Source organism: Ipomoea nil, unplaced genomic scaffold (genome assembly GCF_001879475.1).
Source record: "Ipomoea nil cultivar Tokyo-kokei standard unplaced genomic scaffold, Asagao_1.1 scaffold3043, whole genome shotgun sequence".
Classification (NCBI taxonomy): domain Eukaryota; kingdom Viridiplantae; phylum Streptophyta; class Magnoliopsida; order Solanales; family Convolvulaceae; genus Ipomoea; species Ipomoea nil.
Window position 1 is genome coordinate 782,343 of NW_017619471.1, and position 72,089 is coordinate 854,431.

Below are 72,089 nucleotides of genomic sequence, written 5' to 3' on the forward strand. Positions count from 1 at the left end.
ATATCCTATCATGACTTCTAAACATAATCAACACCCGAACATGCGAAATCCCACCCAAATATATCAAGCATAACACAATACGAAATTCCCAATTTTAACCTAGGGCTCTAATCATATTCAAATCAATAAAATCATAGTTCATCTTTTAATTGCCAAAACATCAAGATTCATCAAGAACATCACATATTCATCAAGAACCTCTTATCATCATCAAGATCACACATAAAATCATCTCACAATCATTAAGAACGTATCATCAATATCATAAACGATTCATCAAGACACAAGTATAGAGAGGAGGCCAAAGAAGATAATTATAGCAAGGAAAATAGGTTTTGTTGAGACATGGGTTACCTCTTAGCCTTAATTAATCATTCCTTGGCTATTAAGGTTCTTCCCTAAGATTTCCATCTGTTTTGATCTCCCTAGGCTTGGTTGTGGGGAGTCCCTTAGGAATTCTTGTCTGGTGATATCTATTGTGGTGTGACTTCTAGTTGCCTCCTATGTCCTTATATATATATTTAGGAGTTCTAATTAGGGTCTGAATGGTATGGGTTTACTAATTCTATTCCTTATAGGACTTAGGACTTGTTTTAGGGATAAGGGTCCATGGACCATTGTGGACCATATTAATTAATTAAAGGGATTTCTAATCAAATTAAATCCTTTTTAATTATTATTAATGAAATTAATTAAATAATTAATTCGGGATTAAAGGCCGTAACACGGGGTGTTACAGAAGCATTGTGTGAATGGGTTAGGAATCTCAAGTTTCCTGATAGCTATGCATCTAATATGAGTTGATGTGTAGATATGAAGTTGAAGTTGTTTGGTATGAAAAGTTACGACTGTCATGTGTTTTTGCAAAGGCTAATACCAATTGCATTTCGTGAGTTGCTCCCGCCAAATGTTTGGAAAGTTCTTATAGAATTGAGTTTATTCTTTAAGAGCCTAACTTCCACTACGAATAGAGTTGAGGGAATGGTGAAGCTTGAGAATGACACTACCTCTCATTCTATGTAAACTTGAACGTATATTTCCTCCAGTTTCTTCGACTCCATGGAGCATCTACCAATCCACTTAGCTTATGAAGCAAGGATATTGCTAGTCCAGTTCAATGTAGGTGGATCTATTCATTTGAGAGGTATGATTTTTATTATTTGTTTTATATGTTTCCAAACATATAATAAAATTGTCACTTATATATGTCAATTTTGTATAGATACCTTCAAAAATTGAAAAATAATGTCAAGAATAAAGCGAAGGTCGAGGGCTCTATATCCAATGCATATTTGGTGGAAGAAGCATCATCGTTCTATTCATACCATTTTGAGGACCATGTTAGCATGAAACACAGAAATGTGCCTCGAAATGCAGATGGTAGTGAATATGTAGTTGATGAACATGAAGAAACTCTTTCTATATTCAAATATTTGGTTCGAGCATTGGTAAAGAGAAAGCGAGATATATGACAGATGAAGAATATAAAGCGGCTCGAACCTATGTGTTATTAAATTGTTCGGGAGTGGAGCCATTTATTGAGTAAGAATATACTTTTGCTCAATTTTTCTTATGCAATGTGTTATATAATGTTAACCCATTTATTTTTTTAAAGGGTTTATATTGAGGAGTTAAAGAGGGGTCAACCAAACATTTCCAGTACTACCACTGATGGTAAATTGGAAAATGAATTTGCAAATTGGTTCAATGACTATGTAAGACTTGTATATTGTGTATATTGAGCTTCAAATTGTTTAAAACTCTTTAATACTTGTTAGGAATAAAATGTAATAGTTTTGATGAGCCAAATTTGTATTTTTTTAGAACTCCCCTATTTTATTTTTGAGTCTAGTTGTCTATTAGTCTAAGTCCCAAGTCAAGCCATAAAGTCTACGAAATTCTTAGCAAAATATACTTATCCAGAATGTTACTATTTGAGAATTATTTACCTTAGAAGACACCAAAGGATGAAGTGGTGAAGTGGATAAAGAAAAAGGTTGCTAAAGTTAGAGGTCACGAGTTTGAGACTTAATATTTACATTTTTGAGTAAGAGATAAAGAAGGGGACGACCAAGAAGCAGACTCGGATTAATTTGTGAATTAATCTAAAATGCTACTAAAGCAATTCTGGGAATAAAGATTAAATCCAGAAATATTAACCAATGAGTTAATATGGTGTAGTGGTGAAAGCATAGAAGACAAATCATGTTGGGCTTGTGTTTAAATCTCATTGGAATGTCATATTATTTTAAAGATGGCACTTGTTGAGTGCATGCTACAATGTGGACACATGGAATGCTAAGTTGACTACAAGTTTGGAAGCTTGTGGACATGATAAGGAAGATGCACGTGAATTCTTCTACACATCTTCTTTCTCATTTAAATCTCTTGCTATGCATCTCAAATCATTTCAGAAGAAGAAATGGTCGAAGATATATTTTTTTTCTCAAGAAAGAATCAGCAGCAAATATTTTGGAAGATTTCATCATTTTGAATCCGTCAAGATAAGGAAATTATTTTTCGGAGAAGTTTCAGCTGATGAGCCGACATATATGACTTTTGAAGATTTGTCAGGTGAGGATTTTCAAACTCACTGTAAGAAGCCCATCTCTTGCATTTAATCACCGCAATGCAAGTTGGCAATAATGTGTAGCTGATCAAGATCAAGTGATGCTACAACGGTAATATAGCTTCTTTAGCTATATATATACCAGATGACTTGAAGACATGAAGCAGAGAAGGCAAGGCAATAAAAAGAAGCAAAAATTCGAAATATCCAGTTTTGAGCTTACACGAGAGATTCTTCAAGTCCTTAGAAGACAAATTTGTTTTCTCTAAATCTTACCTCTACTGTGTGTAGAAAGAGGGTTGAGTGTAGCTTTGTGCAAGACACTACCCTGGAGTGTAGCTTTGTGCGAGACACTCGTGGTTGCTGAGTGTAGCTGTGTGCGAGATGCTCGGTGGTGCTAAGTGTAGCTGGGTGCAAGACACTTAGTTGGTGTAGGAGTATAGCTTTGTGCGAGATACTCGGGATTGAGTGTAGCTGTGTGCAAAACACTCGGGAAGTGCCTGTGTGCACTTGATTCACTATTTGTATCTGGGTGAACGAGATAGTGAATCTCCTCCTTGGAGTGAAAGGAGAAGAGTGGACTAGGAGGATTACACCACCTCTGAACCACTATAAAGTGTCTCTCTCATTTACTTACTACTTTTATTTATTATTGCATGCATACTAACCCATTTACTATTCGTCTTATTCATTTATCTTATTGATTGGGTTATGTGACTTTACAAGTGCAAGCAGACACAATTCTATTTGGATTCATCTCATTGATTCACACGTGATATTGTATACATATTGAGTGAACCATCTCTTTAAATATTTTGTTGTCTTGCATGTTGAATATTTGACTAACCCATCTTATACTGTGCGAATTTATTCATCTGGGTTTAGTAGTTTTCACGTATGCATGTTGGCATAAATTTGCATACTTATTATTTGAGCCATACCAAGCATATCCATCATATTGCATGTGATATATCTCTTTGATTTTACGTAACACTTGGTTGATTAATTATTCCGCTGCACATCTAAATTTCATATCTTATTATTTGGAGTTGAAATTACCAAAGTGTTATTAATTGTGAAAAAGTTTAAAAAGTCTATTCACCCCCCCCCCCCTCTAGACTTTTTACCACCCTATCGGGACCAACAATACTTATATTATGTATTATACAGGTACATGATCCTTCAAACAACATTTCAAACAAATTTATATTGGATCTTGCAAAAAGGCCATTAAGATATGTCAATACCTATTCAGGGTATTATGTGAATGGCTTTAAATTTCACACCATCGGTTATGGTTGAGCTAAAGAAACAATGAATAGTGGAGTTTGCATAAAAGGTATAAACTATAGTATAGATGAAAGTGATTACTATGGTTGATTAGTAGAAGTTGTACAAGTTGAATACCCTGTCTTACCAATCAAGAGGACAATATTATTCAAGTGTAAGTGGTTTGACCCGACAAGTATGGGCATGAAGGTTCATTCTGAGTATAAACTTGTTGAAGTTAATCATAAGCGTAGATTCAATCGCTGCGAACCATTTGTTCTAGCAATGCAAGCCGCTTAGATTTATTATTGTACATACCCCAAGTTTGCGTTGTGACAAGCTTGTCTGGTGGGCTGTTTGCAAAATTAAAGCAAGATCTAAAGTAGAAGTTCCTAAATCATCTAAATCTACTGAAGAATCATTAATACATACACCATTTCAAGAGGAAACTACTGGCAATCATGATCTCGTACAAATAGATGAAGACCAATTGCATTTAGATTACCCAAATAGTGGGGTGATAGAACTTGATGGCTAACATGGTGACATCGAAGATGAACTTGAGTTAGAGGAAGAAATATATGACTCAAGTAGAAGTTCAGTAATAGGAGATAGTGATAATGGTACTGATAGTTAATGCATAGTTCAGATAATATACAAACATGTTTATATGTTATTTAACTTTATTATATTTTATTTTAGATGACACGATGTGGAAGTAGAGCTGGATGCTTACGAGGACATGGACGGGGTGCATTGGTTACACCTTCGAGTTCTAGCCCATCCTCGTCTGCACCTCCTCCTCATGTGGCACCTATTGCGACACCTCCTCCTATTGTTGTACCTTTACCTATTGTGGCACCTCCTCCTACTGTAGTACCTCTACATATTGTGGCACCTCCTCCTATTGTGGCACCTCCATCTATTGGAATAGTATCAAGTTCACCAACTGACTCGTCAATTCCATCACCATCAGACTCTACTGCTCCACCCACATACTCATCAGTCGCAGGAACACCTATCGGTTGTGATTTGCCTATAATTCATGTAGAGGATGAGAGGTAAACATGTTTTATTATGTTTACATTTATTTAGGTGCATATTATTTTTTTTATCTTTATTCATCTCATATGTTGCTACCTTCTCACACATGTTCAAGTACAATGAAACAAATATTCATGCAAAGGATCTACCCTAATGGATATACTTGGAAGAATGTGCCAGATGAGTACAAGGAGTTATACTTTGAAGAATTTAAGATAAATTCATGATATGGTTTTGAAAATATTGTGGTTAATTCTTGAAGCTAAAATGTTATTACATTTCTGTCAATAACTTTGCCCAATGCATCTTATGGTGTTGCTTTAATGTATCTATTTTACTTTGCTTATATTTGATGAATTTGTAATGTTATAGAAATTTTACAAGTGGGATGAGTCTATTGACAGACAAGTTCATAAAGCTTTTTTAGCACAAGCATGCATATGTTATACATTGTTAGTGTTTTGTTTTCTCCATAAAACCCCAACATATGATTGGCAATATTATTATGGCAAACTAAGATAGGGTTTAGCTTGGTGTCTGTTTGTTCTACAGAAGACTGATCGATCAGAGACATCAACAGACGCACTGACACTGAAGATCTGATAAAGGAAGAAGTTTCCAAAAACACTGAACGCGGTTTGAAGACTTATGGAAAGAAAATCAGCGGATCTGTTTTGGAAGGTATGGACCGAATCTCGAAGATTGCATTCTTCACAAATCGTCCTACCATCTACAATCAAAGATATTTTTGGAGAGTGGTTTTTCTAAGGAAGTATAAGTACCCTCATTCGGTCATGAATTAGGGTTACGTTTTGAAAGACAAAAAAAAAAAAAAGGCACTCCTTGCTATAGAAGATTACATCTCTGATTATGTCTCTTCTCAAGAATATATGTTCTTGGTAATTATGATGAATAACTTGAGAAGAACTATCGTTGCTTAAACGAAAGGACGCGAAGATCACTTAGTTGTGGGAACAACGTGGGACTGCGTCATTGAAGCGGACTGCATCAGAGTTAGCTCTCCAACCGAAGGGATTTCGTTGGACTTCTGCATGCGTGGCTCTCCGTCTTCAACAATCCACTAAACCTTTGTAGACTAGGTACATACCTTGTGTGGGGCACTTGGGTGAGATTCTTGTTTCTCTACCTTTGTACATTGGATTATGAGTTAGTGGATTGGACGCCTCGGTGATCGTCCCTCAGATGTAGATACACAATGTATCGAACTGGGTAAACATCGTATGTGTGTTCTTATTATTTGCTTTAGTTTTTCCTCGACAAACTAAATGTCAATCTATCGATCTGACTGACTATTCACGTCTTCGCATTAGTCAGTTCAATATATCAGTTGCTTATATCTAATAATCATCTTAATCTGGGGAAATGCAAAATTACATGTGGTATCAGAGCTTTTAAGTCTATACAATGACTTGATCCTTACGGGAAGGTTTATTTTGCATTGTTCTCTCTTTAAGAAGCTGTTTTTCGTGTAGTCTGTTGGGCGTTTGTCTGCTTTCGGCTTGTGTGCTTTGTCTGGGTGTCTTTTGGTACAGGATGGATGCAAGTACGAAACCACTAGAATTGGATGGCCACAAATATTCCTTCTAGAAGGCTCGAATGGAGATTTACCTTCAGGCACAAGGTACCCGAGTATATCGTACTGTTCTCACTGGATGGAGTCCTCCAATAGTCTAGAATGCTGATGGAACTGCTGAGGCCAAGCCTATTGATACATGGACTGAAGAAGAAATTACATCCTCTGATCTAAACAATAAGGCGTTGAATTCTATTGTAGGATCTCTGCATGAATCTGTCTTTACTCTTGTCACCGGAATAAAAGAAGCAAAACGAGTATGGGACACCCTTGAAACCAGATATGAAGGTACCAATGATGTCAAGCAGTCAAAGCTTCAGTTGGTACTATCAGAGTTTGAATCTCTCAAGATGGGTGAAGATGAAACAATTTCAACCTTTCACAGTCGAGTTCAGAATTTGATGAACAGGGCTTCAGTTCTTGGTGAACCTTTTACTAATGAAAGAGTGGTCAAAAAGATCTTTCGATCTCTTCCCAAACTTTTCCGAATGAAGGTGACTGCAATTCAGGAACACTCAGGCTGGGAAAAGAAGAGTGTGGGAGAACTTATGGGAAGTTTACATACTTATGAACTCGAATTTCTAGCTGATGACGAACTTGTAGCAAGCAAAAAGGGCAAGTCAGTAGCTTTTGTTGCTGAAGCTGATCGAGAATCTAACACAGATGAAATAGATGACGAAGCTTTAGCCCTGCTAACAAAGAACTTTAAGAAAATATTGAAAGGCATCAACCGGAGGAGTCAAGGACAACCTAACAGGACATAGTACAAAGTGGAAACTCCTCATATCATAAAATAGAAACGCCCTCCTTCTCGCAGAACAATCAGTCTCAGAGTGGCCGAACAAGACAAATCAGGAATAATCCAACTGACACAGTTCGACCTCTAAACCGATCAGTGCAATGTCGAGAGTGTGAAGGATTCGGACATATACAATCTGAATGTGCAACCTATCTAAAAAGAAAGAAAGCTATGTCAGTGGCGACCCTGAGTGATGATGAAGATGAAGCAGAAAATGTCCAGTCTGATGAAAATGTGGGAAACTTCGTGGCTTTCTTCACGGCAATAGAAAACCAATCAGAAGAGAATGATACCGATGAAAAATCGTACATATCATCAGATAACTTTGAAGAGAGACATACACAACTGGAACTGGAATTTGCTAAACTAGTTGGAAGTTGGGAACAACTAGTGAAAGTCAACAAGAGTCTGAATGAAGATCTGAAGCAGCGAGATGATTTCCTGAAGAAACTAAACACTGAACTTGTCACAAAAGAAGATCTTATTACTCAGATAAGATCACGAGAGGGAAAAATTGATAAAAGAACTGGAGGATCTAAAGAAGAATATCAAGATGATGGATACCACTTCTACCTTAGACAAAATCCTGGATTCTGGCCGAAACCCCAATGATAAAAAGGGACTCGGTTTCGAACGAGGTGAGTCCTCAAAGACAGTGCCAGTGTTTATCAAAGAAGGTACATCAGTTGGTAAATCAGTTCACAGTTATGAACAAGGTCAGACATCACGGTCAGTACAAATAAAGCAGAAAGGAATTATGCACACCCAGATTGCTGAGACTGAGACTGGCAGAGTAAAATTTAAATCTCATTACTCAAAGTTAAAGACTAAATTTGTAAAAGTTAGACAATACGTACCCATCTGTCACTACTGTCAAACAAAAGGTCACACCCGACCTGAATATTATTTCTTTTACAGAGATCAGAGGAAGGAGAAATATCATAATAAGTCTATTACCCCCTTCACAAAACAGGTTTGGGTCAGGAAATCAGAAGTAATATGCTATCCCACAGTGGTTCTGACTGCATCTATGACTGAAGCAAGATGGTACTTTGACAGTGGGTGTTCGAGACATATGACTGGGAATGTCAAGTGTCTCATGGTTGTTCAACCTAGTAGTGGATCAGTAACATATGGAGACGGACAAAAAGGAAAGATAGTGGGAAAAGGTACTCTAAATGTACCAGGATTGCCTCATCTGGACGAATTTCTCCTAGTCAGTGGTCTGAAGGCAAATCTTATTAGCATCAGTCAGCTGTGTGATCAAAATTGGAATGTGTGCTTCAATCGTGACTGCTGCAGAGTCCGTGATAAAGCAGACTAAGTGGTGATGGAAGGAACACGATCCTCTGACAACTGTTATGTTCTGACTAATGAAACAGCATGTCTAAATTCTAAAACAGACGAATCAAAACTGTGGCATCGACGATTTGGTCACATTAACTTCAGAGATATGGAAAAAATGATCAAATTAGATGCTGTTCGTGGGATACCTAAGCTCAAAATAGAACAGGAAGGAATTTGTGGTGCATGTGCCATTGGAAAGCAAATAAGGGCTCCTCACAAAGCAGTAAAAGTGATCACTACTGAGAGATGTCTAGAACTGGTCCATATAGACCTCATGGGACCAACTCAGACTGAAAGCATTGGCGGAAAGAAATACATCTTTGTGTGTGTAGATGACTTCTCTCGGTTCAGCTGGGTATATTTTCTGAGAGAAAAATCTGAGGCATTCAATGCTTTCAAGACTCTATGCATAAGAGTACAAAAAGAAAAAGACGAGTCCATCATAAAAATTCAAAGACTGAGAAGTGATCACGGGAAAGAGTTCGAAAATTCCTTATACTCATATTTCTACTCTGAAAATGGAATAGCTCATGAGTTCTCGGCTCCCAGAAGAACACAACAGAATGGTGTGGTGGAAAGAAAGAATCGGACATTGCAGGAAATGGCCAGAGTGATGTTGCACGCATCGCATCTACCGCAGCGTTTCTGGGCTGAAGCAGTGCACACAGCATGTCATACAGTAAATAGAGTCTATCTCAGACCAGGTACGACTAAGACACCATATGAGATATGGAAAGGGAAAAAGTCGAATCTGAAGTACTTCCATCTGTTTGGCACAAGATGCTATGTTCTAATTGATAGGGAACAAAGGGGAAAGTTTGAACCCAAGAGTGATGAGGGCATCTTTCTTGGATACTCTCCAAACAGTCGAGCTTATAGAGTTTATAACAAACGAACTCAATCAGTCATGGAATCAATGAATGTTGTTATCGATGATAACCCAGGAGAATCAGATGAAACATCGGTGATTGATCCAGAGACAGACCTTCATATTAGTGAGTCGTTAGAAACAACTGAAAAAACCAAACTGCTTGACACACATGACTCATCAGAAGAAGATAAAGAAAGCCCAGAGCATGAGAACTTTCTCTTGGATGGTGATGGTAAGAATAAGCCCACTAGAACACAAAAAAAAAAAAAAAATCATCCACCAGACAACATAATTGGTAATCTATCAGATGGAATGAACACCAGAAGTCGAATGAGGAGCAATCTGATAGAAATATCCGGACTTGCCTGCTACACCTTAAAAATAGAACCAAAAAATGTGAAGGAAGCCTTACAGGATGATCTATGGATTAAGGCTATGCAGGAGGAGCTACATCAGTTTGACCGCAATCATGTATGGGATCTGGTACCAAGGCCTGACCGTGTTAACATAATCGGAACAAAGTGGATCTTCAAAAATAAAGCTAATGAAGCTGGAAATATTGCAAGAAACAAAGCTCGGTTGGTTGCTCAAGGATGTACACAAATTGAGGGTATTGACTATGATGAAACGTTTGCTCCTGTTGCAAGATTGGAGTCAATCAGAATTCTATTGGCAGTTGCATGTATTCTAGGTTTCACACTATTTCAGATGGATGTTAAGACAGCATTTCTGAATGGGTATCTGCATGAAGATATCTATGTAGCACAACCTAAAGGTTTTGAAAACCCAGTTCATTCGACGCATGTCTACAAGCTTAGAAAAGCTCTCTATGGGCTTAAACAAGCTCCAAGGGCATGGTACGAACGACTAACACAGTATCTGCTACATCATGGGTATAGCCGAGGGAGTGTTGACAAGACCTTGTTTGTTAAAACCACTGGAAGTCATGTGACTATAGTTCAGATTTATGTAGATGATATTGTCTTCGGATCTACTCTACAGAAATATACTGATGACTTAGTGAAGGTTATGAAGGAAGAATTTGAAATGTCCATGGTAGGTCAACTGACTTATTTCTTAGGACTTCAAGTCAAACAGAGTACAGAAGGCTACTTTATCTCACAAGAAAATTATGCCAAAAATTTGATCTGGAGTCATGTAAAACTCCCATAACCCCTATTCCACTTCAACAAAGGGGTCAAAAGATGATACTGGCGCATCAGTTGATAACACAGTCTATCGAAGCCTAATCGGAAGTCTGCTATATTTGACCGCAAGTCGGCCAGATATTATGTTCAGTGTTGGGATATGTGCAAGATATCAATCCGATCCCAAAGAGTCACATTTGATAGCTGCTAAACGGATCTTGAAATACATCAAGGGCACAATTCAGTATGGGTTATGGTACTCCGAGGACAGTGAACTCAGTCTAAGAGCGTATTGTGATGCTAATTGGGCAGGTAACATAGATGACAGAAAAAGTACATCAGGTGGATGCTTCTTTGTTGGAAAGAATTTAGTCTCATGGCTAAGCAAGAAGCAGAACTCAATCTCTCTAAGTACTGCAGAGGCAGAATATATAGAAGCTGGAGGATGTTGCACTCAGTTGGTCTGGATGAAGCAAATGCTTCTAGATTATGGTCTCACACAAAGGACTATGACACTCTACTGTGACAATGTCAGTGCAATAAATATTTCAAAGAACCTAATTCAACACTCTAGAACGAAGCATATTGATATAAGGCATCATTATATCAGAGACTTGGTAGAGTCAAGGGAGATAGAATTGGAATATATTCAAACAGATAAGCAATTGGCTAATATTCTGACTAAGCCTCTGGACGCAAATCGGTTTGAGATTCTCATATCTGCTCTGGGAATCTGCAGGATTGATCAATAAGGCAGGATGATGACACAGAAGGAGAGTGTATGGTGGTCACAATCACGGGTCAAAATTACATATTTGACTTCCTTTTTAATCTCTCTTCTGTTTATGTTAAGATATTATCTTAACCTTGGTTACCAAAATTAATTCGCCTCTTTCAAAATTCAAATCATCCGTTTAATCCCTTAAAAGGAGCTATACCGTTGCGTCAATCACATCCGCTGCATGCATTCTGACAACCGCATTAAATAGTCTTCATCACCCTTGTGATTATATATTTGATCGGGTCTCTTTTACTTTGGAGGAAGAGTTCTAAATACTTCTTATCTCTCTGTTATTTGCTTACTGATTCTACACCTAGGGTTTCTCTCTGTTTTCCCAAATCACACAACAATGGCGGATGCAGTGAGAAATATTATCATCAAGCTGGGAAGGAAAGTTCATTCACCAGAAACAGCCACGAAGCATGTCAAAACTCTTCTCCAACTCACTATGAAAAAGAAGTTGAAGCTTGACCCTGATCTCCGCGACGAAATCATGGTCACAGTGTTCTCAGATTACCCGAAGTTCTATGCGGATTGGTCCGACGAAGACACAAGTGACCTCTTGATGTTGGCCTCCGAAGCGAGTGATGATGTTAGCCTTGCGTCCATTCCTGAGCCTGAAGATGGTAATCGTGCTAGGGCTTTTCTCCAATATTTCGCCCAAAGGGCTCTGGAATCCGAAGAAGTCTCGCGTCGACGGATGGCAGCTCAACCTCTCTATCTTCAAGCTGCACAGAAAGAAGCCACACACCGTATCGAGATTCTTCATAATAGGTCTAATACTTCTGAAACCCCTATTAAGATATCTCCTGATAAGCCTGATGATTTAATTTCTGATGCTATTGAATCTGCTCTGCCTGTTGCTCAATCCGATAATGAGAATGTTTTTCTGTCTGAGAAATCCTCTGTGTCTGATGATCCTCTTCGTGTATCTTCTGAAAATTTGGAGTCTGCAAAAGTTGTCCCTAACAGTGCTTCTGATGATAATGTAGACAATTTGAGTCTAGTTGTGTACTCTGCTGATGTTGCACGATCTGCTATTCCTGTTTTACCCATATCTGATGTTGCTAAGTCACCAGTTGAAGTTTGCCCAGTAGATGTTTCTCCTAAGGTGTCAACTGAAATTGAGGCTGCCAGACTCTCAAGCCCGCGTTCCTCTTATCAAATTGATGGAGTTCCTGTGTATACTTCAACCTCTCTGGCTGAGAGCCTTGACCAAATCCGTCACTTTGCCGGTTTACCATCTACTTCTGTACCAGAACCTTATAGAGTCATTCACCCTGATGATCCTCCTGTATAGCTTGACAGTGATGATGAGAAGATACTGGCTGAAGTTTATGGTCCTCAAGCTAAGTCGTCTGGACCTCTTACAGTAGAAGCAACAGCACATCCAAACTCGAATACCTTCAAAATTCGAGAAGTCTCCAAACTTCTTGACTCTTCGTCTGCTCTTGTGTCAAAAACAAGCCACTCGGTTTCACCAAGCCCAACCGATCATTCTCCATCCAGAGAGACAAGGAAATCGAAGCGCAAAGGGATTCCTGAGAGTAGCAGTTGAAACCGGTGATGATAATCTTGATACGGTTCAACCTGAGAAAAGAAGGCGATCTGCTGAATCCGTCAAAGCTGAAAGTGATCCACCTGTTCAACAGGTTTTCAAAACTCTGCAATCGTCTGTCAAGAACAATGCACCTACTACGGTCTCCACCACCTCTACCAGAAAGATGAAACCAACTACAAGGTCGAGAGGAAGGAGTGTTACTCCTGATGTCCAAGCTGCTTCGAACAACCCTGACACATCGATTTACAAACCTCAGTTTGTTTCTGCTACAGCTCAAGGAAAATGGTCTGATGGTTCGATGGGAACTTATAGTTCAGCGATCGGTTAATGAGAATCAGTTGAATTCTGTCTGTGACATCCTGCCGTTGCTCAGTGAAGTTGGCCTCATGAAGACTGTCACTTCTATTTGTCCTTACTCCAAGCTACTGACCTACGAGTTCTTCTGTAATCTGAATGAAAATTGACAATCTTTCGGGGACCCGGTGCATGCAGATTTTCATCAGAGGGAAATGGTATGTTTTCAGTCCAGATGTGATTAATGAGTATTATGGTCTGAAGGTTGTTGATGAGGAAGAGATTACGGATTGGGATTTAGTTGCAAAGACTCTTACTGGTGGTCAGACTCCTGTATGGCCTACAGGTGATGTTGATACTCTGTCTAGCTCGAAGCTCACCTCCAAATATGTTATTCTGCACCGTATTGCCTTACACAATTGGCTACCTTCTGCACACTTCCATATGGTTGGCAAGCAACTGGCTGCTCTTCTATTTCGAATTGGCACCAAAATGACCATTGATCTAGGAAAGTGGATCTTCTATTATTTCCTCATTTTGATCCATTCGAGGGAACAGAAGGTACGACTGCCTTATCCTAATCTCATTTTTGGAGTTCTGACAACGCAGGGCCTGGTCCCAATGCCAAGCGAGATTATCTGTCCAACTCTGCTCTACACTGTTGATCCACGTCTATTGACTGGCAAGCACATCCGAGATGTTACACCTGTGGCTGCGCCTCCATCCTCTGATGCTGACACTCATGTTGATGACTCGCCACATGCGAGGGACGTTCAGCTTTCCCTTCGATTGAAGGCTCGGGTGTCTGAGTTGGAAACTGTTAATGGAATCATTGCGAAGCAGCTCACAGCAGCCCGTACTGAACTTGCAACTGTTCTACTTCGTCTGAGCCTGACTGAGTCTGCTGCTGCTGAGAATGTGAAGTCCGACAGTGATGAACCCTAGAATTCTTGAATGGTTCTTTGTCTATCTTTGGCAAAAAGGGGGAGTGATTAAACTCAGGTGGAGTTTTTGTTTTTATACCTTCTGGCCCTGTCTGGGCATGTGTTTGTGATGGCCTCACGATCTGCGAAGAATGCTACTTTTTTTTATCAGCACGACATGTGTGCTGCTATTATTTAAGGGTTGTATTTGTATTTCAGACTATGCTCTTTATGCGATTTTTATCTTCCTTTCATTCTCCAAAAATTTTGGTGTATCTTAGTCGAGTTGTTTTGCCAAATAATAGCCAAAGGGGGAGTTTGTTACTGTTTTGTTTTCTCCATAAAACCCCAACATATGATTGGCAATATTATTATGGCAAACTAAGATAGGGTTTAACTTGGTGTCTGTTTGTTCTACAGAAGACTGATCGATCAGAGACATCAACAGACGCACTGACACTGAAGATCTGATAAAGGAAGAAGTTTCCAAAAACACTGAACGCAGTTTGAAGACTTTTGGAAAGAAAATCAGCGGATCTGTTTTGGAAGGTATGGACCGAATCTCGAAGATTGCATTCTTCACAAATCGTCCTACCATCTACAATCAAAGATATTTTTGGAGAGTGGTTTTTCTAAGGAAGTATAATTACCCTCATTCGGTCATGAATTAGGGTTACGTTTTGAAAGACAAAAAAAAAAAGGCACTCCTTGCTACAGAAGATTACATCTTTGATTATGCCTCTTCTCAAGAATATATGTTCTTGGTGATTATGATGAAGAACTTGAGAAGAACTATCGTTGCTTAAATGAAAGGACACGAAATTCACTTAGTTGTGGGAACAACGTGGGACTGCGTCATTGAAGCAGACTGCATCTGAGTTAGCTCTCCAACCAAAGGGATTTCGTTGGACTTCTGCATGCGTGGCTCTCCGTCTTCAACAATCCACTAAACCTTTGCAGACTGGGTACGTACCTTGTGTGGGGCACTTGGGTGAGATTCTTGTTTCTCTACCTTTGTACATTGGATTATGAGTTAGTGGATTGGACGCCTCGGTGATCATCCCTCAGATGTAGATACACACTGTATCGAACTGGGTAAACATCGTATGTGTGTTCTTATTATCTGCTTTAGTTTTTCCTCGACAAACTAAGTGCCAATCTATCGATCTGACTGATTATTCACATATTCGCATCAGTTAATTCAATATATCAGTTGCTTATATCTAATAATCATCTTAATCTGGGGAAATGCAAAATTACATACATATATGGTGATATGATTCTCTAGCCCCTTGATGTTTGAATGGTAGAATAATCTCACAAAAGAAGCCCCAGACACTTCACGATTAGCAAAACCAAATTATGTGCGCAGCTTGCTGGTTTGTACTGATTTTGGTAAGTATTATTTTTGGGATTTTGGCTTTATGGGCAAAAGGGAAACAAAAGAAATGATAGTAGCCTTAGTAGCAAAGGCCTGAACAAAATAAATTGAGCTTGGACGCCACACAATCACTGATAAGGTCCACACTCAGGATAACTCATTATAACTCGTGAGTTGGAGAAAACACATGACTTTCAATTTTCATCAATCAACCAACTGAAATGTACAAGTCTCAACCTATTTATAGCTATTTCCTAAGATATTAATATGAAAATGGGTAATTAAAAGTAGGGAAATGTGGAGAACATGGAAGCACATTTCCTACAAAGTAGCTAGAAAAGTGGATAACCACTAACTATGTGGAGATAAAGTCTCCATTTAGATTTAACCCTCTCCTAATCTTACCTGGTGCACAAAAACAAATAAATGACTAATTCAATGTCTTAAAATAATGAAAACATCCAAAAAAAATATAAGACTTGGTCGGTCCAAATAGGTAATGCTACGAACAAGATCATTTGTCACCCTTTTCTTCCGTACTGAGTGTGTGGTGTATCTTAAGATCAATTTAATGGATTAATAGCATCCAATTACATTAACTAAGGCTTTTTCTTCCATATCATTTAATGTTAGTAATGGCCTTCAAATGCAATGTTAAGCAATTTATGAAGCACATGCCTTAATTCTTAACATTCCCTCACTCTTTTGAAATGATTCGTCCTCGAATCACACTTTCATCGGTCAAATGGAAATGAGTAAATTTCCCAACATATGAATTGAAACTCCTCATCAAATAAAGTGAGTGATCCTAATTTTCCTTGAACTTGGCACATCACCACCACAAATGCATTTGACTTTGGATCTCTATTTGTCTTGCCTTCCAACCTATTGTCAACACTTGCAACACATCCATATCCCCTGCAATGAATTTAAAATAAAGGTTATTGTGTTCTCAATGTCTTCTCCGTCTTTCTTTCTTTCACAAAGATCAAAACACAATTCTTCATTCTCATTTTCACTATTTTGGTCATTCTTTTCTTCTTTTTCACTCAAACTTTCCTGCTCTTTGTTTACACACTCATCTCCACAAATTTTTACATTATCACTCATTTTTTTTTGAGCTCTCATCACATGACAAAGGAAATAGATGTCGAATGTTTGACCTCCTTTTACTATAATCTTTTTTCAATTTGTTTGGGGGTATAACAAAGTAAACAAACACTTGCACTCATAAGGAAGCAATTGTGCAATTTCTTTTCTAACACCATACAAAAATCTATTGTTAGTAATTACAGTTGGTTCAATCACCCCATTTTGGATCATCAAGTCTCTTAACTTCTTGTAGAATTCTTTCACAATGAGTGATCCTTGTTGAAGTGTATTTAACTCAAAAGACTCCATGGATGATGAAAAACAGTAAACACTAAATCTGGACAGATTTTGTCACTGGCTTTCAGAATTTTCTGGGATTGGTATGTGTGTGATTTTGGCCCAAAACTTTCATGAAACTAAACAATGGTAAGTTTTATGCTTCCAGAAAAAATTTCAAAGCAATTGGATATGTGGAAGTATTTTTTTGCAATTTATCCCTCAAACAATGCAGGTTGGAAATCTTGGCAGAAACTGGACCAACAGTAAGCCGGAATTCAATGAATTTTCTTTGTTTATGTATGAATGATTTCGGCCAATTTTTTTTTACATGGAAGGCAATATTTGTGAGTTATCTACTACCAAGAAAAAGTCAGAAATAAAAATCCATAAAAATAGTTCCCTTTGTTGTTCAGATCTGAAATTTTTCTTGGTGGTAGATAACTCAAATTTTTCTTGGTAGTAGTATACTTATGTTATACTTACAGCGAATTTTTATTTGTTTTCTGAATTTAACAATATATGGTTGTTTTGGTCTGAAATTTATATGATTTTTATTTTTGATGAGAGGTCAAAGAAAATCGATGTAAGTATAACGTAACGTAACAATCATATATTGTTAAATATATAAAATTCGTATATGCCCTTGTATGTATACTTCTTTTATTTTGTGTATGTTTTTAATTGTAGGAAGAAATATAAGCATGACATGATGCTAACGCAAGAAGCTGAAGGGTCAACTGAGCCACCAATTATAAACATGTCACAGTTGTATGTAGATGTTATTGGTGGGGTAAAGAAACAACGTATTTATGGCTTAGGGACTAAGGCATCCTCATTTATCAATGCGAATAGCTGTAGTTCATTTGCTATTTCAAAACTTCATCAAGATGCAATGAAGGAGATGGTGACCCAACAGTTAGAGACCATGCGAGCTGAGATGCAAGTTCAAATTCAAGCTGAGATGCAAGCGCAACTACAAGCTCAGATGCAGGCACAACTACAAGCTAAAAGAACTCAACTGCAGGCTCAAATGCAAGTTGATGGATGAGTTGCATCACAACGACATGCTATCCACTTCTACGGCACAACCCCCAACTACTCAAGCTGAACATTTTGCTAATTCAAATGTTGGAAACCTTAGAGATTATTAGATTATGTTTATTAATATATTTGGTATTGTTTCTAACGATGTAACATTACACAATGCTATACTTTTGTTATTGTTATTGAGTGTATCGAGTTAATTCCAGCAATGGTCCTCTGACTATTGCAATTTTCCAAAATTGATCCTCGACTTTTAATTTGGACAAAAAAGACACTTGACTTTCTAATTTGTTCCACCAAAGATCCTTCGATTAGCAAACCATTTCTTAGCCGTCAGTTTAGGGGGCAAATGTGTCTTTTCATTATATTGCTTTCTTCTTCCTCTTAGCCTAGCAGCCCTCGCTTATTTGACGCACAGAAGTAGTGCGAAGAACTCCCGTACGAAGAAAGCAATTGTTCCTCGTTTTCCTCTTAGCCTAGCTTCGAATTGTTCCAGTACGAAGAAAGCATGGCAACTCCATAGCTATAGCGGCAGGGGCTTCTGTCGTCTCGTCAGTTAAAACGGAGTCGCGGTGTTTGGGCGTTGGGAGGCCTTCCGTTGATGCGTGTGGTAATAATGGAAGGTTGAATACGCCAGCCGCCCACCTTCTGTTATCGTACTTAGGGGTTGTTGCCCTGGCAACTCTTTGTCAAACGCCGCCGGGAATAGGGGCTGTGGTATAAATAGCAGCAATAATGACTTGTTGCCTAGACCGCGGGCATTTCCTCCGTGCCTGCCCCATTTGCTTCGTGATTCCAAGGAGACTAAGCTCGGAGATGGCACTTCAGAGTTTTTTTATACCGAAAGCGAACCTTCTCACGAAGGAAGATCGATTGGCTTCCCGCACTGTGATCCATCTGAGAAAATTATCCTTGTTGTTGATATTGATGAGGGTACTACGCTCGTGTTTCCCTATTTTCGCTAGTTTTGTTCAATTAAACATTACCTGAGTGTGATCACCTCTCTGCATATTCATGTATCAACCTTTTTCACACAAGCACAATGATGGAATTGCTTTCATCCGGTAACTGTGTCTGTGGTAGGGATTGTTTGACATAGCATTTTTTCCATTAATGTTATTTTCTTAGGTGACAAAGGAAAATTCACAGCCACCCTACAATGTTGTGTATGTTGCATAGGGGTAAACCGGCCCTATGATCTTAGCCGGATAAGAACCTAGGTTGTCTATAGCTTATCGGCTCAAACCAAAGAGGTCAATAGGTCACCCGGAGTTGACTTGGAACCTCATTGGGGTTTAAGTGAATAATATGACCAACTTGGTTGGGATGGTGCCATCCATATGTGTTATTTGAAATCACGGCAACTTGTGCTGATTCTATGTTCACATATCTGCCATTCAAGTTGAAATATTTACCAAATTCCACCTACATTGTTGTGTGATATTGTCTCCAATGAATTATTTAACGAAATGGCTAATCAATCATGTCTTCTTGTCTCGTTTGTTTGATCCGTTGTATACCATGATCTTTGTTTAATTTGATTTAGTTGTTCGTGATAAGACACTCTGTCTCTCTACTTTTATGTCCAGTTCTTGGAATAATTGCTTTCTTGTACTAGAGTTCTTCGCACCGCTTCTATGCGTCAAATAAGTCAGGGCTTCTTGGCTAAGAGGAAGAAGAAAGTAAATATAATGAAAAGACACATTTGTCCCCTAAACTGACGGCCAAGAAACGATTTGCTAACAAAAGGACCTTTGATGGAACAAATTAGAAAGTCAGGTGTCTTTTTTGTCTAAATTAAAAGTCCATGACCAATTTTAGAAAAACGCAAAAGTCGGAAGACCATTACTGGAATTAACTCTTGAATTTTTTTAATATAATATATTTTACAATTATATTATTGATTGCAGTATTCTATTACAGGTTTAATGCAAGTATGTGATATTAATTAGTGTGTAGATTATTATTATTTTTAATTTTAAAAATTTAGCGATAGACAAAAATTGTAGTAAATATGAAGTTAAATACCTAATAACAATAAAGAATGGCAACGAAATAGCGACAGAAAAATCCATTGCTAAATTTAGCGACGGATTTTTCCGTCGCTAAACTGTAGCTAAATGGCATCCAATGCAAAAAATAGAAACAAATTAACGAAGAAATTTTCCGTCGCTAAATGTAGCGACGGACATTTAGCGACAGAATTTTCTGACGCTAAATATAGCGATGGAAAAGTTCGTCGCTATTCCCTTGCAAATTTCTTCATTAAATCATTGTGGTAGGAAACTAGCTTTGTTTTTTCTTTTTTTTTTTCTTTTTTTTTTTAGCGATGGAATTTTTCGTCGTTATTCCCTTGTAGTGGTTTGATGAGGATTCGATATTGATGAGTGTCGAATCCAACAAATTATAATTTACTTACTCTAATAAAATTGCAACAGTGATGAGTAAGGTCGTATCCCTAGAGATTGGTTCGATTTAATTTTAAGCAAAGATTAAATTAAGAATAGAATGGCGATTCAAGTTCAAAATGCAAATAATAAAATGTCAAAAGAAATCAACATCAAATAAAATGAATCAATAGAAAACTAGTATCCAACCCAAGGCATAATATCATAATTGATTCAAATAAGTGATCATTGAAATAAAGTGTAAATCCTTTTATCCTACACCAAACTGGTTATGGTTATTAACAAGCTCTAACAACCTATCTCTCCTTACTTTATCGGTAATCAAAACAGGCTCTTCAATTACTTCCCTAGATAATTAACAACTCTAAACAAGCTCTTAGGATTTAATTAACTACCAGCATTAAAAATTAGAAAGACTACCAATTCTAGCCAACAGACTCGCAAGCTCGATCCATTTAAACTAGATTATACATCTCCATAACATAAAATTGAAAATCTAATTTATAATCAACTATGTTATTTTACCACTAGGGCTTAGAATACTTAAACAATTACGGATTCAAGAATTCTAAATGGCAATTTACTGGAATGAAAATTGAACAATGGATCCTATTTGCACAATTAATCAAAGCAGTAATATATCAAGATAATAGAAGATATATAAATAATATAGCATAAAAGAAAACCAAATTACGTCTCACAATCCTAAAAGAACCAAAACTTCAATTATTCTTGAGTTGGAAAATAAACTTAGCAGAACATAATAATTAAATGTTTACAGAAAATAAAATTTTTCTTTGAACTGACTGAGTTCTACTGAAAATTCAGCCTTATTTATACTAGTTCAGGCTCCATAATCAACTCAAAATAGCCCTAATTTCCCTAACATCCACAAATTAAAATTAATTTCTTCAACCACATAAAACCTAGAAAATAAATAATATTTAATTTCCTAACCATAGAAAATTAGCAAAGTAGGCTATTGTTGCTCTAACCTCTAATTCAATTAACTGGTTCGTGGATGTAGCTCAATGAAACCGTCTGCAGCTCGTGGTTTGCCAAAAATCAAAGATGGCCTTAATCATATTAAAAATCATGCATGCATCAAATTAGCTTTAAAAAGAATCAAGGCAAGTTCTAGAGACACAGATCCATGGAAGATATCACACAAGAATAAAATAATTGGACTGAAGTGTCAGTCAAAGGCTCAAAAATCTCACAGGTTCATGCTTGCTTAGTTTAGCCACCACCATATGAAACAAAATACTAACCTAAGTAATCATAATATGCAAGACCAATTAATCAATTATGTTATGAATTTTAGTAAAAATATTATTATTTTTTGAAAAATTTATTAGTAATTTTTTTTTTGAAGGGAAGAATCAAATAATGAATAATAGTTAAATCCCCTCCCCACACTTATTCTTAACATTGTCCCCAATGTTAAATAGAATGTAAAGATAAGAGAAAAATTAATAAAAATGCAAAACAAATAAAGGAAAAAATTGAATAAACTCCCCTTGGGTTACCTCCCAAGCAGTGCCTTTCTTTAAAGTCTTTGGCTGGACTCCATTCCCGTCCTAACGCATCCTCAAAGTTAGGATTTTTGTTCAGCGCAACATCCATTTCCTCATCACCAATCAAATGAGAATTATCTTCCAGCAATAAAATATCCACAACAAAAACAGATGATATGTCATTCAAATGTTTAATGGTAGTATTAAATATATCAAATTTAACAATTTCACCATCAAACTCCATTGTTAATGTACCATCATGCACATCAATTTTTGACTTAGTTGTTTTCAGAAATGGCTTTCCCAACAATATTAGTTTTGAATCATAATAGTTATTATCTTCTTCTATATCAACTATATAAAAATCCGCAGGAAAAACTAACCCATCAACTTGTACTAAAACATTTTCTAGAACCCCCACAGGATATACATTAGATCTATCAGCAAGTTGAATAATTATACTCGTTCCTTTTAATGGACCAACAGTCAGAGATGAATAAACAGATAAAGGCATCACATTAATTGAAGCTCCTAGATCTAACATTGCTCTTTCAATCTTAACATTACCTATCTTGCAAGGGATAGCAAACATACCTGGGTTTTTACACTTGGGAGGTAATTTTTTCTGAAGGATAGCTGAAACACTTTCCCCCATACTTACCATTTCATTACCTTTCAACTTTCTTTTATTTGTGCACAACTCTTTGAGAAATTTAGCATATCGAGGAATTTGTTTAATAGCATCAAGTAAAGGAATATTTACCTCAATTTTTCGAAATGTTTCAAGAATTTCTTTCTCTTCTTCATTCCTTTTGGATTTAGCTAATCTACTAGGAAAAGGCAGAGGAATTACCATTGTCTTTGGATGCTCTCCAATAGGCTTTTGATCATCTTGAGGTTGATGAACTTCTTTTTCCGTTTCCTCATCTCGGTTGGGTGTTTTTCGCACTTGAGTAGGTTCTGGCAACTCTTTTTCACTTCTCAATGTAATTGCACTTACATTTTCCTTTGGGTTCACAACAGTTTGTGATGGCAATTTACCTTGAGACTCCAATCTACTCACGGTAGATGCTAGCTGGCTCATTTGACTTTCTAAGTGTTGAATACTTGCTCTTGTTTCTTGCTGAAATTGTTGTGTGTTAGTAGCAACTGACTTAACAATATCTTCCAACAACGTACCTGAAATAGAAGATGATTGTTGTAGGATGAAGGTTGTTGTTGTTGAAATTGTGGGCGTGCCTTATAGCTGAAATTCGGATGATCCCTCCATCATGGGTTGTATGTATTTGAATAGGGATCATAATTTCTTTGTGATTGGCCCGAAAATCCTCCAAGTGCATTGACATCCTCGCAAGAGTTGTATTGAAGCGTCGGGCACATGTCAGTTGGATGGCCAGTAACAGCACAAATTCCACAAGCTTTTACTTGTTGCACATTTCTTACAACTAACTGTTGAACAAGAGTAGTTAATTGAGATAATTTATTGTCAAGGGAAGAAATATTTACCTCATTCACTCTTCTTAGAGATGCTCTTGTCTACATCCAAATTGTTGTGAATTAGCAGCCATGATGGATATCAAATCTCTAGCTTCACGAGGAGTTTTGTTCACTATAGCACCTCGACTAGCTGCATCCATCATATTTCTTTCCATGGGCAGCAATCCTTCATAGAAGTATTGAATAAGGAATTGTTCAGAAACTCCATGTTGGGGGCAACTTGCACACAGTTGCTTGAAGCGTTCCCAGTATTCGTGGAGGGTCTCTACGTCTCTTTGCTTAATGCCACATATTTCTCTTCTAATGCTAGCTGCTCGTGAAGCTGGAAAAAACTTTTCAAGAAATAGTCTTACCATATCCGCCCATGTGGTTATTGTGCTAGGAGGGAGGTAAAATAACCAATCCTTTGCTTTCTCGGTTAATGAAAATGGGAAGACGCGCAATTTGATTTAATCTTCCGTCACTCCATGTGGTTTGAAGCTCGAACACACCACGTGGAACTCATTTAGGTGCTTATGTGGATCTTCATTTTCAAGTCCATGAAAAGTCGGAAGTAATTGAATCAAACCTGATCTTAATTCAAAACCAACCTCTAATGCAGGATGTTGAATACAAAGCGGTTGTTGATTCACATTTGGTGTCGAAAGCTCCCGCAAGGTCCTTTGTTCTTCGGCCATTGCTTGCTCAACTTCAGAATCGCAGCAAGTGGCAGTTGATTGGGTTGTGGTATTTGATTGAAGAGATGTTGATGAAAGGGCTTGATTTTGCGTAATTTAGTCTCCTTCCTCAACCTCTTTGCAGTCTTCTCAATCTCAGGATCGTATTGTAGTTGACCTGTACGAGAAGAACGTGACATAAAAATAAATCTATTTGACACCAATCCCCGGCAACGGCGCCAAAAATTTGATGGGTGTTGAATCCAACAAATTATAATTTACTTACTCTAATAAAATTGCAACAGTGATGAGTAAGGTCGTATCCCTAGAGATTGGTTCGATTTAATTTTAAGCCAAGATTAAATTAAGAATAGAATGGCGATTCAAGTTCAAAATGCAAATAATAAAATGAAAAAAGAAATTAATATCAAATAAAATGAATCAATAGAAAACTAGTATCCAACCCAAGGCATAATATCATAATTGATTCAAATAAGTGATCATTGAAATAAAGTGTAAATCCTTTTATCCTACACCAAACTGGTTATGGTTATTAACAAGCTCTAACAACCTATCTCTCCTTACTTTATCGGTAATCAAAACAGGCTCTTCAATTACTTCCCTAGATAATTAACAACTCTAAACAAGTTCTTAGGATTTAATTAACTACCAGCATTAAAAATTAGAAAGACTACCAATTCTAGCCAACAGACTCGCAAGCTCGATCCATTTAAACTAGATTATACATCTCCATAACATAAGATTGAAAATCTAATTTATAATCAACTATGTTATTTTACCACTAGGGCTAGAATACTTAAACAATTACGGATTCAAGAATTCTAAATGGCAATTTACTAGAATGAAAATTGAACAACGGATCCTATTTGCACAATTAATCAAAGCAGTAATATATCAAGATAATAGAAGATATATAAATAATATAGCATAAAAGAAAACCAAATTAAGTCTTACAATCCTAAAAGAACCAAAACTTCAATTATTCTTGAGTTGTAAAATAAACTTAGCAGAACATAATAATTAAATGTTTACAGAAAATAAAATTATTCTCTGAACTGACTGACTTCTACTGAAAATTCAGCCCTATTTATACTAGTTCAGGCTCCATAATCAGTTCAAAATAGCCCTAATTTCCTTAACATCCACAAATTAAAATCAATTTCTTCAACCACATAAAGCCTAGAAAATAAATAATATTTAATTTCCTAACCATAGAAAATTAGCAAAGTAGGCAATTGTTGCTCCAACCTCTAATTCAATTAACTGGTTCATGGATGTAGCTCATTGAAACCGTCTGCAGCTCGTGGTTTGCCAAAGAAGTCGCCGTCCGAGTTCCATTCGTAGAAGCCGTTCGAGGTTGCCAATGTCGTCGTTGCTCCGTTCAAAGAAGAAGTTGTTGCCGACTCTGTTGTCTACGTACATATTGTACAAGGGAAAAAATAATAAGTAAAGAACAAATATATTAACTAAAATCTTGGGCTGCTGAATTCATAAAACAAATAAAATATGTTAGTTGGGCCAACTGAAAAAAAAATTAACCTACTTTAATTCCACCAATCTCAACTCTTAATAATTAACAAATGTAATATGTTTATTCTTAATGGCTCAAAAATGACCTTAAACTTAAATTATTCTAATAACTATTATATTAATACAAAATATAAATTAATGTTTAAAATAAATATAATATTAAATAAATAAAATCAATTGATTATAAAAACTAATCTAAATTAAATATAAAAATAGTGCGTATCAGATATATCTGAATAATGAATAATGTGTCCAGTATAGAGTATATCTAGCTGAGTATACAAGACCTAACACAAGACGAATACTAATAATAATAGACTAATAGTGATAGACTAATAGTAATGCTAATAGACTCCTAATGCTCCCCCTCAAGCGCAAGATTGACTGGAAACAACATTGAGCTTGCTACAGAGAGACGTGAAATGAGGACCAAGAAAGGCCTTAGTGAACACATCAGCTAACTGATCCGTTGTGGAGATGAAGCTCACCTGCAGTTCCTTCTTAGCCACCTTATAGTCAATCTCCACGTGCTTTGTGCGAGCATGAAAAACCTAATTAGAGCATAAATATGTCGCACCCAAATTATCACACCAAAGAGTGGGAGGCACAGCCAGCGAAATGCCCAACTCTTGAAGCAGAGAGACTAGCCACGTGACCTCAGCCGACACATCAGCCAGTGCCTTGTACTCAGCCTTAGTAGATGACCGAGCCACCGTCCGTTGCTTCCGACACTACCAGGAGATCATATTGCCACCCAGAAAAACCGCAAAATCACTGGTGGATTTCCTGTCATTCGGATCACCAGCCCAGTCCGAATCCGAGAAGGCATGAACAGCAAGAGAGGAGGTCCAACGGATAAAGAGACCAAAATGAAGAGTACCTTTCACGTACCGAAGTACGCGCTTGAGTATAGCCCAATGCTCAGTAGTCGGGGAGTGCATGTGCTGATAAATCTGATTCACAACAAAAGAGAGATCTGGACGCGTCACAGTATGGTACTGAAGAGCTCCCGCAAGACTACGATACTGCGTGGGATCCGCATAGGGAGCCATGGAATCAGGCACCGGACGAGACACAGGAATCGGAGTAGCCAGCGGCTTACAATCCACCATACCTGCACGAGTCAAAATGTCCCGCATGTACCGTTGCTGGGAAAGAAAGAGACCGTCAACCCGGGAAACTGTCTCAATGCCAAGAAAGAAAGACGGAGCACCCATGTCACGAATCTTGAACTCCGAGGCTAAGTCAGTGAGGAGACGACGCACACAAGTAGCATCAGAACCCATCACGAAGATGTCATCAACATACACAAGCAAATATAAGCAGACAGAGTCACGAGAATAAATGAATAAAGAGACATTCGTCATGGATGGTGAAAAACCCACTGAAACCAAGAAAGCACGTAACCTATCAAACCACGCCCTAGGGGCCTGCTTAAGCCCATACAATGACCTCTGCAATAAACACACAGAATCCGATCGGGCCTTGTCCTCATAGCCAGGCGGCTGCCAACAGTCTCAGAGAGATTACCGTTGAGAAACGCATTATGCACGTCGAGCTGCCGAATCGTCCAACCCCGAGAGACAGCCAAAGACAAAAGTAGTCGCATAGTGGTTGGCTTGACGACAGGGCTGAAAGTCTCAAAGAAGTCCTAACCTGCCACCTGATTGAAGCCTTTAGCGACTAACCGTGCATTGTGCCTCTCGACTGTGCCATCAGCCTTGCGCTTCGTCCTGAACACCCATTTGCACCCAACGACATTCATATCCGGAGTGCGATCCACTAACCGCCAGGTGTTATTCTGAATCAAGGCATTAAACTCAAGATCCATGGCTTCACGCCACTCAGGATACCGAACCGCTTGAGAATAACAAGTCGGTTCAGGAACAGTTATCAAAGCAACATGCCGAGTCGGTCCTTTAGAACGAGTCGCCATGACATGAGATGGGGGTGGAACCACCTTCGCCGTACGATGACCCCACTTAGCCGTAATAGCCGGGACCACAACCGTAACCGTGCGAGAGTCCAGGGCAGTAGTGGCACCACGAGAACCCGAGTCGGCCACGGCACCACATGGAACAACAGCTACCACCGTCCCTGGGTGCGGCGCAGCACCGATCACACCGAGACCAGGATCCACTCGAACAGCACCAACGCCCCACGGAGAGATCTGCCGAGAACTAGGGACCTGAGGAAGCACAGAAGTAGCAAACGGATATATGGTCTCATCAAACCGTACATGATGGAAAATGAATACCTTTTTAGTAGCAGGATCAAAACAACGATAGCCCCGAAAAGAAGGCGGATAACCAAGAAAAACACACGGGGAAGACCAATACTGTAACTTGTTGCGATTGTATGGACGCAACAGGGGGTAACAGAGACAACCAAACACACGCAAGAAAAGATACGATGGATGAGAACGGTGTAAGCGATAATGAGGGCTAACATTATCCAAGACACGAGTGGGCATCTTGTTAATAAGGAACACCGCAATCTCAAAGGCATAGTCCCAATAACGCAGTGGAACCGAAGCCTGAGCCAAGAGAGCTAGACCCGTCTCCACAACGTGACGATGCCGACGCTCTACCCTACCATTCTGTTCGTGGGTATAGGCACAAGACCGCCTATGATTAATTCCCAACGAAACAAAGGTACGGTGCAACCGGTTATACTCTCCCCCCTAAATCAGACTGTATAGGGACAATCTTACGACCATGAGAACGCTCAACTAGTGACCGAAACTGGTCGAAAATAGCATAGACATCAGTTTTCAACCGCATAGGATAAAACCACACAAAACGCAAATAGTCATCCACAAACAGAACAAAATACCGAAAACCATTAATAGAAAGAAATGGCGTAGGGCCCCAAATATCGGTATAAATAAGTTCAAGAACATGCGAAGTAGTAGTATCGACACGAGGCGAGGGAAACCGAGAGGATTTCCCCAACATATAAGCACGAAAAGACACAGAACTATCACTAACACTAGAACTAATAGAACAAGAATTCAAAATCTGCCGCATGACACGAGGATGAGGATGACCCAGCCGTCTATGCCAAACATCAAAAGAGACACGAGAAGCCACTAACGCAGCAGGACTCGAGCGAGTAACAGGCCAGGAATAGAGACCTCCCGAAGCCAGCCCTTTATACAGAATGGCCTTGGTTGAACGATCCTTCACAAAGAAACAATCAGAGTGAAACTCAAAGAAGACACTATTATCTCTAGCAAAGCGTTGGACAGACAGTAAAGACGCAGAAAGCCCAGGAACATATAACACATCAGATAACCGAAACAGTGTATGAGAAGAGGCTAACGGAGAAGAACCTGTACCAACAATAGGCAAACACTTACCGTCACCAACACGAAGTTGATCCAAACCAGTGTAAGGAGCCGCCGAGGACATTAATGACGGATCAGGCGTGGCATGATTAGATGCACCGGTGTCAGAAAACCATTGATGCACAACAACAGAGGCCGCACCATCCACGGAGTACGCTATATTAGCTCTCGGCCCCGGAGCACCGTCATAGCGGCGAAAACAGGTGGCAGCCGAATGCCCCTGGCTGGAGCAAATCTGACACTGAATAGCGCCGGCACCACCACGACCGCGACCACGACCGCTGTTGACCGCCCGAGCGTCCGCCATCACGCTGTGCCGCCATAGCCACCAGAGCAATAGCAACATCTCCAACCTCGTCCGCAAAGATGAAAGCCTGAGAGACAAGAAAGTCAGATAATTCAGTCAAAGAGACCGAAGGACCCCGCGTCAGAGACGCCACCAGAGGGCGGTATTCCGATCGAAAGCCACGGAAGATGTACATATTCTGATCCTCCAGCCCTCACCGGATGGCTAGCGAGCGCCAAATCCTCGATGAGAACCTGCGCACGACCAAGATAGTCAGGGATCGAAGCATCTCCCTGTCGTAACCCCTGCAATTCACCCACCAAACGAAGTGCACGTGCCCGAGTCGTCGACCCAAGCGTCTGTTCGATGGCTAACCATAGATGCCGGTCGTCGACCCAAGCGTCTGTTCGATGGCTAACCATAGATGCCGAGACGTTGATTTGCCGATGGCGAGATGCATCATCTCATCAGACAACGATGAGATGAGAAGAGACAACACGGCCTTGTCTTGCCGTAACCAAGCCGCCCTAGCAGCGGAAGAAGAAGCCGGCGGAACAGCAGCAACAACACCCTCGGCCGAGGGCACCGCGAGCGCCGTGAGCGGTGGACAGGGAGTCGAGCCATCAACAAACCCTAGCAATCCTTGTCCATCAAGAAAGTGAAGCAGTTGGGTACGCCAAAACAGAAAGTTGCGAGAGGACAACTTAATGGAGACAAAATGGTGTGCCGAGGAGAAAGACACCCCCGACAATGGCGCAGCAAGAGAAGCCTTGGAAACGGTCCGCTCGGAACTGCCGACAGAGCCGTCATCACCGCCGAGTTGCGCCATAGGAAGAAGAGTATGAATAAAAACTACTGATACCAGATGAGGATTCGATATATCTGAATAATGAATAATGTGTCCAGTACAGAGTATATCTAGCTGAGTATACAAGACCTAACACAAGACGAATACTAATAATAATAGACTAATAGTGATAGACTAATAGTAATGAAAATAGACTCCTAATAGGTTTAAGTGTGATCCTTTGTGAAGTAAGCATTTTACAGTTGTGCAAATCTGAGATCCATCAATTGGTATCATAGCCGAGGTCACATGTTCGAATCTATAGGAGATCCATCATTGTTCATTGTATTATGTTTAATATAAATAGAAATTAATACTCTAGTATAAAAAAAACTAGTACAAACTATGATTATAATAATTCAACATTAAAACATCATTTATCCATCAAATTAGAGTACATATAAATTAAAATTTATATGATTTTACCTATTTATATATTAAAACTAGTTTTTTACGCGTACGGCGCGATTGAGATAATGCCCAATGTTTTTTTTTAAATAAGTACTATAAAGTATATCAAGGTAAGATTATATTGGAATTGTTCATGCATAGATTATTGAATGCTGATTTTGCGTATTTAAATAAGTAATTCTAAGTTTACAAATGCAAGATAATATAGTCAAGATTGATTATAATTATCAATAAAATAATTGTATAGGTATGGTTACGTTGAAATCAAATACGGGACATAAGGGGGAGCAAATAAAAATTAGGGCATAAAATATTAAATATATATTAATATTGAACAGTTAACTGTTGATTGCCAAACAGGGACATTACGAGGTAATTTCTCACTTCAATTTGTTGTGTGATTTGAATACTCTTTTTGTCAATAAATCCCTCAAGTAGTTAATATGATTGGCTGAATTATATTTTTTTAAACGATTATTATTATTATTATTATTATTATTATTATTATTATTATTATTATTATTATTATTATTATTATTATTATTATTATTATTATTATTATTATTATTATTATTATTATTATTATTATTATTATGTATACCCTTAGATCATTTTACATGTTAATCTAAACAGCTAATTTTTTCAAATATCTTTTTACCAACCGTTGATATAATCGCTGGTCAAATCCGCTAATGCTAACTGCTGATTGTCAAACAAGGACATTGTGAGGTAGTTCTCACTTCAATTTGTTGTGTGATTTGAATACTCTCTATGTCAATAAATCGCTCAAGTAGTTAATATGATTGACTTTATTAATTATATTTTTTTAAATTTTTTCATGGTATTAATAAAATACTTGGTAAATAAATATATAGCATTATTTTTTATTATAACTTTGACATTTAATTTAATTAAAAAATAGTGCACACAAAAGATAATAGACAATGTAGTGAATATAATCAATTGATGAATTTAAATGTAAAGAATTTTTACATTGAAAAAAAAATAAAGACAATATAACTAATAAAATTATTTATCTTAATTAATTTATTGATAATGAATAATTTATTTATTTTTTAATAAAGACATTGTAGGGACAATGTAGCGAATATAATCAATTGATGAATTTGAATGTAACGAATTTTTATATTGGAGTAAAATAAAGACCATATAACTAATGGAATTATTTCTCTTATTTAATTTATTGATAATGAATAATTTTTTTTGAATAAAGACATTGTAGACACATCATTCTAAATTAAAGAAATGCATATGTATTTTTTTTTTGTTGTTGTAGCTACTAAATTATTATTTAATGAACAAATTGGTCCTGTGACTATTAGGGTACTGATAATTTGAGTACGTGACTTTCAAAACTCTCAATTTAAACCTTTAACTACGCAATTATTAGCAGATTTGGTCCTGTCGGCCAAATTGCCGGCCAATTTTGGCCGGAAAAATGTAATTCTTTTAAAATTATTTATTTATAAGGGCAAAATGGTCATTTAACGTCATTTCTTCTTCTTCCTGGCGACCGGAAAACATCTCCAACTCCCTCGTCGTTCCGTGGTGGAAATTAAACATCTCCGACAAAATCCCCGACGTTTCATTACTTCCGGCAAGCCCCACCGGATGCTCATCTTCTTCTTCAAGCTGTTGCTGCGGTGGCGGCGGCACCTTATCCCGCCGGATCTGCTGCACGATGTGATGATGCTGCAGAGTTTCCGCCGGCGATCTCTCGAACCCGTTCGAGAAACTGAACAATCCAGGATGATGATGATAATCTTGGGACATAGATAGATAGATATATACCTTAACCCAACAAATCCAAACAACCTAAGCCTTTCCTAGTAAGCAAGAGTTGTTGAACTCCACTGTACCACATCCATGGCTGCGCTGTAATTATCTCAAAAATCAACAATAAAATAATCAATATTTTCTTTCCGGCTAACATAGATACAAGAGAAAGCATCAAACAAAAGACTGTCAAATTCGGAAAAAAAAAAAAAAAAGATTTAAGAATTTATTTTCTTTATCTTTTTTCTTTTTCAACATAACACACCACACAAGATTACCTCTTAATTGAGAGTTTCATGCTGTAAAAGGGTCTCAGACATCGCTTTCTCCTCTCCTCAAGATTTTTTTTTTTTTTTCCTTTCTCTTTCTGAGCCTGTCCTCTCTCTGTGTGTCTCTCTCCTTTTCTCACCCTTTTGTTGCTACTTGCAGTGAGTGCTAGCTTTCTCTGCAATCGCCTTCTGGGAAAGTGAAATCATCCAAACTAACAACAAAGGAGTGGGTATCTCGTTCTAGTTGGTGGGTTTTCCGGTGGGTTGTTTGGGTTATACTTTTCCGGTGGATGCCTGATGAATCCGCTTTTCCGGTCGCCATGAAGAAGAAGAAATGACGTTAAATGACCATTTTGCCCTTATAAATAAATAATTTTAAAAGAATTACATTTTTCCGGCCAAAATTGGCCGGCATGACCAAATCTGCTAATAATTGCGTAGTTAAAGGTTTAAATTGAGAGTTTTGAAAGTCACGTACTCAAATTATCAGTACCCTAATAGTCATAGGACCAAAAGTGCAATTTGTTCTTATTTATTTATAATTTAATAAGAGTAAAATAGAGTACTAATTATGTCAACTTTGATTGGGATGGGGTTCGAACCTAAGACCTTTCTTATTGAAATCAATGAGTAAGTTAACGGTGAACTAACAAAAATTAACGAAAAAGTTAATGGATAATCATATTCATTAAGGATAAATTAAGAAATCTTAAGGAAAAATTAAAATCTGATCAATATAAGCTATGCATTTGATTAAAAAATTTGATCGCCATTTTTTCTACCCATTATAGACCTAACTCTCTTGGTCTCTTATTAGTATAGTAGAATAGTAGATATACTATGTGATGCGATATAAGCATTGTATTGTTTGTAATAATTGTTCTTTTTAATACTATATAAGCTAGCTCAAGCAAATTATGTTGTGGAACCGTGTCCATCTTGCAAGGTGGACACGGTTCCAAAACGACGTCGTTTTGGTGGAAAACGACGCCATGTCAATTTAAAAAAAAATTGCTTTCTTTCACCGTTAACGGCGTTTGTCCTCAGGAAGTCTATGTGTCATAATTTCTGAACTCTATGTTCATAATTATTGAATTCCATATTCACAATTATTAAACTCTATATTCACAATTACAGAACTCTATGTTCATAATTTTTGAACTCTATATTCATAATTCTTGAACTCTATATTCGCAACTACAAAACTCTATATTCGCAACGACACCGTTACTCCCGAAATGTAGAACGACGTCGTATTAAACCCGTGTCTACTTTGACATAACAACTCGCTAGCTTGTGGGCTGGCCAGCGAGGCCCGCCAACCCGTATGGAACGGGCTACGGCCAAAGAAACTTGCAAGTGAGACTGGCCCGCATTGACCCCCTAATCTTGGTATAAAGTTTGTAAGTATAAACCTCGGGGGATCAAACTGCAATTAAACTCATTCAGAAAATTTTTTATTTATTAATTTCTGTCCCTAGGGTTTATGTATATATTGGCTTGTTAAATCCGATTCGCCTCAGAACCCCAACCTTCGTTCACAGTTCAGGCATACAGTTCAGCGGAGAGCGAGAGAGGGGAGAGAAAGCCATAATCATGGTGAGTGTGCTCGATTTGATCTGTTTCTACTTGAACTCTGTCGTGTTTAACTCATTCGATTTGAATACTAATTGGCGGATTGTCTATTGTTGCAGAGTCTGGTCGCGAACGAGGATTTCCAGCACATTTTGCGTATCCTGAACACCAATGTCGATGGGAAGCAGAAGATTATGTTTGCTATGACTTCCATCAAAGGTATTGGTCGCCGCTTCGCCAATATCTGCTGCAAAAAAGCCGATATCGACATGAACAAAAGGTCTCATATGTTCCTTTGCTGACCGATTTTTCTGTGTTTGTTCTTTTATCTTTATCGAATTCATTTTTTATGTATGCCAAGTATATTATATTTCTATGCTTTAAGTCATTGAAAGCAGAAAAATTATAGCTTTACTTCAAATATTTGAAGCCCAGTTAAATAATTAACGCCGAAGATGCTGAACTTTTGTAGATCCTGAATAGCTTCGAATTGATCTGAGTAGAGTTCTATTGTAATGCATAATTGCATATGTATTGTTGCCTTTTCTGTTTGTGGCATTATGTTTAAATAAATATATGAAACATTACATTGTTCTCAAAAAGGGGTGTAAGATGGACTTTTACAGTACTGATGCTCTTGAGCTATTTTGTTAGGATGTGGATATAACAGTAAAGCCAACATTTTTAAATAGTTTTAAATTTAACATTGAACGGCCTAATTAGCTATTTTTATAGGTTAGTGTTGCATATGACATGCATACATAGTCTCAGAGTTAGTACAAATGATTAGGAAGTCAATGGGTTGACCAAGATGCTAGGTGCTCTTAATTATGCCAATTATGTTTGTACTTCATGTTTTGGAATTTAGATTGCGCTGATTCTTGAATGCTGCTTGGCTTGTCACAGGGCTGGGGAACTTACTGCTGCTGAAATTGATAACTTGATGACCGTTGTTGCAAACCCTCGCCAGTTCAAGGTCCCTGACTGGTTTTTGAACAGGCAGAAGGACTATAAGGATGGTAACTATTCACAGGTTGTCTCCAATGCATTGGATATGAAGCTTAGGGATGACCTTGAACGCCTGAAGAAAATCAGGTATGATGGTTTCTCACTGGACTTGAGATGTTAGTGAATGTTGTATTTAATACTGATATGTTGTTAGCTGAGGAGTTGAATTTTAATTGTTTATGGCTTTTGTGATTTCTGTTTTGCATGACTATTTTGGTTATGTTGAGTAGCTGGTATGTTTTGTGATACTGGCATACTGCTGCTCCATAACTGATTCCTGCTGAAATAATGGTAATGCAAATATGGATTCTGGTGTGTAGTTGAGACCAATTCCCAAGTTTTCATCCTCTGTATTTTAACCTAGATGTTTGCTGTTTCACCATTCTTATTGCATTTGAAATGAAATTAGCAAAGTTGGAAACTGCAGTGTCTATTCAATGAATTGTAATTCATACCTCCCTCTAAATGAATTGCAATTCAGTGTGGAAAGGAAAGGAAAAAAAGAAAAAAAAGAAATTTTTGCCCTTTATTATTATTACACAATGACATTTTATTTTTTTTATCACTTCTTCCCTTCCCATTCCTAATAATTCAATTCCTCCCTTCCAAACAATGTGATTTGAATTTCTACTTTATTCTAACCTTAGTCTTTTCCCACTGAATTGCTATTCTTTCCCACCCCCCACCCCCCACCCCCCAATTCTCTCCCCCAACCAAATGCCCTGTTAATGTTATATGATGTTTTGGTTTGAACTTTGTTATGCCAAGTTTTAGTTCTTTTTGCAGTACATTTTTTACCCATCCAAACAATTAGAACAGTACGAAGATGTACCTCTATATTTTTTCTAAATATGGCTGGTTGTTGACCCCTTTTAAAACAACTGTTTATCTTTTTGAATGCCAGAAACCACCGTGGTCTCCGACACTACTGGGGGCTCCGTGTACGTGGACAGCACACCAAGACAACTGGGCGTAGGGGAAAGACTGTTGGTGTCTCGAAGAAGCGTTGATTTTGGTTGCATTCGAATCATGGATGGTTTTGTTTTAGAATATATTTATATCTTTTATTTGTGATATTAGTATTTAGTACTAGTACTTTTTAAAGCTAAAAGCATGAGCTTCCATGTTTTTGTCAAGCAGGCATGATTTCACATTCCTCTTTATTACATTACTGGATAAGTTTTGAGATCTGTTTGTTTCGTTTTATGAAATGTCTTTTGAAGATGCCTAAAATTTGAGATGCCTTGTGTGCTACCATACTAAGAGGTGCTCAGATAACATGTTTGAGAATGAGATGTCTTTGCATACCCTTAGTTATGTAGTGTTGGTGTATACTATGAGGATAAGATCTATTTCAAATTTTATATGACTTTGAATTGTTGATTATTTGTAAACAAATATCAATTATTATACGTAATTTGGAACTGAATTCATTAAAAATTCATGTAAATTTGTAGTTATTTCAAATTTTATTATGTTGACTTTGGTTGTTGATAGTTAGTTTGACTCCCACTAGGAGTAGTCTAGTGTCAAATTACACACTAAGCTGGAGTTTGGTTAGGGACTATTGTAGTATTGTATCCTATTATATCTTATGAGATTTTTGATTTTTGATAATAATCATCAACATGTTTGTTTTTCTATTTTTATGTCTTAAAATTAGATTTAAATTATTTGATAATTATAAAATCGAGAGAATTACACTTTTGATCCTATAATTATAGAGGTCTTAGTACTTACTTTAAAAATTGACAATTTAGTCCTGTAACTATGCAATTTTTGACACATTTTATCTTCCGGAAAAACGTAATTTATTTTAAATTATTTATAACTGGGGGCAAAATGGTAATTTTATATCATTTCTTCTTCTTCCTTGCTGCGCCTGCAATGAATTGGCATAACCCAAGGAAAGAAACATGGGAATGAATGCAGTGCTTTATATTAACCATTAAGCTTAAATTTAAAATGCAGTGCTTCATAGTTTTAGTTATGCCAGGGGAAGAAATGCACAAATCTAAATCTATGTCAATGAATTGGATAAAATGAAACCCAGGCCACCGGTGATAACGTCGGAGATCGCAACTGCCGGACCAAATAAGAACCGCCTGAGATATTTATCATTTTCAAACTCCGGCTAGACAGTGCAAATTCTCAAAATTCTCAGCTTTGTTCACCAGAACTTATGGAGTAGCCAGAGAACATTTGGACCAGAGATATTTATCATTTACTACCAGCCTCCGGAATCAGTCGTGTTCGTATGCTTCGGGGACCTGGTGAGCCTACCGGAAAATCAAGTGAGAGAGATCGCCGGCGGACTCGAAAGTAACTGGTGTCGCTTCCTCTGGTCCCTCCGGCGGCCACTGCAACACAATAGCAATAACAACAAGACTCAGCTTCCGGGAGCCATCGGCGGATAGTGATAGTGGTGGGTTGGGTGCCGCAGCTGGAACAACAACACGATAGCGACATCCTACCGGACGAATTTCTCCACCGGACATTGGGACACAGGGAAGGTGGCGGGGTGGGTGCTGCAGCTGGAAATACTGTCACACAGAGCGATCACGCGGCTTCGTATCACACTGCGGATAGAACGGAGTGCCGATCACAACTTGGCTGGTGCACTCAGAGCAACAGGTGAACGCTTTCCCGTTGGTGAGAGAGTTGGGGATGGCTGTGGAAAAAAAGGGCAAAATTCACACAGAGCCATCGGCGGCTTCGTATCACACTCCCAGGTTTTGCTTTTCCGCAGGCGCAGCAAGGAAGAAGAAGAAATGGCCATTTTCCCCCCAGTTATAAATAATTTAAAATGGGTTACGTTTTTTCGGCGAAATTTGGTTGGTGATTTGGCCAGGATGACCTAATGTGTTAAAAATTGCATAGTTACGAGACTAAATTGTTAGTTTTTAAAGTCAAGTACTGAAATTAACAAGACTCATATAGTTATAAAACCAAAAGTGTAATTTTCTCTAAAATCAATTACCTCTATTATTTCCTCATTTCGAACAATAGAATCAAAATTGAGGAAGAAAATTAAAAAAAAAAAGTCATTGTTCATGCATTAAATATAGAGATGACAACGGGGCAGAGAGTGAGGATTAAGTCCACATTACCTGTCCTCGTCCCGTTTTTCGATGGGGATTAAGTCTACATTCCCCGTCCTCGCCCCGTTCCCCAATAGGATTTGGAATTACTCTCATCCCCGTCCCCACAAGGAATTTTCGGGGATAGGAATTTCCTGTCCACGACTTTTGAGATTCTATCACTTTTGGTGCACAACATTAAAATTTTTCAATTTTGGTGCTTAACTTTGTTATTTTTATTAGTTTTTGTCATTTTGACCAAATTGATGGCAAAATGTTGCCAAATCTTATATTTTTAGGCGTAAAATCGTCATCCCAAGAAAACATCTTCAATATCTAAACAAAGTCATTGTAAAATCATATCTATAGGTGTTTGATTGATGAGAATAATGGGGGAGACGGGCAGAAACTAGATACACATTTATGAGATTTATAATATCGACAATTGACAAACTTTTCTTTTTCTCTTAATATGATTTTTCTTTTGTTTAGATATTGAAGATCTATCATTATGATGACGATTTTGCCTCTAAAATATAAAATCCGACAACATTTCATTGTCAATATGGTCGGAAGGATTAAAACTGATAAAAATAACAATGTTAGACATCAAAATTAGAAAGATTTAAAATTGTGTACCAAAAATGATAAAGTTTAAAAAATATTGAGACCAAAAGTGAAATTAATTCTTATTAGAAATACATCAAGTCTTCAATGATACGACTTATTGAATGATGGATTAGACTATGGTATAATTTGAAGCTTACTTTGGATACGATACGGCAGTATTCTTCTCCTGAATGGAAACTTGAGTTTAGCATAACATAAACTCAGCATAGCTTTACAAGTCATGGCCGGAGGTAACCCTCAAAACCCTCCTTCTTCCTCCACCGCCACTTCCCGCCGCAAGTCCCGTCGCAAATCCTCCGCAAAGAATCGCCGGTTTCCCAATTCCAGACCCTCACAATTCGGGTCACGTTCTGGAGAAAATAATAAACCCAGGCCCTCTACAAAACCCGGCAAACACACTGGAGCCCCAACCACCCCTCCAACCCATATGCTTAGACCCGTTAACTCGTCCCCTAGACCCGACGAGGCCACGCATTCTGCGCTGCCCTCGCTCCGTTTCCTTGACCCGCCTCCGCCTCCGCCTCCTGCGAATGGGAATGGGAATGTCGTCCACTTACTCGAACGCAGGACGCTTGTGCTCGCGGATGGTTCTGTGAGGACTTACTTCTCATTGCCCCCGGATTATCATGATTTTTCACCGTTGCCACCGAGGGAATTTCGTGGTCCGGGGTTAGGGTTTGATAGAAATTTCCCGGTGAGTCCAGATTTATGCCCCGAGTTCCGGGATGATCCGTTTTTACATACCAGGAATCATGATTATCAGGGCTCATTAGGCCTAGAAGAGCAGGGGGTTGGACCTGTTACGGGTACTGGGCATGAAAATTCAATGAAAAGGAAGTTTTGGGATGAAGAAACAGAAGCAAATGATTATATTGATAGGAAAAGGCAGCAGCTTCTGCAGCTGGGAAATTTAGGTGACAATTCACAAGGAATGAATGAGTTGGATACAGGTACAGGTAGAGGATCAGAGGAAACGAAAATTGCTGAGGTGAATACACATCGCCTCAAGCACCATGAGGTTGATCAAAAAGCCTTAAAGAAGGCATTTTTGCGTTTTGTGAAGTCAGTGTATGAAATTCCAAAGCAGAAAAATCGCTATCTGGCCAATGGAAAGCAGGGTCATCTTCAATGTGAAGTTTGTGGCAGGTCTGGAATAAATTATGGCCACTCTATTATTTTGATAACAGTTATTTGTTTGATACAATTACTTCATTTGTTTCTTGAGGCATTATTGGCTTAGTGTTGATTTTGTATAAATTTAGCACAAGTGCAAATTGCATTCTGAGGGTGCTTAGTTATGGCTCATTTTGGTGGCGTGATGCAGAAGGTTGAGTGGCAGTTATAACTTGGTCTTTTCAAATTATGACTGCTTTTTTGTGTGCTTTTAGTTCAGGCTACCATCTTGCTCTCTGAATAGCTGTATATCTGCTTTTATATGTAAAAAACATTGATTTCCGGCATGTTGTGATATTGAAGAGGTTGAGCAAATGGATATTATATAATGTTTAACTATCATATTTCATCATGTAGCAGTAATCTAGGTGACCTCTGAAAGCAATATGAAATCAGGAGAAAGAGCTAAAGAGATAATTCAGGATTGACTACAAGAATAGGGTTAGAAAACAAACAATGGGTTAGATCAGGAGTAGTTTTTTTTGGTTTGAAGAATACACTGTTATAATTGATGATGAGTTCTGTATTTTTTGTGCACTGGTTGGGGAACCTTTTGTGTAGATTTGGGACTTGGGAGGCTTGGTTGGGTTTGTCATTATTTATTTTTATTATTTGAAAATGTTTTCATACCTAGGTTGCACCCAAGTCATCGCGATGTGATTGAAGGCTCATCACTCCACTCCAGTGAAGTGCAGGATTATACATAAGTGATCACTTATGATGCTCTTTTCCCTAATAGATTAGGCAATAGGTATTTTTGAAACAAATACTTAAGGATTCAATCATGCACAGGAAATACGTAATGTATTTTTATTTTTAAAATCTTTCCTCTATACCAAAGCCATAAACTGATTAGGCAGTTCTTTGTTTGTGTAGAAACATGTACTCCCGTAATAGATTAGTTACTATAGCTATCTGAAATGTGTAAAGTAGTTATTCAAAATAAGTATGGGGTAAGTGGACTCAAAGTTGTTAAAAGCACTTGCTTCTGCACAAAGTCTAGAAGCGAGGCAAGCGATGTGAAGTCGCTTCGATGGAGTGACGAAGTGACAAGGTGCAGCAAAGCAAGGCTTTCTCACGAGAAGCGCAGTCAACAGTCAGTCAACCCTTAGGAAAAACAAATATAAAGGATATGAAATTAGGGTTTGAGTTGCGAGTTGTGACCTTCTCCAACTTTCCGAAAGGGGTGACTCGACAGCTTATCACTGTCAAACCCAAACACGACTACCTCGCACCCTTGCCTCCAACCGAACTTCGATCTCTGAAACTCTTTGACCTCACTAGTAGCCATTGCCGTGCCACTCTTCAATCTTTGACCTTGGCTCATGCGAGCTCTTGGATATCTCGCAAGTATTTCTCTTTTTCCCTTTTTCGACCAGATTCTAGCGCATCTTGTGTACACTTCAATGGTTCAACAAGTTTTTTTTTTTTTTTTTTTTTTTCCCCTCACTCTTAATAGTGGATTCCTCTACTTTGTATTTTATAAAGACGGAAGTTTTTTTCCCTACTTTTATAAGAGCTATAGTGACTTAGTGTATACATAATAATATATTTATATAAACAAATTAAGTAATTAACAACTTAAAGTCTTAAAATCTTGATTCTTGAACTAACTTTAATTATAATTTAAGTATTTAATTGTGATTTGGGCTACAATATTGATTATTTGCATTAGAATTTACATTAAAGCACTATATATGTCATTTTGCATTACTAATTAAGTCATTGTAATTTTTCGAAGAAGTATCGCATTGTGTGAAAAAGCGGCGCCTCGCTTTAAAGTAAAGCCGGTGCGCTTTTTCGCTTTAAAAACTTTGAGTGCACTTCAAGAACAAAAGCAGCGAATACCCCTTAGGTCGTGGAAAAGAGGGCATTTAATCTATATTCCTTTACAACACATTTAATGAACTTGTGTGTGCATATACTATGAGTTACATTTTTATTCCCCTTAAAATGGCAGGAAATGTCTATATGATTCATAACTCTGATTTTGGGATATATGAATGCTGTTTTTAACCCAGTGAATATAATTAATAAGATATTAAGATCTAGTTATTCATTTTTCATCAAAACAATACTGAGAAATAATAATAATAATAATAATAATAATAATAATAATAATAATAATAATAATAATAATAATAATAATAATAATAATAATAATAACTTGATGATAATAATGATATTAAGTTAATACTGCATTAATGACACTTTGACCCCTGTTATGCCGCTATGGGTGGGAATATTAGTAGCGGGTATGTTTCAGCTTAGTTCTGGATTTGTTGATTAAATTTTTTACTGTCTTGACATTCCTTCTAACTATAATAATTGTGATTTCTATATTAATTGATGTAAGTATCAACATCTTCAAGACTTTCTCAATTTCTTGTTAACTTTCATTTGATAATACAGGGAATCAAAAAGATTTCGTGATATGCACAGCCTTATTATGCATGCATACCATTCAGACAATGCTGACTCTATAGTTGATCACTTGGGATTTCACAAAGCTTTGTGTGTTCTGATGGGCTGGAACTATTTGACTGCTCCTGATAGTTCAGAGTCATACCAGTTGTTATCTGCTGGTGAAGCAGCTGCAAACCTAGATGACTTGATTATATGGCCACCACTGGTGATAATTCATAACACTGTAACAGGAAAATATGTAGATGGCCATGTGGAGGGTTTGGGGAACAAGTTTATGGATGATTACCTTAAAGGTATAGCAAATTCCTTCATTTTCTCATCTCTTTGCTACTGTTATAAGGGATATCCCAGCTTCCAAGATGTTTACCCGTTTTTCATAATATCTTCCTACCTTTTCTACTGGCAGCAGTTTTAAGATTATTATTTTATGGCATACTGGAGTTGTCAGAATTGAATATTGAATTTCTTCATTCTTACCATAAGTATCATGAGCATCAATAAAATGCCTTCATTGATTAGGTTCACATATCCATTGAGAGGGCTAGTTTCATGGTAATGATGTGTTTTATGAGTTATAATCTCAACATCTCTTAACTATGTTATTACTTCAGTTTTTTTTTTTTTTTTTTTTTTTTTCCTATTCTATGTGTTTGAATTTATTCCTGAGCATGGAATCCCATTTCCTTTAAAATAGGAATGTACTGGTGCTCCAGTTCATAATTTTGGCTGTATGTTAGTCACATAGGATGATTTGGTAGTATGGATGGCCGGGTTGATGTATTGTGAGGGATGTGGGATCGTGACATAGGGGAAGATTGGTAAAGGCATTGGTCTTATTATGAGATTAAGAGGTCCGATTGTGGGAAATTTTATATCAACAGAATAGATTGGATGCCATTAGTTAACTACTTAATCTTGGACTTACCACAATTATTCTTATGCAAAGTGTATGCTCATATTTATATGAACATGCTTATATATGGGGAGTTGGGGTTTAGCCTAGTGATAGATTTCCAGGCATTTTTCCTTGGTTTGAATACCCTTCCCACCATATCCCTGCCAGAACATGTATAAGTAATTGAATGAGAAAACGGAATTCAGAGTTTTAGACTCTTTAGAATGCAAGAGTGTCTGGTGCAGGCGCCTAATTAGGATTATAGCTTGGATGCTCCTGATAATTTGTTTTAGAGGACACCAATTGTTCCAACTTGCAAGGGTTGCCATAATGTCCTGTCTGCCTGTCCCCTTTCCATTTTTGCTGATAGCAGAGGCTGGGGAGTTTAGAAGTAATATTGTGGAAACTGTGGCAATAAGTACAGAACAAAAGAAGAACAACAAGAGAGGAAGGAATGGAGGATGAAATATGATATTGTGGATGGATTACTTGATAGAATGATTACAAAAGTCTATGTATTTATAGGCTCTGAGAAATATCTAAAGAGTCATGAATCACGATTCTTTGTTTTACATATGCCCTATAACTTTTTAGTGCATGAGTTAAAATAAGTTCCACTTGTAGGTTTCTATATGATGGTAAAGAGTTGCTGATATATTGCTCTTTGAGAGGGAGCTCCTGGCCAATGAGTTCTTATCCCTTGGGAATAATCATGAAAGATCAGTTTAACCAAAGTAAAATTGAATTGGGTGCTGGGAATTGGGATTGCTTGGATCAGTATACCACAGTTCGGTATAGATCCTTGCCTTTCTCATTTGACTTGGATCCTTGGAACTGAATCCCTTGGTGGGAATCACTTTCTAGTATCATGAAACTTCGAGCTGGGGATGGTGGGCGTTGTACCAGTAGTCAATTTGGTTATGTGGTTTCACAAACTTGATTAAAGTGATTACTTCTGTTGAAGTCAATATGTTCTTACATAGCATGCGGGCTAAAAGCTTTGACGTGAAAAATCAGAGCAACACTTCTACTCTGACGATCCTCCTATTTTTGGAAGCTCTTTATGTTTATATTTTTCGTTCTTTCATGTACTATGTGATTTATTTATCTTTTATTTAAAAAAAAAAATGAAGAAGCAAAAGGGATGACTGGGGTGGAGGATAGAGAACCTTTTGCGATTAGCGGCATTATTCATGAAATGTGCAATATGAGAGCTACCTATTGCATGTCTGGTTTCCTTCAATTTTAGATCTTTAAGCTCATGAAGTCTGTGTTTACCTTATTTTCAAATGTTTGGTTTCAGATATCGGGTGTAAAGGTGGGAAAGCAAAAGCATCATTCAACAAAGGCGGGCCTCTAGGCATTACCCTGGTAAAGTTTGGCGGTGACCAATCTGGTTTGAAGGAGGCAATGAGATTGGCAGAGTACTTTGAAAGAGGCAACCACGGGAGGGGCAATTGGGCCCTTGTGCAGCGCTTAACTTTACACAAGGACGAAGAGAACAATCCCGACCTAGTAAAGGTTGACCCTCAAACAGGGGAGAAAAAGAGGATCTTCTATGGGTATTTGGCTAACATTTCTGATTTGGATAAGGTCGAGGCCGATACCAGGAAGAGAGTTTCTGTTGAGAGCAAAACTGAATTATTGTTGTCACAGTAGAACCATGTTGTGCTAGGAGGGACAACTATTTCCTCGATTCTTGGCTAAATTATCGATGCTTTATCCCTTGTCAATACAGTCCTAGTGGATGCCCAGTACATAGTAAATTTCAACTTGATATGTTAATTGTTCATGCTCACATTTTTTTGTCTTTGTAGCCATGTCTGTAGGTTCTCAAGATTTTCACCATTTGTGTACCTACTACTTGATGAATTATGAATAGAAGTTTAATTGTATGAGTTGGTGAACTTTGTAAATTCTTGATTTACTTCATTTGCATGCTCAATAAATCTTAGAATATCAAGCACCACACTTTGTTTCACCAGAATATCGATTTAACTTCAAACTTTTCGTATATTTTGAGTTATTTACCCAGTTAATTTTTATGAAAATATCTTTATTATGTACTAATGAAAAATGAACCAAACTTTTAATTTGATTGAGTTAATCACTTACCAATCATGCTCACCCGCAAATTATGCAGTGGACGGAATCGTGTCCACAATGCATTGTGGACTTTAGTCCAAAACGACATCGTTTTTAGGGAAAACGTGTCATTTTAGTTTAAAAAAAATTTGATTTTGTGTTATTCGTTTGTGCCATTATGAATGTACAATTATGGGATTATGAATGTATAATTATGGCATTATGAATGTAAGTTATAAAATCATGAACACAGAGCTCTGACATTATGAATTTACAATTATGAACATAGAGCTCTAAAATTGTGAACATTGAGCTTTGAAAATTATGATTTTACAGTTATGGCATTATGAATGTACAGTTACGGAATTATAAATGTACAGTTATGCAATTATGAATGTACAATTATGAAATTATGAACACAGAGCTCTGACATTATAAACTTACAATATGAACATATAGTAATAAAATTATGAACATAGAGCTCTAAAATTGTGAACATAGAGCTTCAAAAATTATGAAGTTACAGTTATTGAATTATGAATGTACAGTTACGGAATGTACAATTATGGAATTATGAACATATAGTAATAAAATTATGAACATATACTCCTATAACGAAGCGGTCTGAAATTAAAAAAAAAAAAAAAAGAAGAAGATAACAATGCCTAACGACACTGTTACCCGTGTCCAGCATTCCATAGCATAACGATTGATGCTCAACTATCAAAGAAGTCTATTTCACAAGCCAATTACGATTGATTTTTTTTTTTTTTTTTTTTTGAAAGGGGAGACACGTGTTTTATTAAAACGACATCGTTTTTGCAATCGTATGCACCATGCATGGTGCATACGGATGCACAGCATAATTTGCCGGTTCGCTTGGTCTATTGAAAAATAATCATTTTTTTTTTTTTGAAAAATAAACTTTCATTAACATAAATCAGAACTTAACACATTACAAAGGATAGGAGGAGGATTGTGAAACAACTCCGAAGAATCAGACATAGAACTGGACTACCTAGCAAGAACATGGGCCGTCTGGTTTGCTGATCTTTTAGCAAACGAAATGAACACACTACAAAAACCATTCAAAATGTGTTTACTATCATCAATAATGAGGTGAAAAGAGGAATCATAAATAGTCACTTTGACATATTTTACTAAAAAGTTTAAAAAATATTCCTTATTCAAATAAAATACTTAAATAATAGTGATGGATATATTAAGAATGGGCTTGGGGCGAACCGATCCGGGAAGGCCGGCGCGAAGGCCTAGGGCGGTCCCGGATGGGGCCGACCAAGGCCTTGGCCTACGGGCCAATCGTGGCCCGGTTCGGGGCGGTCCCGGGCGAGGCCTACGTTGGCCTGGGGGCATGAGATGGTCCCGGGCACCCGCGCAGACCCGGTCAACGCGCGATCCAACCGCCCCGCGAGAATAGGGGGGCGGTTGGGAGTCTTGGCTAGTATAAAAGGATTAATTATTGTCTTGCCTAAGACATCTACTTATTATTATTACAACATCTACTTATTATTATTACAACATCTACCTTTTAACCCTGCTACAACTATTATCAATACAAAGTTGTCCCCGTGACACACATCTTTCCGATCCATTATTTATCGAGCTTAGTGATTCGGGTCTACCCCGTGTTAATTAAATCCATCAAATAGTTTTGAGAAGGTTATTAAAATACATAAATTTCTACATTGTTATTGTTATTGTTAAGTTTTAAAACTAATTTGCATGTCAACTAATAGTAAATTTAATAGGATCAGATTATATAATTTTATTTAATCACTACTACAAAAAGAGCATATAACGTTAGACACATCACGTTGATTTTAATAAAATTTCCATCAAAACAATTAATGAATGTATAATTAAAAAATGTTTTGACATCGATTTTTAAAATTAACTGACGTTGTTGATAATTAAGAGATTTTTTTAAAATTTTTAAAAACAATGTGACTTTGATTTTTTGAAAAATTGATGTTGTATATTGTATGGATTTTTTTATTTTTATTGAAGATACGACATCGGTTATATTAAAAAAATTGGCGTCGTATCTTAAATATTTTTAATAGGAAGATACTATGCCGGGTTTTTTAAAAAACTAACAACGTATCTTTTTTTATTTTTTATTTTTTTAAAAAACAATATTGCTAAAGCTCACGGGGGAGTATCCGTATTTGGCGGAGTGGGTGAACGTATTCGTGAAGGAAATGATCTTTACTTGGAAATGAAAGAATCCCAGAGTGATTAATGAAGAAAATATTCCGAATCAAAAGTGGCCCTAGTTTACGGTCAGATGAATGAACCGCCGGGAACTCGTATTAGAGTTGGTTTGACTGCCCTAACTATGGCAGAATATTTCCGAGATGTTAATGAGAAAGACGTACTTCTATTTATCGGCAATATCTTTCGTTTCGTACAAGCGGGATCGGAAGTATCGGCCTTACTGGGTAGAATGCCTTCTATTGTGGGTTATCAACCGACCCTGAGTACCGAAATGGGTTCTTTAAAGAAAGAATTACTTCCACCAAAGAAGGTTCTAGGCTTGACCTTTCATAAGTGGAGACAGAATAAAGCGGCCATAATAAAGGCGTTTACTGTTTATTCTTGATTCACCACATTTCTACTGTAGTGTCCGAGTAGATACTGTGACTTTCTCTCGAATCATAGCAATATTATTTGATTAGATTTGCGAATGCTTGATTTTATTTCTCTTTCTCTTGAGATTTTTTCAATGTTCATTTCTACACACGTCTTTTTTTCGGAGGTCTACAGCCATTGTGTGGCATAGGGGTTACATCCCTACAAAAGTTAATAGTATACCACTTTGAAGAATAGCTCGTAATGCTGCATCTCTTCCGAGACCGGGACCCTTTATCATGACTTCTGTTCGTAGCTACCCCGATCAGTACGGATAACATTTGATGCCGCAGTTTCAGCAGCAAAAGGTGTCCCTATTCTCGTTCCCTTGAATCCAGAAGTACTGGTAGAGGACCAAGAAACTACCCGACCCCGTACATCTGTAACAGTGACAATGGTATTATTGAAACTAGCTTGAACATGAATAACTCCCTTTGGTATTCTACGTGCACTCTTACGTGAACCAATACGTCCATTCCTACGCGAAATTCTTCTCGGTATAGCTTTTGCCATATTTTACATTTCGTAAATATGAGTTAGCGATATATGGATATATCCATTTCACGATTCTTTATTTTTACATTAGTTCAGTTGGCAAGTCTGATTATCCTTGTCGTTGTTTATGCTTGGGTTGTAACAAATTACCATAATTCGTCATCTTCTACGAATTAGTCGACATTTTTCACAAATTTTACGAACAGAAGCTCTTATTTTCATATTTCCCACTCCTTACCTTCATTTGAAATCTACTTTTTTTTTTTTCAAAAAAGTTTCTTGCTATTTTGCATCTCAAATTGTATTTCCGTGAAAGACATGTTAATTAAAGTTTAAAAACGAATCCTTCGAATCTTTGTTGCGTTGCGAAGTTGATAAATTATACGCTCTCTGGTTGAATCATAAGGACTTACTTCAAATTTGACTTTTTGGCGGTATCCATATAAACCTATGTCGGATCTTTTCCGAAACAGAACTTAGAATCGGATCTTCATTCTATAAATAAACCCGAATCATACTATTTGGAAGCGATTCATTAATGAAACCCTTAGGAATTAATTTTTGTTCTTTCATCCCAGGTACTGTAAGTGATCTTGAAGTATCAACTAATGGAGGTAGAACGATATTCAATAACTCCCCCATTTTTTCCTTTCCCAAATTTTACAAATAAGAAGTTTTGGATCCAATTTTTATATTCAATTCAAAATCAAAATATTACCATATATAACACAAAATTTCTCCCCCCATTCCTTCTAGTCGAGCCTCTCGGTCTGTCATTATACCTAGCGAAGTAGAAAGAATTACAACTCCCATCCCACCTAAAATTTTAGGGATTCGTTGATAGTTAGAATAGATTCGTAAACCGGGTCGATTGATTCGTTTTAAATTGAAAATATTTCTATAGGGTATTTTCCTATTCCTTTTATGTTGCATGAGTTAAAACAATTTTTTTTTTGTTTTTTTTTTTTCTCGATGCTTTCTCACATTTTCAATAAAACTTTCTCGTAAAAATATTCTTATAATATTTTCGGTAATATTGGTGGATGCTTTATTTAGAATTATTTTTAAAATTTTTTGTGCATTGTTGTAAATATTTTTAAATTATTTGTTTATAATATGTGGTAATTTTTGTATTTTTTTTTGAAGTTATTGTGTATAAGAAATTATGATAAAACTTTAATTTTAGGAATTATATTAAATTATATTTTGAATTACATATTTTTTTAAATTTTAAAAATAGATACGAAGTTAGTTTTTCTTAAAAATCGGCGTTGTATTTTTTTTTTTTTTAAATAAAGAGAAACGACATCTATTTTGTTAAAAACCCAAAATCATTTCTTATTCATTTTAAAAAAAAAGAGAGAACGAAGACCTCAACTAAAAAAAAGTTAAATAAATAAGCAATGTTGATTTTTTATTTTGATTTTTATTTTTTAAACGACATCATTTATTTATTTAAAGAAAATGACATACGACGTCATATAATTTACTTACTACGTCATTCAGAATTATTACGCAAAATAATTGATGTGTATAAAAAATAAAGGACGTTAAAAGATTTTTTTGTAGTAGTAAATTAGATAATATAATTAAATATAATTATCATAAAACAGAAAAATTCAATAGAAAGTTGTCAATTTTAATATTACAAAATATAAACGTTTAATTTTTTATTTATCAATAAGTCTATAAAATATTTAATTAATTTAGTATTATTGGATTGAGCTATTTTTCATTTTTGATAGAATTTATTAGTTTCTGCTGTAGAATTGCTCCATAAGGACTGTAGATTTTCCATTAAATATCAAGTGAAACTATTAGGATCACATATCAATGCCGAATACAGCCAAAAGCAATCAAATCCATAGATAAAAAAGGAAAATTCCTTATCTAATAATCATGAAAGAATAAGAAATTTCCTTAGCCGCCTGAATGGATAATCTAAAGTGTAGTCTATATTAACCTCTAGTGTATTACTTTTTAAGAAATGCAGTATTTTTTTGAAAACCAAGTAATTTGTATATTAATGAACGAACATAGTAATAGAGTCAGGAGGGACGACATCCCAATATATAGGCTGGTCCTGATCGAAAGCTAACGAAGCTAGTGTATGAGCATGCATATTAACAGTTCTGGAAATATAATTTAAAGAGCAATATGTAAATAACGACATAGATGTCCTGCACTGGTCAGCAATGACCCCAACATAAGATCGAGTTCCCGTACTTCTTGATTGTATCATGTTTCGCAACTCTATGCAATCTGTGAGTAGATCAATCATCCGTGTATCGCGCCCTTTAAGCCATGATAGGGCTTCCTTGCACGCAAGAGCTTCCGCCATAATAGGTGAAAAAGCACCAGGGAGTGTTCCAGCCGTGGCCGCCACAAAAACACCATCGTGATTGAGTAGCACAACTCCATATGTTGCTTCTCCTGTGTGATGTCTGTAGCCAGCGTCGAAGAAACACCTTAGCCGATTTTGTGCATCGTCTTCGAGCATCACGGTGGCAGGAGGTTGATATGTTGCGCGTCCAAGCTTGGTGAACGCCTCCTCGGTCCTCACCGCCCTCTTCACCGTGGATGCAAGCCGTGGCAAAGTCTTCTCCCATACTGCCGAATTTTGGGCATGCCATAAATAGTATAGAATTCCCACGGCCAGCCTTACTTGTCTTTCCGTCAACGAGTTCAGCACGCCTACGAGCCATGATTGGAATAAATTAGTTAGAATATTCGTGACAGGTAATCTCGAAATATTCCAAACCATTTTAGAATAATCACATAAAATCAGTGCATGCATAATATTCTCTTGTGCATAGCCACACATCGGACATATAGGATCCACCTCCACTCTTTTAATAATCAAATAATCTCGAAATATTCCAAACCATTTTAGAATAATCACATAAAATCAGTGCATGCATAATATTCTCTTGTGCATAGCCACACATCGGACATATAGGATCCACCTCCACTCTTTTAATAATCAAATTATCAGTGGTGGGGAGTATGCCAGACACAACCCTCCATAAAAAGGTTTTCCATTTGGGTGGCACTTTTAACTTCCATAATGTAACCCATTTATCAAAAGCCCATGGGTTATCAGAATAATCTCCCATAATACGCCTGTAGGCATTCTTAACCGTGTATATTCCTTGTGTGTCCCCCATCCAATACCATGTGTCATCATAATCTGGGCTTACAGGTATTCCTGAAATCCGGGCTACATCCTCAGGAACAAATAAATCATTGAGAATGTGTGGATCCCAGGTATTCGTATTTTGATCTATCAGACCAATCACTAATGCTTCTCTTAACTCATCAGGCATGTGTGTTTGGACCAAAGGACTAAGATCATCAGACAACCAAGGGTGTCCCCATATCAATGTATTCCTACCGTTTCCAATTCTTCGGCGCATCCCGGCGCATACTAGATCATGGGTGGCCATAATGACTTGGGCAATTCCCTATGGTAGCATCAACAAAAGTGGTCATAGGATAATATCGAGCCTTATAAATTCTTGCTACCAAAGTGGTTGGCTCAGTAAGAAATCTCCATGCCTGTTTCCCTAGCATGGCCAGATTAAACGCACGAAGATCCTTAAAACCTAATCCTCCATATTTCTTAGGGATACATAATTTATCCCAAGCCTTCCAATGTATTCCACGATCCGCACCTGTTCCCCACCAAAATTTGTTCATAGTACGCTGTATAGATAAACACACCGATTCAGGTAATAAAAAAACACTCATAGAGAATGTAGGCATAGACTGAGCCACACTTTTCAAGAGCACCTCATTCCCAGCCTGTTAGAGCATTTTTTTATTCCATGAACCAATTCTCTGCCTGATTTTATCTTCTACATATGCAAATATAGTCCTTTTATTTCTTCCTATAAAGGAAGGAAGCCCAAGATATTTTCCAAAACTGGATGCCAGCTCCACTCCCAAACACCACGCCACCTGCTCTCTCTGCGCCATCTGGGTATTCCTGCTAAAGCAAATACTTGATTTATTATAATTCACCACTTGGCCAGACAATTTCTCATATCTAATCAGGCATTGTTTAATAACAGCTGCTTCCTGAATATTAGCTTTGAAAAACAACAGGCTGTCATCTGCAAAAAACAAATGTGAGACCGGTGGTGCCCCTCTAGCCACCCTACACCCATGTATAGCCCCATCCACCTGTGCCTTCTGTAATAGCAGTGAAAGCCCCTCCGCACAAATAATAAATAAATAGGGAGAAAGAGGATCTCCCTGCCTGAGTCCGCGAGTTGGGGTTACACATCCCCCTACATCCCCATTTATCATGACCGAATACCTAACTGTGGTAACACACAACATAATAAGCCGGATCCAGTTATCATCAAAACCCATAACAGTCATCCTCCTCCTCAAGAAAGACCATTCCATTCTGTCATAAGCTTTTGATATATCCAGTTTTAGTGCACTCCACCCCGCACGGCCACATTGTTTCCTATTTAAATAGTGTCTCACTTCTGCTGCTACCAAGATATTATATGTAATCAAACGCCCCGGGATAAACGCACTCTGGGACTCTGAGATTATTCCTCCCATCAGTGGCTTCATCCTATTCGCAATCATCTTCGCCATTATTCTGTAGACAACATTGCTTAACGCAATTGGTCTCATATCTGCAACCGTCTCAGGTAGTGTTTTCTTAGGGATTAGCACAATATTAGTATCATTTAACCCCTCCGGGAAAGCACATGAATTCAAAGAATTTGTTATAAACTGAGTAACATCTTCCCCTACTACACTCCAAAAATGCTGATAGAATCCCGGATTCATTCCATCCGGACCCGGTGCCTTATCAGGAAACATGAAAAAAACTGTCGTCGTAACCTCATCAGCCTCATAGGGCCATACCAACACTGCATTCTGTTCTTGAGTAACCCGGGGACTAAAATTATCAAACAACGGATCCGAGCAACTAGAATTATTTGAGGAAAAAATATTCGTATAGTAATCCAATATTACCGCCTTCATTTTATCCCCCTCAACCCACGAATCATCATTATCTTTAATACGTACAATCAAATTCTTTTTCCTACGGGCAGAGGCATACCTGTGGTAAAATTTCGTGTTAGCATTTGCTCCCCGGAGCCAGTGTTGCTTCGCCCGTTGCCTCCAAAATACATCTTCCTGGGCCTCTAGCAGATTCAGCTAATCCTCAATCCGCTGGAACTCGGCTAATGCTGCCTGATCCCTTCGACTTCGGATAGACTCCTGACGTCGTCGTAGCTGGTCAATACGTTTTCCAAACTTATGAAAACGATCACCACCCCATCGCATTGACCTCTCTCCACAATATTGCTGGCACCCAAGTAACCCTTCTGTTCTCCCATTCTGCCAGGCAGTCTCCACAACCTCCTTACAACCTTCATCTAACAGCCAGGCCATCTCAAATCGAAAACCCCTCGGGTTCCCTCTCATCGGTATGCATGGTGCATTAATGTTGAGGAAAAGAATCGAGTGATCCAAAGCTCTAGTTCGTATATTCTCAACCCATGCATTATGGTTAATATCACTCCAATCCATTGTTGTCAGTACCTTGTCAAGCCTCTCCTCAATCCAATTCTGCATACCTTTACCCTTTTCCCATGTGAATTGATGTCCCCTCATAGGCATTTGCGCCAACCCACACTCATCAATAGCCTCCCCAAAGCCGCGTAGGAGACTATTAGGATACGGGTTACCTCCTTTCTTCTCGTGCTGGAACAAGAGATTATTAAAATCTCCCACCATCACCCACGACAGTGTGGATCTGCCACGTAACGAGCGCAACAAATCCCATGAATCTCTCTTCTCCTGGCGTTTCGGAAAGCCCTGAAAGCATGTCATCCGCCACCGCTTCCCCTCCACATGCACTTCTACATCCACATGGTTCTTAGAATAACTCAATAATTGTGCCGTATTATTCTTTTTCCAAAAAAGGGCCATACCACTACTCAATCCATCATTATCAACATAAAATAATCCCTCATATCCAAGACTAACACGGATCCGCTCCGCATGTATCCGCGCCACCTTGGTTTCCATTAAGAACATAAAATCCGGCTTCTTACGGGACCCCGGGTCCACTATCTGTCGAACTGTTCGTGGATTGCCCAAGCCACAACAGTTCCAACTTAACGTACTCATGAGGATGGGCGGGACTGTGAAACAGCTCCCACCATGGACAAGTTTTTTGAACCCTCTTGCATAATCACATCCTCACCCTCAAACTCCGTACCCTGTCCTCCGCTCTCGGCCTGCCTGCGTCGTTTTCCGGTGGCCTCCACCTGCTCTCCGGCGTCCATCTCAACCCGTACGGGTACACCGTGATTCAATCGTGTAGCCACCACCTCGGACACCCCGGTCCCTGTCTCAATCAGACGTGGTCGCCCGCCGACCGGCCCCAACCGCTCTAGGAGCGCTCCGGGATCCACCAGCTCGCATATTCGGACCATACGGGTACCGTTCCAACGGGATTCCAGAGTCTCGTGCCTTAATGCAAAAAGTGTATAGATGTCCCATTAACCCGCAGAAAAAACAGAACCTGTGTAATCGTTCATAACGAAACGTTACCCAAGTCGTGGTCTTATCCCTCTTTAGAAGCTTCATTCGTCGTCGTAGCGGCTTATCAACTGGAATAGAAACCCTAATTCGGTGGAAAGTCAACCACAGGGCCCCTTCGAACCGATCATCATGTTTCACAAAAGTTCCTATGAAATTTCCAGCTTGTTCCAACACCGTTTGAGACGTATATCATAATGGCATATCGTGTAACTGTACCCACATATCAATTGTGTCCAACGGAACCTCCCCCGGAGCGGTATTCGGCTGTACCTCCCTGCAAACCAAGGCGTTGTTCTCAAAAGCCCAAGGTCCCCCATCCAAAACATAATCCACGTCCGTTCTATGAAAGAAAACGAACAAGAACACACCCCTTTGGATCTCCGTAACCTGAACCCCTCTAACTGGTTGCCATACGGATGCTAAAACCTGACGCACAAACTCTAGTTTCACCATCTTCTGCGTTAAGAACCTCCCAACCACCTTCCACGTCTCTTCTACTTCCTCTCCGGCGTGCCCCACCTCGTCCCCAACCGGTGCGAAGGCCGTTTCCTCCTCCTCCAACGACCATTCTGCCCACTGTTCAGTCACCACTGCAACCTCATCCTCCCCCGCATTCGCCTGCACGTCTGGCGCTGGTTGCCTTGTCGCCATCGGAAATTTGTTAATGGATGAACAATCGCCGGTAAGCAAATAACGTAGCGAAACCCTAGTATGGAGGCAAAAACCCTAGAGAGATTCTAGAGAGAGAATTTTCAGAAACAGAAATGCAGTATTTAATTGAACCAATATCCTAAAAACCCTATCCTATTACTTAGGAATGATCTCCATATAAAACAAGAGAGATATATTTAATTCATATAATGATATATACTATAGAAAGTGAGTTATGTAAGAATGAATGTTTGCGTAAATATAATAATTAATAAATAAATCATGACCATTTATTATTTTTACATAAAAAATATGAATTATTTTTATGATTCACAGACAAATGAAAATTTTTGTTATAATAGAAGGAGAAAACAACATTTTTGGTCTCTAAATTATTTTACTTTTATAAATTTGGTCCTTGTTAATTGATTTGAGCATATTTAATCTCTTAATTGTTGATAATGTTGCACTTTTAGTCCTTGTTATATAATTATCAAATTTCATTAGCAAACTCTTTTTTATTAGGTTAATTTTATCATTAGAATCAATATCAATGTCAATGGTTAAAGTTTTACTCTCTCTATAGGTACATTATTTTTAATAATGAATATTAATTCTAAATAATAAAAATAACCACATATGTTAACGGAATTTGACAATTATATATATAACACTCTAGAGGCTAAATTTATTTTATTAATTTATCTGAACCAAATTTCTAAAGCGAAACAATTCAATGACCAAAAATGCTATTTTCGCTAATAGAAATGATGTGGATTATTTGTGTACCATTTCACCACTAAGGAACTAAGACATCTTGAAAGTGAAAATCGTAATATGATACCTATAGTGTTATAGACTTACAGCACGTTTGGTTCACGGAATGAATTTTGAGGTAATAAGAATGTTATTCCATAAGGAATGGAATAGGCAAGGAATAGAATAGGAATTGTATTCTATTGTTTGGTTTACAGAAGGAATAGACTTTAAGAATTATATTACAGTGTTTGGTTGATTTAAGGAATAGAAATGAAATATGTTTTAAAAGACATAAATACCCTTATAAAAATATGTGATGGTGGCGATTGTGGTGGTGTCGGTGGTGGCGGTGGTGGTGATGGTGGTGGTGGCAGTGGTGGTGGTAGTGGTGGTGGCGGCGGTGGCAGTGGCAGTGGTGGGGGCGGCGGCGGTGGTGGTGACGGTGACGGTTGTGGCAGTGGTGGTGGGTTCTGCGACGGTTGTGGCAGTGGTGGTGTTGCTAGGTGGTGGTTCTGGTGGCGGCGGCGGCAGCGGCAGCGATAATGGTGGCGGTGGTGGTGCTGGTGGTGGTGGCAGTGGTAGTGGTGGTTGGTGGGGCGGCGACGGTTGTGGCAATGGTGGTGGTGGTGGCGGCGGCGGCGGCGGCGGCGATGGTGGTGGTGGTGGCGACGACGGTGGTGAAATATGATAAATTTATATATAAGATAAAAAAAATTAGGTTAAAGAAAGGGGTAAAAAAGAAAATAGATTCTAAAATCTATTCCTGAGCGTTCAGTAATAGGCTAATACCAGGGGGGCCCTAGTAATAGCTATTACCTTATTTGAGGTAATAGGCTATTACCAGGAATATTATTCATGGTAATATAAATGGTTATCCAACAAAGGAATAAGCCTATTACTGGGAATGCTATGCCATTTCCGGCCTATTCTGTGAACCAAACGAGCCATTATAGTTTGGTGTTATAGTTTAGGTGCCATTGACTTCATGAATCCATCATTATAGCATCGTTAGGTCATTTTGCAATTTTACTACTATAACATTGTACTTAGGGAAAATTGTAAAAAATGCCCCTCTATAATATGCCAATTATCAATGTCACCCCTGAATTATGAGTGGTGTAAATGTTGCCCCTCAATTATTAAAACGGTGCACATATAGCCCCTCCCATAACGGACATGTGGTTCCCCGTTAGTGTACGACACCATTAAGTCGGAGTAAATATGTAATTTAGTTTTTTTTTTCCTCCCTCGATTCGAAATATCAAAGATGGACAACGGTGGGGAACCACAAGTCCGTTACGGGCGGGGCTATATGTGCATCATTTTGATAATTGAGGGGCAACATTTACACCACTCATAATTCAAGGGTGACATTGATAATTGGCATATTATAGAGGGACATTTTTTACAATTTTCCCTTGTACTTATTAAATTGTGTGTTTTACAATTATAATGTTGATGAAGCAACACTGTTTTGGGAGAATAGTTTCTGTGTATTATTAATGATAGCAAGCACCCAATATATATACAGAGAGAACCCAAAGATTAGGAAACTAACCTAAATAACAGGAAACAAAATACTGGATTAACTCTAATAACTTGGACTATTCTAACTGCTTGACACACCCCCCGCAAGCTGACGGTGGACACGGGACAACGCCAAGCTTGAGTCTGAGATCTCCAAAACGAGCAGTTGACAACGCCTTGGTGAAGATGTCCGCTAACTGGTCATGAGTAGAAACAAAATTGACCCGAAGATCCCCGGAAGTGACTTTGTCACGAACAAAGTGATAGTCGACTTCAACATGCTTCGTCCTGGCGTGAAATACTGGATTTGAGCATAGATATGTAGCCCCGAGGTTGTCACACCATAGAACCGGAACAACGGGGCGAGAAAGACCAAGGTCCCGAAGAAGAGACTGAACCCAGACCACTTCAGCAGCTACGTCAGCAAGACCCTTATATTCAGCTTCAGTCGAGGACCGGGCTACCGTTCGTTGCTTCTTCGAGGTCCAAGAGATTAAATTTGGGCCAAGAAAGACTTCATAACCAGCTGTAGACTTTCTGTCGGTCGAGCACCCAGCCCAGTCGGAGTCGGAAAACGCATGCAATGTCGGGGATGATTTTGAAGCCGTAAGACGCAGACCTAAAGATAGCGTGCCTTTGATATACCGCAGAACACGTTTGAGTGCCGCCCAGTGTTCTTCTGTTGGAGTGTGCATAAACTGACACAACCTGTTCACAGAAAATGCGAGATCCGGGCGAGTCAAAAGGAGATACATAAGAGAGCCAACAAGCTGACGGTATGGCGTAGGATCATCTAGATGTGGAGAATCGGCAGCGGTGTTTGATGTAGCTAACGTCATCGGAGTAGCAAGAGGTTTGCAAGATTCCATGCCTGCCCTGCGTAAGAGTTCAGACATATACCGTTGCTGGGATAACACAACCGAGGTAGGGCCATACACGGCCTCAATGCCTAAGAAGAACCGTGGTTTCCCAAGGTCCCTTATCTTGAATGTGGTTGACAGCTTTGACACCATGTCGTGAACCATGCCGGTGTCATTTGATAGGAGGATAATGTCGTCCACGTACACCAGTATATAGGCCCGGACCTGTCCAGAGTCATAAATAAACAACGATATGTCTGTCCTTGAAGGACGAAAGCCAGTGGTCACCAAGAACTCATGTAGACGCCTAAACCACGCCCGTGGGGCCTGCTTGAGGCCATACAACGAGCGTTGGAGTTTGCACACGTGATTGGGGTAACTGGGGTTGGCGTAGCCAGGCGGCTGCCGCATGTAGATGTCCTCAGTGATGCGCCCGTTCAGAAAGGCGTTATGGACATCGAGTTGCCGCATATTCCAGTTATTTGAGACTGCATATGCTAGTAGCAGGCGAATGGTGGTCGGTTTGACCACGGGACTATACGTCTCAGAATAGTCCTTGCCCGGGACCTGATTGAATCCCTTGGCGACCAAACGGGCTTTGTACCGTTCGATGGTCCCATCCGACTTTCGCTTGATCCTGAAGACCCATTTACAACCTATTACATTCATGTCATTACATTGTGGAACTAACGTCCATGTTTGATTATCTATAAGTGCATTAAATTCAATGTCCATCGCTGTTCGCCAATGTGGGATCTTCACGGCTTGAGAATGGCAGGTCGGCTCGTCATCATCTACTGAGGCAACCAACGCTCTTGGTGGTCGGCGTTGGACGTGTGTTGTAGTGCGTAGCCGCATGACATGCGTCCGAGTAGTATCACGTCGCCTTCGACGACCCCTGGTCGTAGACGTCGTCGACGCCGTTGGCTGATCAGAAGACACAGGCGCACCACTGGATGTAGTCTCGGGTAGGCTGCCAATCTGTATGGCAGGAGTGACTCTCGCCGGTGCTGATGGAGCTATGTGAGGCAACACCGGCAGTCCACCAACTGGAGCGCACGCCCAAGGAGTAGATTGCGTAACCTTCTCGTCGGAGGTAGTGTCGGCCGACTGTTCTGGGCCTCGGGCAAACGGAAACACGGTTTCATTAAACCTTACGTGTCTGGCAATGTACTCTCGGCCTGTGGCGACGTCCAAACACCTGTAGCCATTGAAAGAACTTGGGTATCCCAAGAAAACACATGGAACTGACCTGTAATCCATTTTGTGAGCATTATATGGCCTTAAGCATGGAAAACACTCACAACCGAACACTTTTAATAGAGAGTAACTCGGGGACCTGTGAAACAGACACGAATAGGGACTATTGTTTTGTGTGACAGACGAGGGCATACGGTTGATTAAGTACACCGCAGCCTCAAAGGCGTAAGGCCAATATTTTTGAGGCACACCACTTTGGGCTAACAAGGATAGTCCGGTTTCCACCACATGGCGGTTTCTACGTTCCACAACACCGTTTTGTTCGTGAGTGTGAGGGCAGGACTGATGGTGTGTAATGCCTGCAGCAGTGAACACCGAGTGTAATTTCCGGTATTCACCACCAAGGTCGGACTGGATACTTTTAATTTGACAAGATAATAACTTTTCAGCAGAGGCACGAAACTCATTAAAAATACAATAAATATCAGTCTTTGACTTCATAGGGTAGTACCACATGTAGCGCGAAAAATCGTCTACAAATAACACGAAATACCTATAGTTATTATCTGATGCAACGGAGGATGGCCCCCAGATATCTGTGAAGACTAACTCTAGGGGTGACCTACTAGAATGCTCGACGCGAGCCAACGGAAAGCGCGCAGACTTTCCCATTTGGCAAGCAGTATATATATTATTCAACGAACTGAGGGATCCTGAAATTGGACATTTAGAGAGAACCTGACGTAGAACTTTAACATGTGGATGACCGAGACGTTGGTGCCACACATGTGGAGACGCCCGAGCAGACACAAACGCAGCCGGAGGAAACGCATTGAGAGAATACATTCCTCCTTCACTGGGACCCCTAAGCAGGATTTGATGAGTTGTACGATCCTTCACAGTAAAAAACGAAGGATGAAATTCAAAGTATACATCGTTATCCTTAGTAAATTTATGAACAGAAAGTAACGATGCTCGTAACTGGGGAACATGTAAGACGTTGTTTAGGGACAGTGACCGTAACTTAGAAGGAATAGATAAAGAACCTGTATTTTCAACAGTTAGGCCGGTCCCGTCTCCCACTCGCAGTGTGTCTACACCGGTGTACGGTTCAACGTCATGTAGCCCATCGACCATTGGAGTGGCATGAGTGTTCGCCCCAGTATCAGGTAGCCAAACATTGTTGAACGGTGCACTGGAAAAATCATCTTGCGGTTGATTATACGTAATGTGGGCTTGCGGTGGGGCCGGAACCCGAGCATTACCTTGCGGCGGAATCGGACGATGTGGAGCGGCGTCTGTGAACCGGCGGAAACAGGTGAGTGCCGTATGTCCAGGAATGTCGCATATTTGGCATCTAATACCTCCACGACCTCGCTGACCACGACCTCGCTGCCCTCGGTGTGTGCGGCCGCGTCCCCTTCCGCCGTCCGCCGACTGGTGCTGACGAGCGACTAATGCTGACGGTGGTTGTAGCAACACCGACTGAGAGTCCTCAGGGAAGAGGTATTGGTGAGTGGACAACAAGTCTGCCACCTCTGGAATTGAAAGAGGGGCGCTCTTCGTCGTCAGGGATGCCACCAATCCGCGATACTTCGGGCGTAAGCCCCGGAAGATGTGTAAGTTCTGCTCGTCAAGACCCACCGGCCGCCCAGCCTGCGCTAGTTGTTCGACTAGGACTTTAGCGCGGCCGAGGTAATCTGCAGTGGAGGAGGTGCCTTGACGGAGGTTCTGTAGTTGGGTAAGTAAACTGAGAGAACGAGCCCGCGATGTGGACCCGAGTGCCGTCTCAATCGCCAACCACACTTGGCGAGAAGTGGAGTGGCCAATGGCGAGGTAGAGAACCTCCTCCGCTAAGGAGGACATCAGCATGCTCAATATAGACTGATCCTGTTGGATCCATTGAGCATGCAGGGGATTCGGTACCGGAGTCGCAGCAGTGGTACTGGCCATGAACTCCGGCGGACATGCCGTAGTGCCGTCGACATACCCATAAAGATTCTGCCCCCTCAAAAAGGGCACCAGCTGCGCTCTCCAAAAAAGAAAATTTGTGGCGGTCAGCTTGATTGACACATAATGATGTGCCTGATGAAGCATGTTTGGATATCGAGTTTCAGGGGCGGTTTCCGCCGCAGCCTGACCGGCAGCAACGACCGGAACATCGGTAGGGGAAGGTGGAACAGTGGGCTCTTGGTTGTTGGCCATAGGATCGAAAGAAGGTTGATACCAGATGAAGCAACACTGTTTTGGGAGAATAGTTTCTGTGTATTATTAATGATAGCAAGCACCCAATATATATACAGAGAGAACCCAAAGATTAGGAAACTAACCTAAATAACAGGAAACAAAATACTGGATTAACTCTAACAACTTGGACTATTCTAACTGCTTGACAATGTTTTTTAAAGATAACAATTATAATATTCTATTTTTATTAGAATTGATTAAGGGTGTTTTTGGTTCATGAGTTTACACACCAGCAATGAGAATCAAAATCAAAGTTAGTGTTTAGTTGACAAATTTTTAAAACACAACTATGAGATTTGATTACCTCTTCAACTAAAAATCTCATTCCCTAATTAAAAATGGGTATGATGAAGCAGTTGTTATACTGTGGACCGCGGTGCAAGTCAAAATGGCGCCGTTTCTTTAAGTAAAGAAACGACAAGTCATTATTGTTAACGGAGTGCGCATTTTTTGGTGTGTTAATTATCAACTGAAACTACAGTGTATCTAAACTGACACTATCTCATGTATTATTTTATATATTATCAAATGAACCTACAGTTATATCAAAATGATACTGTAGTTGTGGTGAAATAAAATTGCAGTGTATATAAAATGAAACTGAATAACATTTCACATATTTGAGTGTATATTGTGAAATGAAGCTGTAGTTATATCGAAATGATCATGTAGTTGTGTTTTAATGAAACTATAGTGTATATAAAATAAAATAAAATAACATTTTCACATCTTTGACTATATAAAAATCAAATGAAACTGTAGTTATATTGAAATGAAACTGTAGTTGTGTTGAACTGAAACTGCAGTGTATACAAAATGAAACTGAATAACAGGGTTACTTTTTGCGGAACATCGCGAAACGGGTGCCGTTTCTTTTCATTAAACAAAACGATGTCGTTTTCATGCTCGGTGCATAATCGATTATGCACCGCGGTGCACGATATAATTTGTCTATTTCATCATATTGGTAATATGATTTTTAAGTTTGGATTAGTATTTTTATATTTTTGTGTTGATTTTTTTTTTTGTTCATATTAGTGCTTTGGATGTCATTATATTATGATCAATTGCCTTAATTTTTTATTTTTATATTTTTAAAATATTTATTCCAATTATAGGGTTATACGTAATCAAACATCAATATTGGTAATCATTCTAAATCCAATTACTATCAAACATGGAAGATACTTTCACAAAAACTCATTACCATTACCGATTATTTGATTTCCATTTTGATTCTGATTCCTTTATGCGAACCAAACACACCCTAAATAAAGACAATGCACATCTTTAAACTTGTATATATTAGGCACTTCTAAGTAAACAAAGGGTGTGCTTGGATCGCGCATGTGAATCGGAATCGAATGAGAATCAAATACTTGGTAATGACAATAGATTTTGGTGAAAATATTTTGTTTGTTTGATTGTAGGTTGGAATTGGAATGATTACCAATATTGATGTTTGGTTGTGTATGACCCTATAAGGCTATAATGGGAATAAATGTTTTAAAAATACAAAAAAAAAAAAAAAATCAAGGCAATTGATCCTAATATAATTACATCCAAAGCATCAATATGAACAAAAAAAATCAAAACAAAAAGAGAAAAGGGTCAAAGAGACCCTTGAACTTTCTTCAAAAGGGCAATTAGGCCTTTGAACTTTACAAAAGTGCAATTACACACTCAAACTTGTGAAAATGAGTCAAATAACTGGCAACTGGGGTTGTATGCCTCAAAATTGACAAGTTCGAGTGTGTAATTGCATTTTTGTAAAGTTCAAGGGCCTACTTGTCCTTTTGAAGAAAGTTTAAGGGTCTGTTTGACCCTTTTCCCAAACAAAAATCTAAAAGTATTAATCTAAACTTAAAAATTAGATTACCAATAAGATAAAATCATACTTTTTTTAATTAGGAAATGAGATTTTTAAATGAAGGGTAATCACATCCATAGTTATGTTTTTTTTTTTTTTTTTTTTTTTTTTTTTTTTTTTTTTTTGAAAATCCATAGTTATGTTTTAAAAAGCTGTCAACCAAATACTAATTATGACTTTGATTTTGATTCTTATTCATGGTGTGTAAACCCATGAATCAAACACACCCAAAATGTACTTTTACTACATTTATATGCATTTTTACTTACGCAAAGTAGTCTTTTATATTTGTACATTACAACTTATATGATAGACTAGTATTTTATATGCACGATGCGCAAAAAATATATGCCCAATATTAAAATTAAATATTAAAATCTTAGTTATATTAATTTTTTAAAAATAATTGTGTGTGTGTGTGTATATATATATATATATATATATATATATATATTTATATATAATTGTATAATTCATATTAATATTATTGAGGTAAGAATTATAGAAATGATAATTTACTAAATATAACTATGGTAACATTTTAATTAAAACCTAAATGAATTCAAACTTACCATTGAAGGATGTAAGAAAAAATATTTTGTATGCATGTACATGGTAATAATAATGTGGAAAGATAACAGAAGTTATAACAGCAGGGATATTTTTGTCCAAAAAATTATGTAGTACAGCTTTTATAGCACAAGGTACAAAAAAAATTAACGAAAAACATGGACATAAACCAGGGGTATAACCTGGATTGAAGCTTATTATGTTTTTATTTTAGATTTAACATTGTGATTAATTTGTTATGATGCACTATTTTGTATCAGTTGTGATTATATATATATATATATATATATATATATATATATATATATAATGCACTTTAAATTACATAATAATGTGAACTTGTACATGTGAAGATTATGAATAATTGATTCATTAATGAAACCACATGCAGCTATAAATAGCCTTACAAAGAGAGAAGATAGCTATCAGTTACAACAACTAGCCTAATAACTACTATACAGGAGTTAGACTAGGACTAAATATAATAACAAAAGATATCAGCCACACATATCTTTAACAGTACAAGTACGTTAATATCACAATTATTCTAAATTGAACCTGGATCCCTCTATATGAAAATTAACAATGATGCTATCAAATTATAATGTACTTTTTGTATTTAGTTAACTTCAGTAGTGATTTCTTATTTTTTGTAGTAATTTTAAATTTGGTCTCAAACTATCATTTTGTTATTTAACACTCCAAACTATTATATTTTGGACACTTTTGGTCCTTTTGATGACTTTCCTAGTGAAATCCTATTTCAGGCAAGGATATTTTCATCTCTTCAATTTTATTTTTTCCCAATGAGTTAGTTCTAGCAGAGGTCCCTTGTTTTTGGTGGCATTTTCAAATATAGTCTAAGGAAATCATTTTTACATTTAACACTCCAACTATCATATTTTGGACAGTTTTGGTCCTTATATTTGACTTTTTTTTTTTTTTTTTTCGAGTGAAACTCTATTTTAGAAAACGGTATTTCCAGATTATAAAGAAGATGCTTCTATTGTTTTTTTTTTGTTTTTGTTTTTTTTTTTTGTTTTTTGTTTTCTATAGCTATAGTAGGTGATTCACAAAATTATGAACTAAAACAATAGCGATCAGACTGAACCTGACTGGATGGCGACATCTTGAGCTTTCCAACTGCGTTGCAAAATGATTCTCTTACACATGTAGGTCCTCACGTACTTGTTATCACCATTAATATTGGCCAAAGGACGATTTAGGACCGGGTTGAAGGAGGTGAAAACAAGAGCCGAGTAAAGGAGACGATGCAATCCATGGTTGAAGAGACAAAAATATATATAAAAAAGACTGGCACAAAAAAGGGGAAAAAATGAAGAAACGAAAAAAGATCTTGCATAAAATAGGGTTTAACCTAAAAAAGTCATTGAAAGGATAAAAATATCCAAAATATGATGGTCTAGGTTAATAAATAGCAAAAATGATTGTGTGAGACTAAATTTGAAATTGCCGCCAAAAACAATGGACATCCGTTCAAATTAACTTATTTGAAAAAATATTAAAAAAATTTGAAGAGATGAAAATACCCTTGTCTAATATAGGTTTCACTAAAAAAGTTATCGAAAAAACCAAAAGTTTCCAAAATATGATAGCCTAGGATGTTAAATGACAAAAATAATAATCTAGAATTAAATTTAAAATTACCATCAAAGACAATGGATCGGACATCCGCTGGAATTAACTCTTTTTCATTTTATTATACTTAATGATGCACATTTCTTCATTATTTATAACTATTTCTTTTAGTTTATGATTTTGCCTCTCAAATTAATGTCATTGTGTAAATAATTCTTATTTACCATTATATAACATTTTTTTTTAATAGCTAACAGACTAACACCATTGATTGAATGTGAGGGACAGCCGGACAGGTGAGATAATACCTTAAGCAGTGAAATGTAGTATGAAAATTTTACAATTTAAGGAGATTTCAAATACTTTAAATTAAAAATAAATTAAATTAGTTGTAAAGTTAAAATGGAAATGGAATAAATTAAAGTTAACAATGAAAAGTGAAAAAATAGGTAGATGTTATGGCCATGGACGTTGAAGCTGAAAACCTAGAAACCAGAAGTAGGAGAACAGAAGAAAAACCCTCCAATAATGCTAAGTGTTAAAAGTCGAGGACCAGCATGACGTCGTTTGAACGCAGAGGTTAATAGTCGTTATCATTAAACCAAACGACGCCGTTGGATGCGTTAGTTGACGTGGTTTGGACGCGAAGGCAGAACGACGTCGCTTGAGCCTGGAGGTTGAATGACCATCTCAGACGACACCAATTTGAAGCTAGCTGGCAGGGAGTGGATTGAGCTGAGAATCCGGAGTCTGTTAGCATCTTTTGGATGTATTAGCCTAGCTTTATAGTTGTTGTTTTCTGAGAATTGTTTTTATCTTATGTTTTTGTTGAATTGAATCAAACCCTAGTTTTCTCTTTTCCCCAAATTTCTCCTTCTTCTTTATCTCTTTCCCTATATTCAGCTCGCTTGCCATTTCTGTTAAAGATCCCAGGTTGTGACATTTTGGTATCAGAGCCCTCTCATGGGAACCCCCTCCACTGCTTTAGTTGAAGAGAGATTGAGCAGACTGGAAGCTGTAGCTTCTGGACAGCAAAATCTTGAGAACTCCTACCAGGAGCTTAAGGCTCACAAGGTGGGTTTGAAGGATGAAATTATGGAGCTATTGAGGTTGAACAGGCCCCCACCACCACCCATGGACCAGCCCTCAGTGCAAGCCCAGGTCCATCCTCAGCAACAAAGCCCGGGTGAGGGAAGTGTGGATCTAGGAAGAAGGCATGGAAAGGATCCAGTGGTAGAAGATCATGCTGAGGAACAAGAACTGTCTGATGAAGAGGAAGGCTATGAAGGGAGTCAGTTTGGCTACCAAGTGAACCCCAGGAACACAGATAAGCCCTGGGCTACAAAGAGAGTTAACTTTGAGGCCAGACCAAGACACCACAACCCTGGGGGTGAACAGATGATGAGGTACAAACATGAGTTCCCTTCATTTGATTATGATAATCCTAGGCTGTGGGTGATAAGGTGTGAAAGGTTCTTCATGTTAGGTAGAATTTCCAGAGATAAAATTATGCATGTTTTGTGTGTGAACATAACTGGGAAGGTAGCCCTGTGGTATGAGGCATATCTTAATGGCCTAAGGGAGGGTTTTCAGTGGCCTATATTTGCCAAAGCTGTGTGCAAGAGATTCTGTGAGAGTAATGTAGATGTGATGGAGGAATTTTCTAATTTCAAGCAGTGGGGAAGTGTGTTTGATTTTTCTGATAAATATGAGGAGTATAAAGGGTTATTACTGCAGAATTACCCTACTCTAACTGACCAGTATTTCCTAGACAGTTTTGTGGTAAGACTGAAGCCGCAGTTTAGGTGTTTTGTGAGAACCTCTAGACCTACTAACCTGGAGGAGGCAATATGGTTAGCTAGGCAGTTTGAGAAGGGCTTAAAAGTGAGTGATCATCAGAAACCAACCTCCCAGTTCACCCAGAAATCAACCTACCCTACTCAAAGAACCCAATCCAATACTAGAACCCTTAACCCCAAATACAGTGAATCAAACAAACCCCAAGCCAACCAAAACACCACCAGAACCACAGCCTCAAACACCATCCAATCCAATGCTAGGTTACCTGAAATCAGCAAGTTCAAAGATCAGCTCAGAGAACAAAATAGATGCTTCAGGTGTTTTGAACCATAGAACCCTGGGCATAGATGTAAAAGCCCTACCTTTAACAACATAGAGGGTACTGAGTTACAGGGAAATGAATAGGAAAGTGGTGATGACCAAAATGAGGATTCTGAACCCTTGATAGCCCCAGAAACAGAGGAGATTGAGGTAACTATGAATGCTGTGATTGGTGGGGAAGGATTCAATACCATTAAGTTATGGGGTACTATTAATAAGCAGCTTGTTACTATATTGGTGGATAGTGGTAGCACTCATAGTTTTGTAGACCCAAGGGTACTTGATCAGTTAAGGATTATGCCTGACAAGGCTGAGACCCTCATGGTTACAGTGGCCAATGGTGATAAAATGAGTTGTGATTAAGTGTGTAAAGGCTTGAGGTGGCAGATCCGGAAGGAGTTTTTTTTGAGATGGATATAAGGGTCCTTAGATTAGGGGGTTGTGACATTGTCCTAGGCATGGATTGGATTGACTCCTATGCTCCAATCCAATTGCATACTAGGCCCCCAGGAATCTCATTCCACAAGGAAGGGAAGAGAGTTCTGTTAAAAGGATTAACCAAAAACATTATTTTGCAACAAGCCACTAAGAAGGAGGTCAGGAGGTGGAAGAAAGAATGGGTACAAGGTTATCTGTTGCAAGGTTTAATGCAAGGGATCAACCCTTCTGACTTGACAGAACCCAGCCAGCCTGAGTTGGTTGCCATTCTACTGGAATTTCAGGAGTTGTTTGAGGATCCAAAAACCCTACCACCCCAAAGACCCTTTGATCATGAAATTCCTTTAACCCCAGGAGCCAAACCTATTAATTCCAAGACTTATAGATACTCCTATTTACAGAAGAACACCATTGAGAAGATGGTGGAAGAGATGCTCACATCTGGGATAATTTCACATAGCACTTCCCCTTTTGCCTCACCTGTGCTGTTAGTCCTAACGAAAGATAATCTTAGAGGTTCTGTGTGGACTATAGAGCTTTGAATGACATAACTATAAAGAATAAATTCCCTATACCACTCATAGATGATTTATTTTCAGAATTGGCCAATGCCAAGGTTTTCACTAAGTTGGATCTAAGAGCTAGATATCATCAAGTGAGGATGAAACATGGGGAAGAGTACAAGACAACTTTTAGAACCCACCAAGGGTTATATGAATTTAAAGTAATGCCCTTTGGGCTGACCAATGCATCAGCAACATTTCAAGCCCTTATGAACCATGTATTTAAGTCACTAATCAGGAAAACTGTCCTTGTGTTTTTTTATGACATTCTTGTGTATAGCCCCTCTTTGGAAAGTCACTGGAAGCATCTGAGGGAGGTGTTAGGGATCATGAGGGACAACCAGTTGTTAGCTAAGTTGAGTAAATGCTCATTTGCAAAGAAGGAAGTGGAATATTTGGGGCACATCATTTCTCAAAAAGGGTTACAGACTGACCCTAAGAAGTTAGCTGCTGTGAGGGCATGACCAAAACCAGTTAACATTAAAGAATTAAGGGGATTCCTTGGTCTCACAGGTTACTACAAGAGATTTATCAAATCTTATGGTACCATAAGTAGACCACTCACTGATATGCTTAAAAAGGATGCCTTCTATTGGAGTTTGGAGTCAGATGGTGCTTTTGAACATCTTAAGCAAGCCTTGTGTTCAGCCCCAGTATTGACATTACCTGATTTCAACAAGGAATTTGTAGTAAAGGCTGATGCTTGCCACAAAGGAATGGGGGCAGTTTTGATGCAAGAAGGGAAGCCAGTAGCCTATTTTAGCAAGGGTTTTGTGCTTAAACACTTGGGATTGTCCATTTATGAAAAGGAGTACTTGTCGATAATCAATGCAATAGATAAGTAGATGCCTTATTTGTGTGGAAGACACTTTGTTATTAAAACTGACCACCAAAGCTTGCAGTTTTTGTTGGAACAGAAAATAACCACTGCCATGCAGCAGAAGGGACTCACCAAACTGCTTGGGCTAAGCTATGAAATTCAGTACAAAAAGGGCAAGGAGAATTTTGGGGCAGACGCTTTATCTAGAAAGAGGAGTGTGGAACAAGCTGAGACAATGGCCATCACAACTGCTAGACCACTGTGGATGGAAGAGATCCTCAAAATCTATGAAGAAGATGAACTAGCTATTAAGGTGTTAACTAAGCCCCTAATTGTGCTAGAAGTAGGATCACAGTTTGCTGTCAATGAAGGTTTAATCAAATATAAGGGAAGATTATATGTAGGTTCAGGTGATCTGAGGAGTAAGCTACTAGCTCAGATGCATAACTCTCCTATTAGTGGTCACTCAGGTCAACAAGTAACTTATCATAGGCTAAAACAACTGTTCTATTGGAGGGGAATGAAAGGGGAGGTAATAACAGAAGTCAAGGCTTTTGATGTTTGCCAACAATGTAAGGAGGAAATGTGGCATACCCAGGTTTATTGCAACCCCTCAAGATTCCAAAAAAGGCATGGCAAAGCATATCTATGGATTTTATTGAAGGTTTGCCAATGTCACATGGAAAAGAAGTAATTATGGTTGTTGTAGATATATTTACTAAGCACAGTCATCTTCTAGCCTTATCACACCCCTATACAACTGAGAAAGTAGCTGAGGTTTTCATGGAACATGTCTATAAACTCCATGGGATCCCTCAGGACATTGTAAGTGATAGGGACATGGTCTTCCTAAGCAAGTTTTGGCAATCCTTGTTTAAACAGCTGCAGGTTAAACTGAGTATGTCAACAGCCTACCACCCTCAGTCTGATGGCCAAACATAAAGGGTTAATAGGTGCCTAAAAACTTACCTGAGGTGCATGGTGTTCCACAAGCCTAAAGCATGGAGCAAATGGATACACTTGGCTGAACACTGGTACAACACTAACTACCACACATCCCTACAGTGTTCACCTTTCCAGGCCTTATATGGTTACTTGCCCCCAACTATAGCCTTTGATAAAGTGACAGAAGGAGAGGGGAATGAGTGGTTCAAAGAAAGGGCAACCATGTTGGCCATCCTAAGGGAGAATTTGCAGAAGGCTCAAGGAAGAATGAAGCAACAGGCTGACAAGAATATGAGTGAAAGGAGTTTTGAGGTGGGAGATTGGGTTTATTTGAAAATACAACCCAATAGGCAGGTGTCAGTGGCTGTTAGATCCAATGTCAAGCTCACTGCAAGGTTCTATGGACCTTATAAGGTCACAGCCAAGGTGGGAAAGGTGGCCTACAAACTGGATTTGCCTCATGAAACTGCCATTCATCTAGTGTTTCATGTGTCACAACTAAAGAAGAGGGTAGGAGGAGGTCCGGTTCCACAAGCCACTTTGCCTCTCACTGATCAGGATGGAATGGTTCTAACCCAACCACTGGCAGCCATTGGGAAGAGACTGATCAAGAAGAATAACAGAGCTGAGGTTGAAATTCTAGTTCAATGGGTGAATTTACCTAAGGAAGCAGCTACATGGGAGAACTATCATCACATAACGAGGCAATTTCCAAATTTTGATCCTTGGGGAC

General features: G+C 38.3%; 4 protein-coding genes and 1 long non-coding RNA gene across 5 annotated transcripts; 3 read left to right on the top strand and 2 right to left on the bottom strand.

The window, feature by feature from the left end:
• Window positions 1-13,436: 13,436 nt before the first annotated feature.
• LOC109163778 lies at window positions 13,437-14,222 on the top strand. The gene has a single exon (XM_019312484.1). It carries the CDS (start codon window positions 13,437-13,439, stop codon window positions 14,220-14,222), a length of 786 nt encoding a protein of 261 aa, XP_019168029.1.
• Window positions 14,223-21,823: 7,601 nt separating this feature from the next.
• On the bottom strand, window positions 21,824-23,005 carry LOC109163779. The gene is made up of 2 exons (XM_019312485.1): window positions 21,934-23,005; window positions 21,824-21,828 (listed from the first exon to the last, which is right to left on the bottom strand). Exons 1-2 carry the CDS (start codon window positions 23,003-23,005, stop codon window positions 21,824-21,826), a joined length of 1,077 nt encoding a protein of 358 aa, XP_019168030.1.
• Window positions 23,006-34,071: 11,066 nt separating this feature from the next.
• Window positions 34,072-36,400, top strand: LOC109163819 (40S ribosomal protein S18-like). Its single transcript, XM_019312529.1, has 4 exons — window positions 34,072-34,183; window positions 34,279-34,439; window positions 35,066-35,254; window positions 36,072-36,400. The coding sequence occupies exons 1-4, from the start codon at window positions 34,181-34,183 to the stop codon at window positions 36,175-36,177; spliced, it is 459 nt and encodes a 152-aa protein (XP_019168074.1). The 5' UTR covers window positions 34,072-34,180; the 3' UTR covers window positions 36,178-36,400.
• LOC109163820 lies at window positions 36,327-36,561 on the bottom strand. The gene is made up of 2 exons (XR_002051333.1): window positions 36,447-36,561; window positions 36,327-36,410 (listed from the first exon to the last, which is right to left on the bottom strand). It is a non-coding gene; the product is annotated as an uncharacterized LOC109163820 (long non-coding RNA).
• A 2,434-nt stretch (window positions 36,562-38,995) lies between these two features.
• On the top strand, window positions 38,996-45,378 carry LOC109163818. Its single transcript, XM_019312528.1, has 3 exons — window positions 38,996-40,023; window positions 42,463-42,770; window positions 44,676-45,378. Exons 1-3 carry the CDS (start codon window positions 39,098-39,100, stop codon window positions 45,029-45,031), a joined length of 1,590 nt encoding a protein of 529 aa, XP_019168073.1. The 5' UTR covers window positions 38,996-39,097; the 3' UTR covers window positions 45,032-45,378.
• Window positions 45,379-72,089: the final 26,711 nt, after the last annotated feature.

Coding starts and splice junctions, on each gene's coding strand:
- LOC109163778 (XM_019312484.1), top strand. CDS start 13,437: ATGAAAATTGACAATCTTTCGGGGACCCGGTGCATGCAGATTTTCATC.
- LOC109163818 (XM_019312528.1), top strand. CDS start 39,098: ATGGCCGGAGGTAACCCTCAAAACCCTCCTTCTTCCTCCACCGCCACT. Junction 40,024..42,462: donor CAATGTGAAGTTTGTGGCAG/GTCTGGAATAAA, acceptor TTGATAATACAG/GGAATCAAAAAGATTTCGTG. Junction 42,771..44,675: donor TATGGATGATTACCTTAAAG/GTATAGCAAATT, acceptor GTTTGGTTTCAG/ATATCGGGTGTAAAGGTGGG.
- LOC109163779 (XM_019312485.1), bottom strand. CDS start 23,005: ATGAGCCAGCTAGCATCTACCGTGAGTAGATTGGAGTCTCAAGGTAAA.
- LOC109163819 (XM_019312529.1), top strand. Junction 34,440..35,065: donor GATATCGACATGAACAAAAG/GTCTCATATGTT, acceptor GGCTTGTCACAG/GGCTGGGGAACTTACTGCTG. Junction 35,255..36,071: donor GAACGCCTGAAGAAAATCAG/GTATGATGGTTT, acceptor TTTGAATGCCAG/AAACCACCGTGGTCTCCGAC.